A 72,089-nucleotide genomic window follows, 5' to 3' on the forward strand; every position below is an offset into this window, starting at 1 on the left:
CGGTTGCAAATACAGCACCAATGGCAGGCCCTTGCCATCAAGGGGACAGCCTTCGCCCCCCACAGCCCAGCCTTCAGCCCTCCCACAAATAAGGCAAGTCCTTTCAAGTGCACATAAGCAAATAGAACAACCAGAGTAGCTCACATAGGGACATTTGGAACAGGTGACTCTGGTGCCCTGGCCGGTCAGCCCACTCCAGTTGGGACTATACCTTGTTCGAGTTGGGAGCCAGTATTTCGGAGTTTGGCCCCGTGTAAGCCCTGAAAGGCCCCCAGATGTCTTTGGGACATGAGGTGAGTGGCAATGTGGTGGAATATATTTCGCTATTAGTGTTGCAGAATGCTAGGCTGTTTTGCCAACTTTGTAAAGTGGGAACTGTGGGAACTGTTTTACGGCCCAAATGTAATGCGATTTCCATTTTGGTCAGCGGCAAACTAAGGGTGACAAACGTCTGGAGTCCTTTGGGGAAGTTTACCACATAGCCTAATAATGCAATCTCAGGCGTGGGGATAAGGGTCAATTTATTCATGTTCTCCCAGTTTCTTGTGTACTGTCTTCCAATATGACTGTATTTTGGGACATAACCAGGTGAGGTGGGCGAAGTCCATGTGTGGGGCATTGCATTTGCGACAATTGTGCAGTCTGAACGGATCAAGCCTGTGGGATTTGGCTGGGGTAAAGTACATTCTGAATAAAAATGGAGCAGTTTGTGTCGGCTGTTTAAAGAGACATCTTTCTTTACCATGCAACATTCAGCCCATTGATCATCTGTAATGGGAAGCCCTAAGTCGTCTTCCCAGTCTTTACGGATCTTATCGTCAGTGACCGGGATGATATCTGAGCATGACTTGTATAGTTTAGATTATCGAGAGCAGGGTAAATGAATCCAACTCAATGGGAAAACCGGGCAAGTATACCTGCAGCGCTGAACGTAATGTAGCAAATTTGGCGTCACACTACGTGTAGTCATCAAGCTGCTGCACCATATATGCACGCTTGCATCCACGTCTTTAACGGGATGTTCAACCGCAAGCTCATTCTGGAAGCAGAACAGGAGCCGGACGGTTGATTGAAGATTCATTTGATTTCTGACAGTGATCATATGACCTGCAGTTTTGCTCCCGCATATGTGCACGGATGGCCGTACCTCCACCCCTTTCCTAAGAGCTCTGTTGAGCCGCATTTCAACACTATTTTCCAGCCCCTAGGAACACGCTAGATGCCGAATGAGGTGCTCCCTACCTACTTAGTCCTGATGAAGACCCCACCCTAAGGCTGAACTCACTTATGTTATGTTATGTTATGTTATGTTATAAAAGGTTTTATAGCGCGCTCAAATAGTGTCCTGGCGTGAGAAGATGCAGAGAGGCAGAAGGGATGAAGATGGAAGTTAGAGTGCTATGGTAAAAAGATGTGTTTTTAGTGCTTTTTTGTGTCAGCAGCTCCCTCCCCCAGCTAGACCGCTCCCACTGGTTCAGCCGGGGTCCGGGACTACACGCAAGATGGCCGCCCGCCCTCCACTCAATCGGCACAACAGCCGCGGTGGAACGGGGCAGGGAAGGCACACCTCAAAAACCAAACAGCAGCCCAGGTAAGTGAATCACCCCAGAAAATAGATTGAACTGTGTGGAGTAATCAGGATCGAAATTTAGGCAAGCGCAGCAGCGCGAGACTTGAACACGGAGTAAAATGGTGAAATAGATTTAAAAGCAATAAAAACGCTTAGAATTCAAGTTTGGCCTCAGAGCAATAGCGGGTCCGCATGGGAGCTGCCACCATCCACACTAGCCGCCCAGATCTCTCAGTGAAGCTCAATTTATGTCAGCAGCTCCCTCCCCCAGCTAGACCGCTCCCACTGGTTCAGCCGGGGTCCGGGACTACACGCAAGATGGCCGCCCGCCCTCCACTCAATTGGCACAACAGCCGCGGTGGAACGGGGCAGGGAAGGCACACCTCAAAAACCAAACCGCAGCCAAGGTAAGTGAATCACCCCAGAAAATAGATTGAACTGTGTGGAGTAATCAGGATCGAAAATTAGGCAAGCGCAGCAGCGCGAGACTCGAACACAGAGTAAAATGGTGAAATAGATTTAAAAGCAATAAAAACGTTTAGAATTCAAGTTTGGCCTCAGAGCAAAAGCGGGTCCGCATAGGAGCTGCCACCATCCACACTAGCCGCCCAGATCTCTCAGTGAAGCTCAATTTATGTCAGCAGCTCCCTCCCCCAGCTAGACCGCTGCCACTGGTTCAGCCGGGGTCCGGGACGACACGCAAGATGGCCCCCCACCCTCCACTCAATCGGCACAACAGCCGCGGTGGAAAGGGGCAGGGAAGGCACACCTCACCAACCAAACAGCAGCCCAGGTAAGTGAATCACCCCAGAAAGTAGATTGAACTGTGTGGAGTAATCAGGATCGAAAATTAGGCAAGCGCAGCAGCGCGAGACTCGAACACAGAGTAAAATGGTGAAATTGATTTAAAAGCAATAAAAACGTTTAGAACGCAAGTTTGGCCTCAGAGCAAAAGCAAATCCACATGGGAGCTGCCACCACCCACACTAGTTAACTATATAGGCGTCAAAACGTTGACTACAACCAGATTACAAGCCAGGACAACTGTAATTCATTTGACAGTGTTCATAAATTGCTATGTGACATTTTTGGAACAACTGACCTTTGTTAAAGCCAGATCAGCATCACCATGGGGCGACTATCCGGAAGAGAACTCACCGGGGGAACTGGGGATCTGATCGCGCAGGGCACAGTCGGCGCAAACATCCTTGTTGGCAGCTGGTCCCCCCCGCCGCCACGACCGGAACTCCACGCGGCTGCCGAGCGGTGGGACCACAACCCCCACAAACCTTTGCTGCTTTTGCTCCGCCCCCTCCTGACCACTGACGCGCCCGGAAGGCGCAGAAAAAGACAGAGCCCCTTCCGCGTCGCGGGACGTGCGCGGGCGAAGCCGGGCTAAGCCCGGGCAAAGGGCGGGCCCTCTGTGGCCCTCAGAGGCCTGAGGAGGTCGGGCCGGGTCCCACCACTTGGTTTTCCTGGAGGAGGTTAAGCCACTATTTGACATTGTGTTGGACTGTAGTAATTGACCATTGAACTCTATTAGTTCATTTTCATCCAACTCATATTACGCACCAGAAAGGGGTTGTTACAAATTTTGCGTTTAGGTCGGATACTTGTCTGAGGATGGAAAAACAGCACGTAAATAACACACTGTTACCTTCGTGTACATACGCTGATGAATTTATTTGCCATCAGCCTGTAGTTAGTCCACCTTGTACTCATTCCTCCCCTCTAATCAACAACATAGTTTGTAGACTCTCACTGTTGGAGGAGTTAAACAGTCTGTGTAAGACTAGCTATGCCCCTGTAGAATTACCATCTCCACCAAAAAAGACTATTTCGCAATCAACTAATGAGAGAGTGTTGGAACCCTTCCCTATATTTACAAACACACAATGTACAGTATCTGTCCGGGCCACACCTAACAAAAGGAAGCATGACGGCGACAAATACAATGAGAGCCAATCTAAAGTACAAAAAACACAAAACAAATCCCCAATCTTACCTTTACCCCCTACCAAATTTCCCCTTACTGCAGAGCCGGCTGAAAAATCAGACGACCTAGTTCCTTCTTCCCAGATGGCCCTATTGCCAATGATCGAACATTTGATCAAATCCATTATACACCCCCTAATTGATAAAACCAACATCTTGGGGGATAGACTGTCAGGGATTGAGGAAAAAATCTCTTTTAATTTGTTAGCCTCTACTAACGCTTCTATACCTACCCATCCCGTCTCAATTCCTACTCCAAACAAGCCTAAACCTGCCATTCAAAATAAACTTGCCCAAACTCGAGCACCAGTTCCCACCATTCCGCCCTCTAATATTTCCAAAGCCTCTCCCAAACCCACTACGCCGAAATATCTTGTCCCCAGAGTAGAGCGCAACAGGGATTCTAGAATTCATATACCTCCACAGGCAGCCCCATTTGTATGCGTCCTCTCGGGAGTCCCGCAACTAAAAAAGGGTAAACCAGAAAGACAACACGACCTGTTCAATAAGGTCCAGTTTTGGCTATCCAAAAATAGACCCCTGCCCCATGATCTTGACGGCGGGATTGTGAGCGTGAGGAGAGAGGGGTGGCTGGGCCCCCTTCCGAAAGACATTATTGGTGATGTGATACTAATAAGATTCAAGAGTAGAAACATTGTCCCATACCTCCGAAATTGGCAACCTAAAGAAGACGATGGCCCCATTTCCATCTGGGATTTACATGACTTCTATCCAAGCACATCATATATCCCTGCCTCCAGGCCTATGACTAAGGATTGTACCAGGTTGGGTAGAGGAGGTTGTTTATCGCCCTATTGTAGTTTTCCCGCCCCAAACAGACTTGAAAAATCATATACTATTTTTTAACTACTGCGACCCCTTGCACATTCCCTCTTGATGTAACGGAAGAACTGTCATCATGAACCCTTAAAGTATGTTACTATTAGGAAAGTTACATTCACAGGGTGAGCAAATGTTTGTTTTTTAACCAGTAGATAATTTGTGCTTCACATGTATGTATTTTTAACTATGATTGCAATTTGTAACTGAACGCTTTTATGATTTTATACAAAAAAATCGAATAAAGCATATCGTATCGTATCGTATCACCATGTGAATGTGATGGATATATGTCACACTACCCTGTCCTTGTCCACTACCCTCACATTTCCACTTTAATCACAATCACTTCTCATTTCCCGTTTCCCAACCCTGAGCACCCACTATTGTAAATATTTGCATTTTTTAAAGAGGATTGAGCAACTGCGTTGCCACAACTACAAATCTCAACTTGATTGTAAATAAACTGCATTACTTGCAAATTTGACTTTAAGAATTCATACTATGGATGCAACTTATTGTTTGTCTTTTCAATAAGCATTGTGTGCTACTTGACCATTTCTTTGTTGTACTGTATTATTGACCCGGGTCTAGTAGCTTTTCGGGTATCCCCATTGATATATAAGGCTCCTCATATTCAGCAGTCCCGTGCGCGACGTATCATCAATCGGGCTGCATAGTCAGGAGCATGGTCCGAGGCCTGAGGTTGATTCGCCCCAATCCTCCAAATGGCAGTAATTCAGGAACGGGGGCCCCACACCTCAGGAAAGTAGGATAACCGGGCACTCCACATAGTCAGCTTTCGGAGAATGTCGAGCAGGAGACGTCACTGCAATATTTTGTGGGGATATCGTCTCTGAGATGGGAAAGGCTGCCGGAGCTTCTGTGCTGCATGGCCATCTTGGTCGGTGGCCTGGGCACGCCCCCGGAGGGGGACTTCTTGACACCTGCTGGACGTGCATGCTCCGAGTAAGTGCCCATTAGGCTGTGAGTCCTGGGCAGTACAGACAGGGTGTGCAACATGCTTTGAAAGCTATGGGGTGCTACTGTGGAAGACTCCAGGTCAAGGAAACTACCAAGACCTCAGACAGCTTAATGTGCCCTGGTTCCGTCATTGCAATTGCGTCTGGAAAGAGGGAGCTAGGTCCTGTAGAAGAAACCTAGGAGGAACATAACAGGGTAGGACAGCAAGCTCCCATCTTTGGAGGGAGATAAATTAAAAAACAGCTTTAGAAAAGTGCAAATGGTTAGATGCCAGGCCGCCTGAAATGAACACTCCTGGTGTCTGAAACGCACCACCAGGAAAAACGGTTACATATCCCATCTTACTAAGCCTAGTTAGGTAAAAAGAAACTGTCTCTATCTGCCCATTTTATGCTGGTCCTGCCTGGCAGGCAACCAGTGCTGCTAGGCTGAGTAGATCACATGGCCAATGGTTGGGGAGGACTTTAACCAGCTGGATTGGGCAATGGAGTGTACAACACTACTCACCTCTGAAGCATACTTGTCCCATGGGCTGGGCCAATCCCAGTGAGGAGGCAACCTAGCAACTCTGAGTGGGGCACATTCTTATTTGCTATTGCCCCGCCACTGATGCTCTGTTTTCTAGGGAGCTGTGATGAGCAGGTGAGAGGAGAGCCAGGATCATACCCCCTGGCAGTTTGAGCAAGATGGACAGGAATATCAGATTGGCAAAAAATAAAAACAAAAGTACAAACAAAAAACTTACCAGCATGACTGATTTCATAAAAAAGTTCAGCAACTAAAGGCTTACCCCAGAAGGTAGTGGGTCCCCCTTAAATTGTATATTGTTTGTGGTGCCACAGGACATCAGATGGCCCAGGGAAATACCTGCCACTTTGCTACCCTGCTAATCTGATGCTCCACTGACTGCTGCCCTGGTTGCTGAGAAGGAATCCTTCACCTGCGTCCTTCATCCCAGGCTGAAGTGACTCCAAGGGTCTGCCATCTGGCCTCCGCTTTTGAGCTACAGGGGCTCACTGCAGTTACCCAGTTGACCTACTGCCTGTACCTGCAACTGGACCTGTCTGAGTTCTGATGGCTTGAGTTTCTTACCCCCAAGAAGTGCCCCCCAGTTCCTGGACCCTTGGTGTGGCATCAGTTGAGCCCCCCCACCCGAGAACAGGAGAAATCCTTACGTTTTGGCCTCCTTGCTAACAAGCCGGCACGCGCAAAGATATTACCACTCCTGATGCCCGCCAACGCGAATTTCTTGTGTACTTAAATCTTCGCACCACAGTGACCTCCAGAGATGCCTGGCAAAGCGAGATGTGCACTTTGCACTTCAGCATCAACATCTCATGGTGACTGCCAATGCAAAGCTCCAACAGTGATGTCTGTGATGCCCGACAGAATCTGTCCGCCAAACCTGGCCTGCTCTTAGCGCTAAAACAACAACCATCCACAATGCTCTTCTAGCTCCTTGTGGCCCCTTCCTCTACAAACAGAACTTGTGGCTTTGACTTAGCCACTCACGACCAGATAAGCGCGAGTAGCTCTTTGCGCTTTTGAATGCTTTATTCACTTGAAATCTTTGAATTCGCATATCTCCGGTTCTACCGATTGGATATTTGTTGTTTTGGTGTCAAATAATGTATTAGATTTTACTCTATCATTCTAAATTGATGTGGGATTTTTCTTGTTTTGTGATTTTACTTTATTACTGTTTGAATGGCTGCATAAATACTTAAGCCTGACTGCCTTTGTTGCCAAACTACCAGAAGGTTACACTCAGGTTAATTTGGAGTTTGCTTGTGACTTCACCCTGACAGAAATAATGGCTTCTGCTTGAGTAGGGTTTCACCCCCTCTTAACCAATTATTCAATTTCCAACACATGTATAGATCCAAAAAACGTGAGGTATCCACAATGAGTTTCAACATTAACAAGAGTATTTCCCCATCTTTGAGTTTTGTTGACTGGATAATCCTGTGAGTTTTCGATGTTTTGACTCTAATGGAACTAATCAATGAGTCTCATCAGAACAACGGAGATTGACTGATATCCTACAAATTAAAAATAGGGCCCCCAATATTACAATAATATATTATCAGCACAACGAAAATACAAAAGTTTAGGTGCTCCTCATACCTTAAATAGAAGCAGCTAACAGAGCAGCCAAAATGCAAATCACAAATACAATCCTGAGGTTGGTCTAATAAACAATCAGAGACAAATTCATTGCAAACCAAACTCCAAACAGAAATTATCATAATATTCTGAATGCGGGTGTAGAGTTCAATTTAGCGTCAATGTATTGCATGTAGTCCAGTGCCAAAAACATGAATCCTTACTAGAATGAGCAATAAAATGGCCACAATAGTGATAGAGTGTGCTACAATGTAAAAGGTGGGCAAAATACACGATATCCGGAAGGGCCCATCATCTAAAACATGTGGAGTAGTGCATCACCTGAGTCACATCACGTCCGGACATGCACACTGGGGTTTGCAGGCTGCCTTCACACATAAAGAATGTGAGCTGTTCAAAGATTGTGGACCTGAAAGGTGCATGGAAGGCTTTGTTAAAATGATATGGCTGCACAGCAGATACACAATCCGGTACACACAGGACAGTCAGACTCAGTGCAGCAAAATGCCGAAGGACCCAAAGGGGAAAACACTGCATGGTCACATGACCAACATCAAGAGCACAACAACTAGACTGGTGTTTATAGCCACTGCGAGAATTGGCATCGCTCTGCATCAGGTCCAGTGTAGCCACCATCTTGGAGCTATGCGGTGCTGCTATGTGAGGGCCTACAGTGCTCAATGCCAGGTCCAGCGAAACCTTCAGTTAGCAGGGAGACGTATACTTTGACTCAAGCCAAAGGTCCAGGACCATGAGGACAGAACTTGGAGGTCAGATCTTACACCCACAGAGGCCAGCAGAGGGGACCAGGTCAGGTTCAGTCGGGTCTGGTCAGCTGGAAATCAGGATAGGCCTCTGAAAGCTTGTTGTATCCCTGTAGCTCAAACAGGAGGTGAACCACCTGACCGTATAACAGGTGTCCCATGCTTAGAATAATCATGAGATGCTTTATAGCCCTTTACCAGGTAGCTTAATCCCTTGCACCACCTCCCTGTTATCCTGAATGTGAATCCCAGTCCCACCGGCACCACAAGGTAATCATTGTAACATGACCTGTGCAAATGTACATATGTTATTGTGCGCTGGTATTGTGATTTGCTTCTCTGTTGTACTATTTTATTGTGCACTGGTATGGACTGCCAGGATTGAGACCCGCACCTCTCCGGCCCTGTGAAATTACCCCAGGTGAAGACGGAAGCTTGCTCAACTCTCACAAGGGTCTAACTAACCCAGGTGGCCATCTTGGGTGTGATTGGGCACGGCTCAGTATTTAAGCAACCTCCAATTCTGCCTTAAGCTCTTGGGCTAGAGCTTCCGGGAGAGCACAGACAGCTTTCTCTACATCTTTCAACAACTTACCTGGTCTGCTCATCCTGCTGCATCTCACTGCCACATTGCACAACTGGATGCCACGAAGACCCTCATATATGCAAAAAAAGGGAAAAGAAAGAGGCCTGGCTGTTGAGGGGTGAAACCCCTAAACCGGTTCCAAGATGCTTGTTTCTGGTCCAGGGACGACCTGACTTGGCAGTTCGGGCTTGAGTTTTCCCATGTGGAGCAAGGTCAAGAATGATTTGCATATGGCTGGGTCAAAACTGCGGTGGCATGGTGAGCAATAGAATGATGGATTTATCCCAAATCTCTTGACAGGGGGAGAATTTTTTTATTTGTTCTGCATTTCGTCCATCATTTGTGTGTCTTTTGGTATTGTGATCCACTCGTCTGTTGTACTTTTATATTGAGCACTGGTATGCGCTGCCACCAGGATTGTGACTCACACCTATTAGGCTCTGTGACATATCCCAGGCAAGCGTGGAAGTTGGTTAATCTCCCACAGGAATCTAGCAAACCCCTGTGGCCATTTTGGACATGGTTGGGCATGGCTCAGTATTTAAGCCATGCCAAAACCTGCCTCAAGCGATTTGGCTCAAGCTTCCTGGAGAGAACGAATCACTCTCTCTACAACTCTCTGCAACTTACCTGATCTGCTCAGCCCACCGCATTGCGTTGCATCGCTGCTATGCATCCCGCCGCCACTTTCCTCACAGGACACTGTGGGACCCTCATATCTGCAAATCAAAGAGAAAAGAAAGAAACACAAAGCAGTAAATGGTTACCAATGGATACAGGTATAAATTGTTTTTGTTAATTGTCATTTGTAGAGCACGTTATCACCATCAGGTCTCTAAGCACTATGAGAGTGCCCTGCCCTGGCCCGGGTGGAGATGGTATAAATTAAATTGTGCCCCACATCTCCGAAAAGAGCACCGTCTTTAGCTTCTTCCTAAAGGGAAGTAGAGTATGCTCCTTATGTACATTCTCTGGCAACTTGTTCCAAATTTGGAGGATGGAGGTTGAGAAAGCTCGTTCTCCTTGGGAGGACAGGCAAAAGAGAGGGGAGGCCAGCAGGCTGGCCTCTGCTGACCGTAGCGTTATACCCGGATGGTATTTGACTAGGCGGTCTTTAATATACCTCGGAGCTTGGCATAGATGGCTTTATGTGCAATGCAGAGACCTTTAACCTTTGTTCTTTGCTTGATCGGAAGCCAGTGTAGCTGGCGTAAAAGGGGGGGTGGCATGAGCTCGTCTAGGCACTCTGAAAATTAGTCTGGCGGCATCATTCATGATAACCTGTAATTTGGCCAGAAGTTTTCCCAGGAGGCCGATATACAGGGAGTTGCCATAATCTAATCTCGACAGTATCAAGGCTGATACAGCTAGTCTGAGAGTGGAGAAGGTGAGAAGGGAGGCAAGTTTACGTAGCTGTCTCAGCAAGCCGACACATGTGCCCACTACTGCTGACACCTGCTGGGTCATGGACAGCTTGGCATTGATTTCGATTCCCAAGCTTTTACGGGCAAAGGCTGATTCCAGATATTTACCTAGGTCTTGTGGCCAGAAGAAGTCGTTCCAGGGGTTGGCGTCAGTATTGACGGCCAATACCTCTGTCTCATCTGGGTTTATTTTGAGGGAATTGCCCGTCATCCAGTTGACAGTGAATTTTAGAATATGTTGCACTCTTGAGTGGGCAGTCGTGGAGTTGTCTATCTGGATGATAATTTGGGTGTCATCGGCATAGTTGTAGATCTGGCACTCCATCTGATTCAGCGCAGCTATTAGGGGCTGGAGGTAGGCGTTTATAAGGAGGGGCGACAGTGCCGAGCCCTGAGGTACCCCACAAGGGAGTGTGCTTTTATATTTCCTAACCTTCAAATGGAACCAAATCTGCATATTGATAACAGCATTGCTACTAACTCTGACCAAGAACTGTTGTTTGTTTCTTGAAATTAACTAAGACAATACCTTCTTGACAAGAACAGTCATTTGTTTTGTGAACTTAACCAAAGACTATACCTTCTTGATATTGATATATATATATATCTAGCCAAAAGACTAATTGAAAAGCGGTGTGAAGGAACACCATGATTAGAATCTCCAAGTGAGTAACAGATCACAGTGTAATGCAAATTCAATGTGTTTGTAGTGAGGAGTAATCACATTAAGAATTAGTATCGTACCCTGTGAAGGAGCCTGGAGCTATAACTCTTGGCATAACATTTTCTGATTGAGCAAATCCATACTATTGCACTACCTCTGTCTTAAACCATGTTTCTTATTTGTGAGTGGCCTGAATGGTTCCTTATTTATATTTCAAGAGCACTACCAGATGAAAATCAGAGCTGACATCTGATTTCCACAGATACCATCATTCATCACTCCAGTTGCCTCGCTGGTATGAATGTGTTACTTATTTACATACACCACAGCATAAGGGATTATCTAGGGGGATTAAGGATTCATGGCTGGACCTAAGTACTAATAGTATATCTTCTCCAAAAGGTTTGAAAACAGAATACAGTGCCAGTAGATTCATCATTTCAATTGACCAGGCCCTCCTCTCTGAGTTTGAACACTTTTCTGGTAGAACGCTTTTTCCTAGTAGTGGAAAGGTAGGGCATAGTGGAGGTGGGTCTATATCGTCTCCGTGACCAACCATTGACCAAGTCACAAAGCTTGTTTTCATTGTCTGTCACCTTTGGAGTCACTTATGGGGCCCTGGGTTCAAGACAAGCAGAGTCAGTCTTCCAAATTCAAATAGCAGTACAGTCCTTCTTTTGAATCTTCTCGAATCCAGGAGTGTTCGGATTTCAGGATCTAGGGATGCCAATTTTATGCCCAGTGCCAGTCTGTGGGCGGAGGACACCACTATGTCTAACTCGTAAACTGGTTCTTGTCAATTCTTACCCTTCTCATGAGTTTGGATCCAGGTTGGCTAGAGAAACCAAAGCCAGGCAGACCTAGGTTTGAGCTGCATTGGCCAGTGACAAGGTAGGCATCTTCTGAAATGAGGATGGGGTGGGGCACAACACCCAGGCCATCCTACTCAGGAGAAAAGACCCTTCACTTGTCCTGAGACCCTTTTGTCCACTCTATGGGAGTAATACACATCTCCTCATAGCAGAACTGTTAACAGCCAAGTGACCCTGGACACCGACATGAAGGCACATTTGGCTTAGTCAGAAAATGCTTTCTAAAAGTGTAATTTACAAAATAGCAATTTAAAATCTGAATTCACCATTAAAGAGGGGTTTAAATTATAATTAAAATGGGTGGAAGAACTATTTTCTAGCCATCCCCAAACTGAATTTACCTCTGAAGTGTAATTAGGTAAACCAGTGTTAGTCTTTATACAGCCAGCCTTGGCACAGTGAAAAACCACTTTGAGGTTTGTTCATCGCAGGGACATGAAAAATGTGAACTGCACATGTCCTACTTTTTAAATATCATGCACTGTTCCCCATGAGGAGTTAGAACCTACCTTATGGGTGTCTTATAAGTATTAGAAACAAAGGTTTGGTCCTGGCAAACAGTTTATGTTGCCAGGACGAAATGGCAGTTTATAACTGCTCCCATTGGCTGCAAGTATTGGCCTGTAGATATGTTATGTAGTGCCACTGTAGTGGTTGCCATAATGAGTGTTGCAGCCCATTTGTAGCATTTAATTTCCACCGCTGAGGCACACATAGTACCATATACTAGGTACTTAAAATAAATTATATTTGCTGATTAGGTGTATACAAATTTAACATTGCGACAAGTGCTCCTCCAAATTCAAGGTTCTAAAACAAAATAGTTTTTCCAAAACACTTATATGAGGATTAATTAATCTGTTTTCAGTGTTTATTATTGCAACAAACTATCTTTAAGAAGAAAAATCTGTAACCAAAATGTGCTTATTTAAAAACTAGTTGATTGGTGTGTTATTTTGAATTGCTTTCATATGTTGTTGATAACTTTCACTTTTATAACACAATAATTATTATCCCGCATCAGTTGCCTATCAGCTATTCATTTTGTAGAATTTCGTGGACCGCTGCGTCTCATCACATGGTCTGACTGACTGGAAAAAGGTGTAAAAGATGTGCCAGTACAGCATGGACCATGTGATTCCTGGAACGTGCTCAAAGATAAATGACCAGCCTTTATTTTATACGTGTTTAAAAAAAACAAGGTGTTATTATTTTTACCGCTGTGTGTATTGCTCAGGTCAGCTGCACCTTTTGGGAGCCTCTAATTCAGTTTATTGGAATCCCTCACAGCAGCTTAGCACTAATGTCCTTGCCCTTTTCAAAAATGCTTCTTCATCAAAAACAAATCTCCCCAAAATCATTTTCCTGGTAGGATTTTACGGTGGTGACGCAGGCACATCCTGTGCTTTCTCAGATTTTGGAAGCAAAAAACCGAACTTCTTCTTTAATTGAAACCAATGTCCAATTTTTTCCCGAAAACACCGTGGAAAATTCTGTTAGTGGGCACTACTATTCCAGTGTTTTTAATATGTTTCTTGTTAACACACAAGGCTAGTGTGTTTCTTTGGTCTACATTGAGTACATCCCTGTAGCCACATATCCCAGACCGGTTTAAAAGAACATACAGTATACTAATCTAAAAGGTTTGTAGCTTTTTCATTTTAAAGGTTAGCAAAACCTCCATTGGCATGAAATCAAATCATATTTATGTGAGGGACGTTGTGTTCTCTGATGAGCTAAACAGTATTTAAGGGAATATTCTCCAAATTTTCAAACAACAAAGCAGTTGCTTGAATTTCTGAAGAATAAACTTTATTTTTGAAATGAATATCTTTTTTTAATGTTTTCATTACTTTTGGTAAACTGTATTATTCTTAGTCTTCCTGTCCTTGCTCCTCTGTTACAAAGTGAGTCATTCTTTATCTCTGACAGACCTCGGAAGCCACTGGCCTCCAATGCAGAAGTCTGTTTTCTGTTCATTATGACTGTGGCCTCCAGAATGGCCCGCTATCTCATTACCTCATATTCTTAGCAGGGGAGTAGCTTCGGGTGGGGTGTTACACCCCTCCCAATAAATATATTATTTAATAAATAGTTGGGTGCAGGAACTTTCAATCTGGCCTGGTGAGGTGTCTGTCGGATTTCATGTGGGATTTTTAAATACTCATGCACACAAAAACACACACACACACACACTGGTCTCTGTTTTGAAGGTCTTAAAACATGGTTCTTTTCGAAAATACTGTTTTTTAGGTACGCATTACTATCTGCACTCCTTTCCCATTCCACTGAGCCTTACTTAGGTCCTACTCATGCGCTGCTTCTCGTGTAAGGATTAACAAGATATGCCAGCATGATTGTTGGAAAATCTGAAGCTCACCCCCCTACCCCCCTCAGTCCAACTGACCAAGTTACGCCCCTGATTCTTAGAGATGATAAAGCACTTGACCTATCATACCACTAATGAGAAATGGGGGGAAACTGAGGTGGTGGTGTTGGGGAAAAATTCTTCGAGATGAATGGAACTGAACTGGTCTTTCTCCTTTGCTGTCCAACCACCCTCAAAATCAGAAGTCAAAAGCCTCGGCTTTTGGATCGATGATAAATTGACAATGTCACCTCTAGCCAAAAAATTTGGCATCAACCTGTTTTGACATATTAGGAGCCTTTTGAAAAATGGCTTAAATGGCTACCAGAGACATCAAGCAGACTAGTAAGTCAAGGCTGAGTCATCTCCAGACTTCTTCCTACCTAGGCAAGCCGAAGTCTGTTTTAAAAAGACTTCAAGTTGTTAAAAATGCTACAGCATGGATACTATTGAAAATTCCCAAGTGTCAGTCTGCCCCTACTGCCCTAGCAAGCAAGCCTTGGCTGTCGGTACTTAAGAGGATACATTTCAAGGTATCGTGTATGGCTCACAAGGCGATATATAAATGAGGTCCTCAACGGATTCAAAATATTCTCACTGCATATAGACGTTTGCCATCCAACACTCAACATCTCCTTGCAATTCCAAGGATAATGAGAACCAGGAGTGGCAGGAGGTCCTTTGCCTTTTTGACTACTTAAACTGTGGAATGTACTCCCTCTGAATTTAAGACTATGTACATTTGAAGTAGATTTTAGGAAATTGCTAAAAACCTGTTCATCTGTTGATATCCGGTTGTGACAGTGCTTGGAAGTCTTTTATGGTAGCAATGCGCTTTAGTTATCCCTGTGAATAGAATAGGATAGAACAGAATAGAATTGAATGATATGTCGAAAAATCTATCAATCGGAGGGAGGTATCTGTAAATGGAGGAAAGATGGCAAGACTAGAAATAACCGTGATTAGCAGTTGTCATCTTGACAATACCTCCGGTACTCTCTGCCTTTACTCTATTAATTGCAAAGTCAGGGCATACTAATGCAAAAAGAAGATGAGCATGGGCACACACAAGAATAAAAGACAATCTTCAGTGATAAAGTATGAATACACAAAACAATTTTAACTATACACTTATAAGAAAAACTAAAAACCCATAGTTAGTGCAGCCTCGCTGACAGTCATTGATGCAGTTTCTGATACTAAATCCAAAAATGCTGAGCAAAGATAGACCCTTCCACCCATGATTATGCATAACAATATCCAAAAATGTAATGTCCACTTCCGAGCCCCACTCCAGTTCAACACCAAACAACAACAGTAGGAAGTGCTACCTCAGGCATCTCATATGCTTTAATGATAAGTGTACGTAGCAAAATGAGGGAATCCACTTAAAGAGTAATTCTGCTGCTGACCCAGCTGTGAAATCTGCAATACAAATACAAAAAATAGCAGCCCTAACCCCATCACAAACTAAGAATGACACATAAATACACTTAGCATTACATCTGCATACAAAGTGTCCATCCCTCTAAGATTCCTCGTGCACTTAGCTACTTTCTGGAACGGTACGAAATGAGCCCCTCCCAGCTACCCTTACTAGGAGTAGCACATTGATATATACCGAGTAAACCAGCTGGTACTGTAGTAATTAGAGCAGTGCATGAATGTGTTTCTTTCCAAACATGAAATGATATATTCACCTGTGTTTTTAATCCTGCATTCTGCGCAGGGTGTTATAAACTGGAACAAAACAATTCCTTTCTAGGATACAAGGCAAATGAAGTAGCAGGTGCATAGAATAAACACTACATCTCCAGTGTATTATTATACTAAAGATATATGAGCCTCGTTTGTGAGGCCCTACTGGCACTTTTGGACCGCTGGAATTTCATTTTTTTGATGTTAAAGTTGCGCAATGTGCCACTGGCATATTTATAAGGGCACGTAAATCCACATTACATGGCTTTTAATGGCCTTATAAACTGTGTGAAAGGGAATTTCATGGGTGTTGCTGCGGGCGTTTCCAGCAACGTTCATGGCTTTTTGACACTGCTCCTGATTTATGAGAATCCGTAAGTCTGAGGCAGCGCTAAAAACGTACGCCTCCCCAGGTGAGGTGTAAGGGAGGCACAAGAAGGAGAAATATTTTCACTTCTCCTCGTTCTCCTCGTTTTTCTATGTGTGCTGCAGAATGCAGCTCACATAGAAGGAGGAAAAAACTTCTTGTGATTGTTTTTGTGCAGGAAGGTTTCCCTTCGGGACAAAAGTAATCATCACCATAACGCATGCACCCTTGCACCATGGTGCAGAGGTGCCTGCGTTGGCCCACGGCAGCCCATTGTGCACCTGCTCAGGGGAAAAGGACAGGAATGCGCTGTAACTAATGGATACAGCAAGTTCCTGCCCTTTTCTTTTGATGTAGGGCAGTGCAGCAGCAAGGCCTGCTGCACTGACCTGCAGCAAGAAACCCATAAATGAGGCCCATATATTTCTACATGATACTATTAAGCAAGCAACATGTTTTGTTTTACCATTGTTAATAATGAATAATTCCAATTGTTCTGCAGCTAAATTATTCCTTTTTTCTTGATTGGAAGTGGAGAATTTGAAGCAGTTATGAAATTACTGGTTTAAATATAAATGATATTTTTGAAAATACTTCAGATTAATCCAAGTGAAGCTACATTTGCAATTTACATAGAAACATAGAAATGAGTGTGACCAAAGATTTGATAAAGGAGTTGAGGGACCACTAGCAAACAAAATGCATCCAATGATAGTAACATTTTTGTCAGCTCACATAGTACTGGAAATTGTGTTAAAAAAATAGTGTAATAAACATCCCTTTGCCGCATTTCCACAAGAGAGTGAATCGTTAAATGAAAACATGCATGAATGGTGGGCATTCCTGAGAAGATGGCTGACAAGTTAAACTATCAAGGCTCCGATTGGCCCAAACATAATCCTCCATACATCAGTAGTCCAAGCATCGATGGGTACAAAGTATATCATAGGAAATAAGAGCTGTCTGACCTTAGATTGAGTCAGGGATAGGCTTTGGCCAAAACCATACAGACCTTTGAAGTGGTGCCGCACAAGAGATCAGTCAGACGCAGTTACACGCAGGGCAGTCATCCTTCTGCTATTACAGTGGGATGAAGTGAGGGCTTGGCATCGTTAAGTTGCATGACTTGGTTGCTGGAGAGCACAATATAGACAGAAGAATGATAAAGTGGCTCGAATGGAAGGCTATTGTGCTACCTGACTGGAGAATGGCACTGGTCCAAGAGAGGTGAAGTAGGACAAACAATAGTGATCTTTGAAGGTGCCATGTGAGGTTGAGTGAACACATGGCAGAAAAAGTTGTTACAGCAAAAACAGGAAAACAATGAAACAATCACTGGCACATTGAGAAAGGGTGTACAGCTTGGTTAGACTGGTGATAATCCAAGTGGTTGGCAACAGGTAAATGGAACAGGAAAGGGAACTGTCTGTGAATTTGGAAAAAAGGTGACTGACAATACAGTAGTGATTTCATTGCTAACATAGGAAATATATCATTACACTAAATAAAGGAAGTCTGTGAATGTAATGCTGGAAATTATTTATAATTAATACAACAACAGCCACTTATCTATGAGTGACAAAAAGAATGCCAAGACTATTTGGTCCTGTAAATTAACAATGAATGCTACAATATCTGTAAGAATGGTAAAATGGACCATACTTTACAGGACAGTAAGATCCTAGAGCATACATCTACTCTAGGGTCTTTGACCCAAAATGCGTTTTCTCCATGCAATTTCCCATTGAGATTTTAGACACGACTTCAGCTCGTACCATTGAATGGAATTACACCAAATTTGGCACAAAGCTAGATCTTGGTCCGGAAAGGGAACTTTTTATGAATTGGTGTAAATCTGTCCAGAAGTTTTTAGGATATTAAAGGAAAATCAAATCTGTATATCTAGAGGCGTGGACCCGTCACAAGCCAACAGATCTCAAGCTGAGATCTGATAGGCTGCCAATACTTCAAACCGGAAGTATTGGCAGCCATTTTGGGGCTCAGACTCAGCCGAGTCCCCCCCTAAAAGTTACAAATAAAGGAAAGTGGGCGGATTAGACATACCCTAGCCCCCTAGACCTGTTTTTGGGGTCTCCCAGGGACCCTACCTGGGCCAAAAAGCATCTTTAAAAAATGTTGGCTGGGGATTAGTTTGAAAAAGAAGTAGAAGCACAGTCTCCCGCACTTCTTTATATTTCAGCCTCCAGGTGGGCCAGGTCCCAGGGGCATATTTTAATATAAAAACTGATGAGGGGGTGCATACGACCCCCCTCCCCAGGGCTGATATGGACCTTGGGGACAGCCAACTACCTGCGGCTAGGCCAATATGCAAATATATGGACGGGGCCAAGTGGTCTCCTCTGTAGGCCTATTAAGGCTCAGGGGACCGCCAACACTGAGGCAGAGCCAACAAATTTTGATTATAGGAGGGGGCCGAGCAGACCCCCCTCTAGTGCCCCATTTGGAATCACTGACAGGATATCAAGGAGCTAAATATCGACCTACAAAAATATCGGAGACAAAATATCAACTATCCGAATATCGAAGTCCTATCTACAAACAGGTTAGTACAAAAATGTCGAATCCTAAATATCGTTGTAAATAATATAGTTTGCTAAAATATCGACTGTTTTAAATGTCTTAAAAGTAATGTAAAATTAATGAAATAATACATATAATTAAGTAAAACATACTTAAAAATACTAAATGTAAGTGAAAAAATTAAACATGTATTTTTATTTTTATTACATATATAATAACTTAGTAATATAAATAAACAATCAATATTTTTAATAATTAAATGTTACAAACTGAATTTTATATATATCTCCTATATTGAAGCTACACCACCTCCCAAATATGCACAGTCAGACCATTTCATATTGAGTCCATATCGAAGAGATGAATGTGATTCTTTCTTAAGTGCTTTTAATTTTCCTTATATTTAAGCCATATCCGACGCATTTCGTTCTGCGAACAGAACTTCTTCAGGGCATTCATAAATCTTTTGAAGCAAATCAATAGTATGGTGCTATGAGGTGAAAATTTCCTCTTAGTAATTGATATTGATTTTGTGCTTCTAAATCTTGCTATAAACTTGACCTCCTCAACCAACAATCCAAATGTTCCAAGTGAAATATGATGATATGAAAATCAATTCAAAATATCCAGTCCGTTTCCTATGTCGGACCCAGTATCCACCAAACCGTGTCAGTGGGGCCTATACGCCCAAAACCGATCTCTCAAACGACCCGGTTCCCCCCCGTATTTCAAACTACGGACGGGAACCCGGTCGTTTGAGAAAGAAACACATTCATCTCTTCGATATGGACTCAATATGGAATGATCTGACTGTGTATGTCTGGAAGGTGGTGCAGCTTCAATATAAGAGATATATAAGACTGACCCTGTTGACAAGGGTGGTGTCCATGGACCAAGGGCACCTATGGAGTTGGTACACAGAATCACTTTTGTGTTTAGATAATTACTGGTTTATTTTCTGAGGTTGGTGCTGACTTGTAGGCAAATTGGTCCACTGTCCAGTTTATGTGTGTGCAGAATTTTAAATATAATTACATATATATATATATATTTATATATATATAAAAATAAACCTATAATATAAACATAAAATAAATTATTTATAATAAGTTAAAACATTAACATTTTATTTAAAAAAAATATATATGTTTTACACTACATTAAATATAACAATACTGAAAAGATTGCATAGCGTAAAAGAGAAAATTACTATTTCCACTCCAACAAGGGGTACAGTAAGGAACGTGTTGGATAGCGGGAGGGTAAAATTACTATTCCCACTCCAGTGAGTGCAACAGTAGAGAAAGTGTTGGATGGTGGGAGGTAAAAATTACTATTCCCACTCCAGTCAATGCAACAGTAGGGAAAGCATTGGATAGCGTGAGGGAAGAAATTACTATTCCCATCCAGTGAGTGAAACAGTAGGGAAAGCGTTGGATAGTGGGAGGTAAAAATTACTATTCCCACTCCAGTCAATGCAACAGTAGGGAAAGCATTGGATAGCGGGTGAGTAAAAATGACAATTCCCACACTAGTGAGTGCCGCCAACACTGAGGCACAGCCAACAAATTTTGATTATAGGAGGGGGGGCGAGCAGACCCCCCTCTAGGGCCCCATTTGGAATCACTGAGAGGATATCGAGGACCTAAATATCGACCTGCAAAAATATCGGGGAGAAAATATCAACTATCCGAATATCAAAGTCCTATCTACAAAGAGGTTAGTACAAAAATATTGAATCCTAAATATCGTTGTCAATAATATAGTTTTCTAAAATCTCGACTGTTTTAAATGTCTTAAAAGTAATGTAAAATTAATGAAATAATACATATAACTAAGTAAAACATACTTAAAAATACTAAATTTAAGTGAAAAAAATAAACATGTATTTTTATTTTTATCACATATATAATAACTTAGTAATATAAATAAACAATCAATATTTTTAATAATTAAATGTTACAAACTGAATTTTATATATATCTCCTATATTAAAGCTGCACCACCTTCCAAATATACACAGTCAGACCATTTCATATTGAGTCCATATCAAAGAGATGAATGTGATTCTTTCTTAAGTACTTTTATTTTTCCTTATATTTAAGCCATAGCCGACGCATTTCGTTCTGCGAACAGAACTTCTTCAGGGCATTCATAAATCTTTTGAAGCAAATCAATAGGATGGTGCTATGAGGTGAAAATTTCCTCTGATTAATAGATATTGATTTTGTGCTTCTAAATCTTGCTATAAACTTGACCTCCTCAACCAACAATCCAAATGTTCCAAGTGAAATATGATGATATGAAAATCAATTCAAAATATCCAGTCCGTTTCTTATGTCGGACCCAGTATCCACCAAACTGTGTCAGTGGGGCCTATACGCCCAAAACCGATCTCTCAAACGACCCGGTTCCCGCCCGTGTTTCAAACTACGGGCGGGAACCGGGTCGTTTGAGAAAGAAACACATTCATCTCTTCGATATGGACTCAATATGGAATGATCTGACTGTGTATGTCTGGAAGGTGGTGCAGCTTCAATATAAGAGATATATAAGACTGACCCTGTTGACAAGGGTGGTGTCCGTGGACAGAGGGCACCTTTGGAGTTGGCACACAGAATCACTTTTGTGTTTAGATAATTACTGGTTTATTTTCTAAGGTTGGGGCTGACTGGTAGGCAAATTGGTCCACTGTCCAGTTTATGTGTGTGCAGAATGTTAAATATAATTACACACACACACACACACACACATGTATATATATATATATATATATATATATATATATATATATATATATATATATATATATATATATTAAAAATAAACCTGTAATATAAACATAAAAATAAATTATTTATAATAAGTTAAAACATTAAAATTTTATTTAAAAAAATATATATATGTTTTACACTACATTAAATATAACAATACTGAAAAGATTCCATAGCGTAATAGAGAAAATTACTATTTCCACTCCAACAAGGGGTACAGTAAGGAACGTGTTGGATAGCGGGAGGGTAAAATTACTATTCCCACTCCAGTGAGTGCAACAGTAGGGAAAGCATTGGGTAGCGGGTGAGTAAAAATGACTATTCCCACCCTAGTGAGTGCAACAGTAGGGAACGCATTTGATAGCGGGAGGGTAAAAATTACTATTCCCACTCCAGTGAGTGCAACAGTAGGGAAAGCGTTGGATAGCGGGAGGGTAAAAATTACTATTCCGACTCCAGTGAGTACAACAGTAGGAAAAGCGTTGGATAGCGGGTGGGTCAAAATTGCTATTCCCACTCCAGTGAGTGCAACAGTAGAGAAAGTGTTGGATAGCAGGATGGTAAAAATTTGTATTCCCACTACAGTACCTACAACAGTAGGGAAAGTGTTGGATAGTGGGAGGGTAGAAATTACCATTCCCACTCCAGTGAGTGCAACAGTAAGGAAATTGTTGGATAGCATAAGGGGAATAATTTAATATCCCCACTCCTGCAATTTCATTAACATTAATAAACAATTATTAATTTAAAAAAATGTATTTACCTCCCACATTTTCCCCTGTATACATTACCTACAATGTTGAAACATTTTAATACATTAACATAATTAATTAACAATTAATTAATTAACTAATTACAATTAACAATATAATTAATAACAACCAAATATCAATTAATTCACACAATTAACACTATAAAATAACTTTAAAAAATGATAATAAAACAAATATTAAAATTTCATAAAATATAAATTACTTACTTCCTACCCTACTCCCCTATCAACCCTCAACCCACTGATAAAAAAAGTACACAATTAACATATTTACAAATTAATTGTTAATAATTAATATCTAATTATTTACTAATTAATACACAATAAACAATTAACATATTACCAATTAAATATTAATTGTTATTAATCAATCTATAATTAATTAGTAATACATTAATTAACTTAACAATAAACATCATAAAATTCTAAATTATTAAGTAATAAAAGAATTAATTAATTAATTTCAATTAAATTACTTCCCACGCTATTCCCCTATAAACCCACAACCCGCTACAGACATAAATTACCCAAAACATATTTAACATATAATTAATAATTCTAAATAATACTAAAAATATATATTATATTCAATTGCTACCCACCCTATTCTCCTATAAAACCCACAACCCACTACGGACTTAAATTAAACAAAAACATAACATAACATAAAATTAATTACTTTTACAAAATTCAAACATACATTACAAAAATAATACAAACTTTTAACACATATACTAACACTTAAAACACTAAAAAAATCGATATTACTAACTTTGATATTGTGGAAATCGATATTTCTTACCTGCATTTCGATATTCTGCACCACTATATTTTTGCAATTCGATATTCAGTCCATTCTATATAAAGAACTGATATTCTGTCCATACAATATTTTTTTCACGGTTTTATGACTAGTTACCCCCTATTTGCCCCATGGACCATCACCTGACTGGGCCAGGCCAATTGCAGAAACACGGGAAGGGGGTAGAACAGCCCCCCTCACAAGCTACTTTTGGCCCCAGGGACCACCACCATCTAACCGGGGCAGGCCCTAGAAGAACAAAGGAAGGGGGTCAAGTGGCCCCTTTTCTGGAGTCAATAATGGACCTGGGGACAACATGCCCGGGCCAGCTCCCTATGTCCCAGGGTGCCCATCCCCTTGACATAGCTGTTTGCAGAAAATCATATTACAGGATTTCTACCCAATGCAGGGAGCAGCATTTTTGGCTGCTCCCTTTGTGTGGGAGCAATGCTGCTCCTGCTGGAGGTGGAGAATATATTACAAAAAACAGGGGTCCCTAGTAGTTCAGGGATCTTTCGCAAAAATGATAGACATACGCTCAATAGTATGTATGACCTTTGTACAGCCGGACAGGAATTTTAATTAAAGTGATAAGCAAGAATAAAGAGGATTTATTACACAGTGGGTGCAGCCAGCAACCCACAGGGGACAAGACAAAACAAGGGGATGGGGTTTGAACGAACAAGGCGGTCTGTATACTAGTAGTTCAGTGAACAGACAAAAATACATTTTAGAAGCATCATTGTATACAATTTATACTTTTCATTTTACATATGACGCTAAAATGTCGACGACGTTTCGATGCCTATTGTGAAATGAGTGGCATCATCTTCAGGACAGAGAATAAAAAAGCTTGTCTTGAAAATCTTTAGGCAATTTTTGGCCTACACATATATTTATACATACAAATTTTCGGAAAAAAGGGGGAGGAAAAATGAAAACAAGGGTAAGTACTAGCATTAGCATGTAACATATCTGACCATCCAAAACAAAAGTGTGTTTTCCATGTGCAACAGATGGCAATTAAATTCAAGTGAAGTCACATGCGATTTCCGGCGCAGTGGGGGGACTGGTAGGGGCGTTGCATGAAATAAAATGAACGAATTGTTTTACAGTTACTGTGCCTAAGTATATACAAGAGAAGCACGTGAAGTAAAATGATGCGGTTTAGGATCATGGCGTTTCATGCCGTCAGTGCCGGGCGGGTCTGTGATGCGCAAATACGTCTCACTGCATTGAAATGAAAGGTGACGTGCAGGTTGATTTGGGGCCATTGTTTTCTGGACACTGTGCACGGATGGGGCGAGTACCCGGGCAAGCTTATTTAAGATTCCGCGGTGAGGTCTCGAGTGAGATAAACATGCTGCGCAGTAGTGAACAGACGGTTAAATGACATGCTTATCGTACGAATTACCAGATTTAGGTCCAAACATTGTTTATTTCCAGGGGGCGGTGCCCAATATCAAGGGACATATGGTGGGGTACTCAATTATCTGAGCATTTTCCTGCCAAAAAGCGGGTTGAGAGGGGTAAATACGAGGGTTAAAGTGAAAATTGAATCGCATAATAAGTACACGCAATATAATTACCAAACCAGGGCAAGAAAGCCTCTTCATAGGAGACCGGACCGATCGTGTCTCACTAGGGAAAATAGTTGAAATTAATTTATATTACAGTTACAGCTACTGAAGGGTTTTAAAGTTTCAGGAAGAGGCGAGAGAGCTACGCTTTAGCGAGTACTTACTTCCTGGTTGGGTTGCTCGATGGCAATTCTGGGCTCAGATGGGCGGGGATCGCTGGAGTGCTCGTGAGTGAAGTGAAGATAAAGTGGTGTTTGGAAATAGACAAGGGACTCAGCATGTGGTGTTTGGAAATAGACAAGGGACTCAGCATGGTCAGCAAGGCGGCCATATTGGCGTGGGTTTCGGACAGTGTGGGGGACATTTTGGTGTGGATGAGTGGTGAGTTTAAGTGACATTTATATTATGCAGAATATTTACATGGTTACGTATTTACAAAGATGCACAAAATAAAATCAAGAGACATTTGTGTAGGCCTGAAGGAAGTAAGGATTACGATAAAATTGTTCAAGGATTCATTTGATCACAGGAGGGATGCCCAATCTTCAAGGCGATTAAGTCCTGTATGGATACTGTTGGTACGCAATATCCAATGAAGTTCCTCCTTATTCAATAATTGCGATACATCTGCTCCCCGAGGTGGTGGTTTTACCATGGTGATGATTGCCCAAGTTAAGTCATTTTCAGTATGGCCTTTGTCCTTAAAATGTTCAACGAGGGGAGCATTAGGGGTGTTGCATCGGATTCTGCTTCGGTGTTGTCCGATGCGCAACTTTACCTTTTGGCTAGTTTGACCGACATATATCACCAAACATGGACAAAATATGGCATACACTACATTGGAAGAATTACAATTAGTGAAGTGCTTTCTCTCAAAGGCGATTGTGCCGTAGGTAAATGTTTTTCCTTCAATGGTAAAGTCACATACTACACAGCTACCGCATTTAACATGGCCTGTTAGTGCCGGTAAACCCCATGCATCGTTGATTGTAGTTTTTAGGTTAGGTTGTGGTAGGGATGCCCTTACCAAGTGATCTTTTACGTTTTTTGCTCGCTTGAAGGCAAAAATAGGGTGCTCCAGATTTAATGTACCTGCGTTTAACACAGGCCAGTGTTTAAAGACACTTTTCCTTATGGCATTGGAAGCTGGGGTGAAGGTGGTCACGCACACAAGTCTATCCTGATTTTTCTTTTGTTTTGGTTCTAGCAAGGTTTCTCTGGGGCAGTACCAAGCCCTTTTGAGAGAACGCCGTACTAGCTTTCGCGGGTATCCCCTATTTCTGAGCTTGTTGCTCAGGGTTCTGGCCTCAGAGAAATAGTCCTGTTTAAAATAGCAATTTCTGCATATGCGGAGGAATTGCGAGAATGGGAGCGAGTCTCTGAGGGCCCGGGGATGGTGACTGCTATAGTTCAGCAAGGTGTTTCGTTCAGTGGGTTTTCTGTGGAGGCTGGTGGTCAAGCGGCCCTCTGTGTGTTTGATTTCTAAGTCCAGGAAGGGTATCGAATCTTTGCTCGTGGCCAGTGTGTATTTCAAGCCGTTACTGTTGTTGTTTAGCCAATGTAATAGGTGTGTTATCGATTCGAATGATTCGCTCCATATCATAAAGATATCATCAATGTATCGTTTCCACAGGGCAATGCCACTGTGGAAAGGATTTGATTCGGTCAATATACAGGATGTCTCTAGATTATCCATGTACAGAATTGCCAGGTTGGGAGCAAAAATAGCCCCCATAGATGTACCTGTCCATAGAACTGTCCCTCGAATAGAAAGAAATTTTTGGTAAGGCAAATCTCCAATAATTGGAGGATAAATAGAGACGGAACATTGTGTGGGCGCGGGCGTGTGTTGAGAACTTTTTCAATCACGCGTAGTGATTCGTATTGTGGGATGTTGGTATATAAAGATTCCACATCCAGCGTGCACATGGTGCTGGATGTGGGATCAAACGGGTATTCCTCAACCATATTAATCATTGACATGCTGTCTCTGATATAACACAGGGTCTCAGGGACAAATGGTTTGATAAAATAGTCAATATAGTGCCCGAGGGGCTCCAGGACAGAGCCGCACCCGAGACTATTGGGCGACCAGGTGGAGATTCACAATTCTTGTGAATCTTGGGTAAGCAGTAGATAACTGGTACCCGGGGAGCCTTAGTATTAAGGAACTCATGTTCCTTCTTGGAAAGGTATCCCTGTTCTAGGGCATCATTGGTAACCTCGGAAATCAGTTTCTGTATTTCTTCTGTGGGATTACGTGGTAGTTTGCAGTAGTGTTCGGTATTAGCGAGTTGGCGATGGATCTCATTTTTATAGTTATCCATCTCCTGAATCACAATACCCCCTCCCTTGTCAGCTGGTTTTATTACAATGGAGGGGTTATTTTTCAAGGTGGTCAGGGCTTTCTTTTCTTCAATTGTGATATTGTACGGAATAAATGATTTTTGTTTTTCTAAAGCGGCAAGGTCGTTGAGAACAAGTTTCTCAAAGGTTGGTATTTCCGGGGGGACCATGCTGCCGGTAGGTGAAAATTTCGATGGTGGTTTGAAAGGAATGTTCGAATGCTTCATGGGGGTAGGGTTAAACAGAAAAAAACTGTGAAGTCTGATCTTTCTGAAAAATCTTAACAGCTCGGTTTGAGCATCAATGAAGTTAGGGCGAATAGTTGGGACAAATGAAAGACCTTTTGTGAGTAATGACAATTCATTACCCGAAAGCTCATGTGAGGCAAGATTAAAAATTGGTAACATTTCATCATTTTGGGGAACAGGAATTTGGCTACCGTCTACCATTGGTAGTGTTGTTGACGGGTGAACCGTTCGCCTGAAGGATTCTGGCGATTGGGCCATCTCTGTGGCTGTTTGCCTCTCCCTGCCCCTGGGGGTTCCGATTGGCCTCTGCCTCGCCCTAAAAAATTCCTATGGGAGGGACCTGGGCTATCACTTGGATCTGATTGTTCAGAAGAGTCCCCCGAGCTGTCAGAAAAACCTACAAAGTTTTGTTTTCTGTTGAACCTTCCCCAAGGTCTTTGGTTTTGAGGGCCACTATATGAACGGTTGATATAATATTCCTTATTTAAGTAAGGGTATGCTCTTTCCTGTGAGAAGTTTTTAATGTCTTTTTTGACTTTGGTGGCTTTCTTGTTAAATTCAAGTTTGTGGAATTCCTCAATAGTTTTGGTTATTTTTTCGAGAAGTTTCTTAGCTTCAGTATTGGTGTTCTTATCTTTAAGTTGTTGTTCTAGGTCACGAATTTCAACAATGACTTTTTCCTGCTCCTCTGTAGCGATATCAATTCCAAGCACCATCCAGTGCCTGGAACAGGTTGTGCTAATGTAGCTAAATCCGTTTAAATACTTCGGGTTGTCCGTGAAGACCCCCGGAATATTTCAAACTTGGAGACCGACTGGTATTATGTTGGCTTTGAGATAGTCTGTAAGAAGTTTTATCATTAATGTTAGTCTTACTTCCTTTTTCTTTATTTTCTCTAGTTCCTCAACTACTGTGGTACCTGTCTCAGTTGGTGTTTCAGAGGAATCAGAGAGGAGTGATGGGCCTCCTAGAATTGGTGGTAGGAGGTGGAGAGCCAGCAAGGGCAGCGTTGGAATTTGGGCGATCCTCCTGTCCCCAACACTGCACACTGGGTGCCCTGGGTGGGCTCCATGGCACCCAGCATTCTGAGGCCAGGTCCCAGGGGATGTGGTCCCTGGGGCCATAATTGGCCCGGCCCCCCTTCCCCATCAATGGGAAGTGGGTTATTTCTTGCCCTTTCCATGGTTCTCCCTTGAAGTTACAATGAGTATGCAAATGTACAAATCACCAGGAAGCTCTGGCGATTTGGCCCAGCCCTGTACACTTTAGTAATATGCAAAGGTCTTCCTGCCTTTTGCCAGTGTGACGGACAGCTTACAAAGAGGCCCCCTAGTGTGCTTCAAACCGATTTTAATGATACATTCTGAATACCAAGGAATATGAGAACATCTCCACCAAACAAAGAAGCACTTTCTTTATATAGTTAGGAGGAAAAACACTTGTTTGGATGAGATTTAAGTCTTTGTAATCTCATTGTTTTCTCTATAGAAGGATTTATGTGCTCACAGATTTCTGGCTGAAGACGCATAAGGGCAATGTAGACATTTCCTCCTGGTCGATTATGCAGCTGTAGTGTAGGACACGCACTAAACATTTACCCTACGAGGTAGCACTTACTTATTAACCAGTAGAAAGTACTCCAGTTGGGTAGAAGTTTTTTTGCAAAACTGTGGACTCTTGTTGGATAAAGGGACAGGTGAAGTTCCATTCTGGCCCAGTCACTCACACAGCTACTGACAAACCCACACCAATCACAAACCTATTCTAGCACTCTCACATCTACTCACAGACACACACAACCACACCCACTCAGAGACTCATGCAGCCACTCATACACCCACTCACAGACCCATACAGCTACTCATACACACACATGACCACTCGCACACTCCCTCACAGACCCATACAGCTACTCACTCACACACCCATACAGCCACTCACACACCAACTTTCAGATCCATACAGCTACTCACACACTCACTCAAAGACACAGCCACTCATACACCCACATAACCACTCACTGACCCACATAGCCATTTACACATCTGCAAAACTGCTCACTCACACAGCCCTTCACACGCCCACCCACAGACTCACAAATCCACTCATAGATCCTCAAAACTACTCATACACCCACTCATACACTAATACAGACACTCACACACCTACTCATATAGCCAGACACACAGCCACTCACTGACTCATACAGCTATTCATACACCCACAAATCTACTGACACACCCATACAGCCACTCATACACCCACTCACAGTCCCATACAGCTACTCACATTCCCACTCTCAAAGGTTACATGTTACAGTTAAGAAATACAATTTTAAAAACTTTCAAAATTCACTAAAAAGCCACAGGTTCCAGGGAAGTTAAAGTTAGGAAATACAATTTTAAAAAACGTTAGAAATTCACTGAAAAAACAAAGGTTACAGGGACGATATTGTTAGGAACTAACATTAAAAAATCCTTAGAAATTCACTAAAAAAACCCAAAGGTTACTGAGACGTTATTGTTAGGCTCAGCGGTCACATGCACAAAACCATAGAAATTTAGCAGTTATAGTTAACTGAGCTAACAAAAACTTGCTCCCAGCAATTTACTGCTTATGACCTCACATATTACATCACTCATTACATGGTCAGTGGCATCACTGATGATATCTTAAATGATATCACTTATGACATCATCCATAGAACCATTCACACACAACCCATTCACAGATCCATACAACCACTCACACACCCAGTTATAGACCCACACAACCCATCACATACCCACACACCCACAAAACCACTCACACACCCTCTTACTGACCCATACAACCACTCACACACTCACTTGTACACCCACTCACAAACCCACTCATGCGCCTGCACAAACATTCACATACCATGATTACATGGATTGACAACCTCCTGAGACCCTATTGTGAGATGACAGCCTTGGTGGAGTGTCTTGTTTGGCTCTTCCTCTATCATCCCAAAATACCTTTCCCCTCAGAGACTTTTCCAGTGGCTGTGAGTCCAAACTCCAGCAATGATTCTTTGGTCTTTAGGGGGATAGAGGTCTTAGGGCCTGATTTAAATCTTGGCGCAGGGGAATACTCCGTCACAAATGTGACGAATATCCTGTCCGGTGTATTACGATCCTATTATATATTATGGAGATTGTAATACAGTGAATGGGATATCTGTCAGATTTGAGATGGAGTATTCCATATGCAGAGATCTTAAAAAAGGCCCTTACTCTTCACTCCGATGGACTCACTAGATTCCAGGTTAGTGGAAACCATTTTCTATCAGAAAGGGAAGCCCACTAATTATTTTCTGCTTGGGCAAAGATGAACTCTGACCAGACCTTACAAATTTTAGAAGATCCAGCACAGGCTCTTATGCAATAAACCCTGATGGTTGCATAGCTTACTCAAGCTCTTGCTACCTTACAGTCAGAAGTAATTGGTTTACAACAGGAGAATCAGACGCTTAAGACAGAATTACAATGGTATAAACTGAGGACAGCACCTTTAGGGGACAACTTGGGAGCTCATTCAAAAAAATCCCCTCCAGTGCTCCAAGCATCTCATTTTACTATAACAAGGGGTTCCTCCAAATCACAAGAGTCATCCCCTGCTGCTTCTTTTCCTGAGAACAACTCTGCTGACCTTGCAATGAACCATACCATGATGACACCAACCGCTGTGCCATTAGATGCTCAAAAGCGCTTTTCTGGAGATAGTTCAAAATATGGTATTTTTGTGAATCAGTGGCAACTTCAGTTCCTTTGCAAACCCACAGCTTTCCCTGATATCGCCTCTAAAGAGGCACTTGTGATTTTTCATTTAGCAGGAAACGCCGCCATCTGAACGACACTAGTAGTGGACTCCAATGATTCCCTGTTACACAACTTCCCTCCCTTTAAGGAGGCCATGAGAAAACACACCTATATGAAAGCTAGTGATAATGAGTTACTGAATCTCAAGCAAGGGAATAACCTATAATTCCAATTTGAATAGACTGGTGTCAAAAACCGAATGGCCTTAAGAAAAAACCACCTCATTGTTCTACTAAGGCCTCCGCGATCATCCTAAAGGTGTCTTATCTTAGATAAATGACCCTCCAGATGAGTGTTCTGACTTCATAAATCTAGTAGTCAAGGTAGACCATAGGTCTAGGAGAAAAAACTAGATTAGGTGACAGGCTAATCCTCCTGTGTGGAGAACGGAAAGACGTAGAACCTAAAACAATTGACCTCCTGAGCCCAAGCAGATAGGTGGGTTACGGGGACACCTGACTACAGAAGAAAAAGAGAAAAGGTACAAGACAAACCTGCATCTTTCTTGTGGCAAAGGGCAACATTTTGTCCAGCAATAGCCAAGAAGGAAGTCGGGAAAAGGTTGCTCTGGTGGCTGACACCGAATCCGAGGAGTCAGAAAACTAATACATTTTAGAGAAGGAGGCCCAAACTTCTAGTGATCTTGATAAGGTTTCCTAATCCCTGACCAATACTTACTCCTCTGGGGCAAAAACATCTCATGATCATTATAAGGCTATTATTTTTCTCCCAAGTGCAGAAGACTTCCAGTTTTATTCAATTGCAGAGCCACAGTCAACTTTTTTAACAGAACTCTAGCCAAGACCTTGGGGTTGCCTGTAGTGCAGAAAAAGGTCTCAGAAACTGTTAGAGCAGTCAATGGGTCTGAACATTCCTCAGGATTTGTAACTGGACACACTGAACCCCTTCTTTAGTTTGTGATAATGGGAATGCAGAGCTCCTTAGTGTTGACCTTATTGATACTCCAATTTTTGGGGACATCCTAGGAATACTCTGGCTCCAATCACACAATCCCAAGATAGAACTGACCCTTTGAAAAATAAGTCTAGTCTCCCAGTTTTTTCGGCATTCATGTTATCGACTGGCCACTGATTTGTTGACTTCTCTCTTTTGTGCTAACATGCCAACACTTCCTTTGACTTCTTACTGTTTACCTGAGGGCTACAGAGACTTTTGAGATGTTCTTGACATAAATGGAGTGACAGGAGCTTTGATTGCCAAATCGACCTGGAATCTGGAGCAACCTTACTCTGTAGTCGAGTGTATGACCTATCAGAACCAGAAATGTGCCATCTCAAAGAATACCTAGATGATCTGCTATCCTGTGATTTCATTAGGAATTCCACTTTACTGGTATCATCCCCACTCTTATTGTTCCCAATAAGAATGGAGAATTATGGGCATATATATATATTACTGTGTCCTCAGCAAGGTCACAGTAAAGAACCGTTATCCCTTGCCCTTAATTCCAGTGCGACTGGACCAAATTAAAGACTCTTTCATTTGCACCAAGTTAGAACTATGTGGAGCCTACCAGTTGATTCCTGTCTGTGAAGGAGATGAATAAAAGACTGTGTTCCACACTACATATGGTCTATACAAGTAGTGTGTGATGCCCTTTGTGTTAATTAATGCCCCAGCAGTATTCCAGTACTTTAAAAATGAAGTATTGAGGGAATTTCTGGAGACTTGTCATTGTCTCTATAGATAATATCTTAATCCATTCCTGGAATTTACAAGATCATATCATTCCTACTAGCCTTGCAGAATAATCATCTCTATGGAAAACTAATAAAATCTGTTTTCCACTCTTCAGAAGTAGATTTCCTTGATTGTGTCATATTCCCATCTCCCCATTTAGTATCCAAATGGATAAGAAGAAAGTGAGAGTAATCTTGATCTCGCCCACTGTGGCCTGCACAAAGTGATTCGCTAATGTTTACTGCAGATTTTTAACTTATTTTCCCATATTTTTCCATTATAGTCATCCCCATTACCCCCTTACTTAAAGCATTAGTCACATTTAACTGGAATCTAGAAGCTGAACAAGCCTTTCACTTACTCAAAGAGAATATAACATCTGCATCAATTCTGAGACACCTCGATCCATCTCAAACCTATTTCGTAGAAGCAGATGCTTCACAATATGCCGTGGTTGGCGTATTTTTCCAAAGTCATTACAACACTGCGCTCGTGCATCCAATAGCTTATTTCTCTAAGAAACAATTACTGGTAGACCAAAATTACACAGTTGCAGAGTGCAAATTATTACCCATCCGAATGGCTTTCTAATAATGTTTTTAGTACCTATTCAGTGCTCAACACACAGTAACAATCCATTCTGATCATAAGAATTTACAATACCTTCGATCTGCCAAAGCTCTATCCCCATGTCAAATGCGTTGGCTACTATTTTTTAGTGAGTACAACTTTGTAACTACATACAGATCTCGAACAAAACAGGCCAAAACAAATGCTCTGTCAGAACTACACAAAAGTATAACTTCTGACGTCCCAGAGAGATTCATTCCAACTATCCTGCCTCCAGAAATGGTGATAGGAGCAAGACTTTTGACAATGACTGCACCAGGTTTATAATGCTATAGATCCCAGGGCTTAGGTGCAAAAACCCACACACAGAATTGCAGAAAGATGTTACTGCCATTCAGGTTTACTGTATATACCCACCCCAAAACTAAGACCGGAAGTGATAGGCAGTTGTCATACATCCTCTTTAGCTGCATATCCTGGAGAACACAAGATCATGCGATATTACCACTTTTGTGCAGCACTGTTCAAATTATGCACAAAATAAGTCTAACTCCACCAAACCCGCTGATTTATTACTACAATTGCCAATCCCTCCAGCACCATGGCATACAGTGAGTATTGATTTTATTGCAGGCTCCCCTTAGTGAAAGTTTTCACCACCATACTAGTAGTAGTAGTAGACCTCTTAACCTAACAAACTCATTTCGTACCCTTAAAGAAACTGCCTACTGCCTTAGATTTAGCAGACATTTTCCTTCACCAGGTCTTCCGTCTTCATAGACACCCAATTGTAGTGGTTTCAGATCGAGATCCGCAGTTCATAGCAAAATTTTGGCAAGATTTATGTACTTCCCTAGTCATAGAAACCTGTTTGTCCTTGGCCTATTATCCCCAGACCGATAAACAGATGGAGCGGGTGAATTAGTTCTTGGAACAACTTTTCCGCTGTCTCTTAGCCACACTTACTAGGGATTGGGTACCAGCTTAAGCATAGCTGAGTTAGCCTTTAATAATTCCACACACTCAGCCACAGGTGTTGCCCCCTTCTATTGCAATATGTGTTATCATACCCAGTCGTTCCCAATACAGTCACCGAACACTACACATAAACCCGCAATCAAAACACATCACAACCACCTTATGCACATTTTTCACGTGGTAAAAGACCATTTCCTTCAATACAAAGCCTCCATGAAACTCCAGGTCAATCACAAATGCAGAAAAAGCCCTGACTATACTAATGGGAATCTAGTATGGCTCAGCGCTAAGAACCTTTCCCTACCTGGTCCCCATCAATTTCAACAGCATTGCATTAGACCAATCCCCATTGCCCACATTTTAAATCCTGGATCTATAATGTGGACATTGCCAAAGGAATAACAGATCTATCCTGTATTCCATGTCTCCCTCTCAAAATACTTTTGTCCTAGCGGGGCTCCTGCTTCCCTGCCACCTCCAGTCCTTATACATGGGTACCCTGAATATGAGGTCTCTGGAGTGCTTGACTCAAAAACGGATTCATGGAATACTTTTTTTACCTCCTGGATTGAAAAGGTCACCCTCCAGAAAACCGGTCCTGGGAACCTGCGGCCCATGTTCACACCACATGCCTGGTTCATTATTTCCATGCCTGTAAACTGTCTAAAACTGCTTCCCATGGGTCAGCCTTTTGGGGGGAAAAATATTGTGCCTCCCTCAGCATCCCCACTGTGCTCCTTGGTCTTGTGAACTCTTTTTTCACATGCACATTAAGGTCACCCTCTTCCCTCCACTGAACATGTATCCCTTCTTTCCCCTCCTTCCCTGTCACCATTAAGCCACCCTTCACCCAGCTTAGGCATTTGTTCCTTACCAAAACAAGAAAGTTCTGAGCATTTCCTTAAGTCTTGTGAGACTTGGAATAGGGTGGCCATCTTGGGCACGGCTCTATAAAAGCCATTCCCATGGCTTTGCGCCTTCCTTATCTTTGATTCATCGGAACCAAGAGCATCTACTCGAGTGCCCGACAATCGAAGTCCCTACACATCAGTACTTACTTGCAATCAGGATCTTGCAGAATCGTCTTCCCTGTTTCTGGCGATCAGCATCCACAATGTCTTCAGCTCTGGCAAACAGCATCACAGCCTGAAACAAAGAAAGAAAAGACACTAGTTACAAGTGGTGAAATATGACCATTAGTGGCGCATAACTATAGAGCGCTCCAGAAGTAAGGAGAAAACAAAATTGATTGCTACAGGTCTCTGAGGCGGAAGCCGGGGACATAGGCGCTCGCATTTAAAAAAAATATTTGCTTTACTTTGTAATTCCTGATTTTACTTGCCCGCATATTTCGACATTACCTCGACCCACTCTTCCCCTCAGCCGATTAAGGCGCTGAGGTGGGAAGCAACATAACGGGGACATAGGCACTCGCATTTTTAAAAATCATTTGTTTTACTTTGTATTTCCTGATTTTACTTGCCCGCATATTTGCCCATTACTCTGACCCTCTGTGTTACTGGATGACACTCTTCTTCCCAGCCGATTAAGGTGCTGAGGTGGGAAGCAACATAACGTAATCTGAGCCGCCATATTGGAGCGAGGCTGGGGGTGGAGTTCTAGTTGGTTTTCCCTCCCACGCCCCCCATTGCATAAAAGGCGCGTCCTGACACTGCTGCTGAAATTGATTGATTCAGGTCTCTGGGGTGGAAGCCGGGGACATAGGCGCTGGCATTAATAAAAAAATATTTGCTTTACTTTGTAATTCCTGATTTTACTTGCCCGCATATTTGCACATTACCTCGACCCACTGGGTGACACTCTTCCCCTCAGACGATTAAGGTGCTGAGGTGGGAAGCAACATAACGGGGACATAGGCGCTCGCATTTTTGACAATCATTTGTTTTACTTTGTATTTCCTGATTTTACTTGCCCGCATATTTGCCCATTACTCTGACCCTCTGTGTTACTGGATGACACTCTTCCCCCCAGCCGATTAAGGCGCTGAGGTGGGAAGCAACATAACGTAATCTGAGCCGCCATATTGGAGCGAGGCTGGGGGTGGAGTTCTAGTTGTTTTTCCCTCCCACGCCCCCCATTGCATAAAATGTCCCCTCCCTCCCGGCCGAGCAGCGGACGCGCCGACAGCGCGCCAAAGGCGCGCCTAAGGCAAGCCCGCCTGCGCCCGTCCGCGACCCGATCGCAGCCGGGGCAAGCCACGCTGCTGGATATACCAGCCCGGTAAGGATTGTCTACAATCGCAGTACATTACTCTCCTTACGTCTAACGGGCTGTGTCCAGCATCAACTTAATCCCTTAGACCTGCACAGAGGGAACACATTATGTTTGCATTGTGGCACTTCGTTCTACACTTTGGCCGCCCCCATTAAATCTCCCTCTCGGATGCTCTCCCGAGCACCTAAAATGTCTATTCCCATTAAAATAACCCTGATTAACTGCCGGTCGTTGGTTAAACACTCTCTCGACATCCAGCAATCCCTATCGGATAACGACTGGGACTTGCTGCTTTTGACCGAGACATGGCTCAACGAACACACCAACCCCGCCATCTCCTTGGCTGTTCCAGAAGGTTTTGCCATTATTTGCGCCAACCGACAAGGTGGTAAGAAGGGGGGCGGGTTGGCCATTATTTACAAAAATAAATGGTCCATCTCATCTACCCCATTTGACCCTATTGACAGTATTGAAGGGCTTCCATTTTGTGTTAAATGCGCGGCAGCTGTATCCTTCACGGGTCTCTTACTATATCGACCCCCTAACTCTAGTCCCTCTCACCTTCCAGCCCTCTTGGACTATATTACTCAGCCCTGTGCTCGTTACGCCAATTTTTCAGTTCTAGGAGACTGGAATTTACATACTGACGACCCCTCATGTCCGGTCAGCTCTAATTTTGTATCCACTCTGGCTGCCTGAAATCTACGGCAGCTAGTTGTTCACCCCACCCATAGGGCAGGCCACATACTGGACCTAATCTGCTCTAATTTCCCGGTTATAACAATTGAAGCTAACCTCCCAGTTATTTGGTCGGACCATTTTCTCATCCCATTTTGTATCTTTCTGACCCGCCTAGAGAGACCCATTTCTTCTCCACGAGTACTAGGAAGAAACTGGAGTAAAATCTCCCAGGCCTCTATTGAGGAGTATCTAAAAGACAGTAGCCCGCTCCCCGCTGCCAATCTAGATTCTCGTATCACTAATCTGAACATCTGGATCGTCAAGGCTATTGATACATTAGCGCCTCCAAGGCCAATAAAGACTTTTAGAGCCTCACCTGCAGCCCCCTGGTACTCTGCCGAATTACGTCAACAAAAATCCCTATATAAAATACTGGAAAGACGTTGGAGATCTGGATACACTGCAGAAGGCAAACTAGAGTACCGTAATGCCCTTAAAGAGTATCGAAAACAGATCATCAAGCATAAAAGAGGTTTTCTAGCAGAGAAGATCAACAAAGCTAGTAATGCTCCGCGAGAAATCTTCTCTATTGTCAGATCTTTCACCGACCCTCAGGCCTTGAGTCGGCAACAGCCCGCCGCCCAAGAACTCTGTTCTCAGCTGTCTGAATACTTTGAGGATAAGATCGCCCAGATCCAGGCCTCATTCCCTACCAACGTGAATACTAATCCAACAGTGAATTTAACTGATATTACTCTGCCTGGTCCCATCCTCGCTGATTTTGCAGCGATATCTGAAGAGGCCTCCTTACAGGAACTACTCAGATGCAGGTCAGGATCACCAGGGGATCCCTGGCCAGTAAAACAATATAATGCCTTGGCTCCTTTCCTTAACCCTTATCTCAACCTAGTATGGAATGCATCTCTAAGCATGGGTTACTATCTGGAAGTATGGAAACAGGCTTTCCTTGTTCCCATTTTAAAAAAGGCCAACTCCGACCTAGGAAATCCAGCTAACTATAGACCGATTTCCCTCCTCCCGGCCCCAGACAAGATACTCGAACGGCTCGCCCATCAGCAAATCGCAAGTTTCATAGAGACTCACGGCCTTTTCCATGACTCCCAACATGGCTTCCGCAAAGAATATAGTACTGAGTCGGCCCTTATAGAGATGGCGGACTCTGTCCGATGGGCTCTGGAACGAGGATCCCGGGTGGTGTTGGTGCTGCTGGATTTGTCAGCAACATTCGACACCGTCTCCCATCCAATTTTACTGGATCGACTGAAAGCCGTGGGAATCCAGGGCAATGTCCTTAAATGGATTAGCTCTTTTTTGTCAAACCGCACACAATTGGTCCACACTCCCCCTTTCACTTCCACTCCCAAGCCACTGAAATGGGGTGTCCCCCAGGGCTTCTCTCTGAGCCCCCTACTTTTCAATATTTATTTTTCCCCGCTTGCTGACATGATTTCCAACACTGGCATTAAAACCACTTCTTATGCCGATGATATTCAACTGCTTTTTACTTTCGACTACCCTTCCACTTTCACCTTTGATCCCCTCAAATCTTGTATCAGAGACATCACTCACTGGATGGATCTTAACTCCTTGAGATTGAACGCAACTAAACAGAAGTGCTTTTCTTCAATCATCCCTCCCCTCTCGACCCTAACATTTGGTGGCCGGAAGACTTGAGCCAAGCTCCCTCCCCTAAAGATTCAGTTAGGAATCTTGGAGTACGCTGGGACCAACAGCTGTCACTGAACTCTCAAGTCCAATCAGTCTCAGCCGCTTGTTTCTCCAAGATCAAAATCCTAAAAAAAACTCATCAATTACCTACCGTGTGACAATCGAAAGACAATAGTCCACGCGCTGATCATCTCCCACTTGGACTACGCGAATGGACTCTATTTAGGATTACCCACTGGCCTCTGTCACAAACTCCAAACGGTTCAAAATGCTGCAGCTCGCTTGCTAGTTGGCCTTTCACGTAGACAGCATATATCTCCATACCTCCGCGAACTGCATTGGCCACCCATAAGCAAACGCATTGAGTTCAAAGCTATGACACTAGCCTACCGCTCTACCCAGGGTAACGGATCTGCTCATCTCAGATCAATTCTCTGCCCTTACTGCAATTCTCGCTCACTTCGCCGCTCCAACTCTAAAGGTCTACTGGTCACGCCAAGATTTTAAAAATCTCGTTCTGGAGAAAGAACCTTTGAACTAGGCGCCGCCCAGCATGGAACAAGCTGCCTATCAATTTACGCATGAGTAAGACTGAATCAGAATTCCGTCGCGCTCTGAAAACTTTCCTTTTCTGTCGGTAACCGCCCATCTCTGGTTCGTCCCTGAGATCCCCAATCAATCAGCGCCGGGACACCCCGTTGGGGTAGCTGAGCGCTTTACAAAAGACACAAAATAAATAAATAAATAACAAAAGGTCAGTGAACTTGCAATTAACCTTTGTTTAGTGACACCTGGGAGAAACCTGCGGAGATTTAGACTGGAATTCCGTAAAATAAACTTTGACTCAGGATGCAATTCGAGCCCTGAGTACATACTTGGAGTGATGCAAAGAAGACAATTTAAAGACTGAGATGGAAAACCCATAATAGGGACACACACATGGGGGTCTCGATTAAACACATCATTTAACAATGTTTGCCTAGCCTGTTCTCCTCCTAGGGTTGTGGGAACAATTAACCAGAGCCTAACACTCATTAGCATTCAACAGAACACAGCTCCCTCCCAGCTAAGTCTATCTTCTTGTCCCACAGTAAAACCCAGGGAATAGGTCACTAGGGACATCACCAAGTGCTGATGTAAGATGAAGTGCAAAAAACTAACACACCCTTTGAGCAGGGAGATTAAACACAGGGAATGTTTTGATCTCTACTTATGTTACTTCTTTGCAGAGTCTATGTTCAGTACCAGTCTTGGTCATTCATCATTCAACTAAGGTTACATGGTCTGCAAATTCCCACACCCTACAGTGTGACAACAGCCCTAATAGAGTGTCTTGTTCATCTCTCACTCTCTCTATCCCTCCTCCCAAAACCCCTTTCTCCTTGGAGACTTTGATGGTAGTAACAAGTCTTAATTTCGAGAGGGCTAGAGAACTTGCCACTCTTGCGGATGTGCTGGATTCCACATGAGGTGACACATCAGTGACAGATATTCACATCAATAGTGCAAAAACAGGAACTGAACTACTTTGTTTTAAACAAGTGTACCATTGCATCTCTCCCTATATAGGTTGGGCCATGAAAATGTCTAGCCATATCAAACATAATGACATGTCTCCAATCTGTTGAAGTCCACCTCTCATCCTAATTCCTCAAACACCCTGGACTAACCCATCCTTCCTGCTTACTTTCTAAGACTTGTTCCTGCAAACTCTTGATCACTTCCCACTAACCTGCTGTTGTCTGCAATAGGCTTGGAGCAAACATTTTGAGAGTCTATTGAATGGTCTTTTTTTATTGTGCCCTACCCAAGAGCGCAATATTTGTCCATCCCAACCTCCTAGTGGTTGCGAGCAGTGACTAAATCACATCCACTCTAGAAAGCTGCACATTTCACAATCGCTCTTTCAGCAGACAACTGTAAAGCATTGAGTAAATCAATTACATAATTTCCATTGTGGATAGGGATCCAGAGGAGGTCATGAAACCCCTCTGGCACCATAACTGTCCCAAATCACGTACCTTGCTAAACCCTATCTAGGTAGGTGATGAGTCTCAAGTTATCATTCACATAACACACGCTAGTAAGAGCGATCAGTTCAGCCATCTGTGCTGAAGTATCATTGCACAAATAGGAGGCTTCCACTGCACCTTCAAAGTTGCAGAAAGCATAGTCTGCTTTCAGAACTCCTTAGCCATTTCTTAAACAAGAACCATCCACAACTATACAATCAAGATCTTCCTGAGGGATGCCTTAAATATTGGGTCTAGGCTTGGTACACAATTATTGGATGTCCAGACTGTCATGGTCAACACTATCATCATTTTTATCAGTCAAAGACAAAGGCAACACAGTATTGTTCCCTGTGTTGTGTTTGAGTGTGGCTGTGCAAGATCTCCACAGCATGGGGAACTATAACAGTAAGTGGGTAGTCAATAACAATTCCCTCAAAATGCAGAATGCTGATACCAACTGTAGCCACTTCCTTTAGGCAACTTGACAATGCTGTGGGTACCAGATCAAGAGTGGTGGAGAAATCTCCAATCATACATTTAAAATTTGCATGGGTCTGTGTAAGCACAGACAGCCAGTACTCAAGACCTTCACAACAGCACAATATGAACTCTTTGTTATAGTCTGGCATTCCTAGAGCTGGGGTGCTACTGAGACTTTATCTCAGCTTGAGGAAGGCACTCATGCATTCTTTGTCCCAAGGTAGCGAATCAAACATACCTTTGTGTGCAAGTGAGAGTAGCACACCATATCTACAAAAACATCCTGATTTCTCTACGTGTTGTCGGAGGGTTCATTCTCAGTACGGTAGAGATTCTTTCTTGAAACATTTTTCTAGCTTCTTTCTCAATATAGTGTCACAGATACCAGACTTCCTTCTGACAATATTGCAATTTGGCTGGGGACACTATATATGCATTCTTGGCCAAATGGTTCAACAGGGCAATTGTGTCTTATGTGAATGCATCTCATTTTAGTGACACCATCAGTAGGTCGTCGATTTACTGGATCAGGACTGAATTGCAAGGCAACAGCAAGGTCTCCAGATTCTTTTTCTGTATCTGACTGTAGATCAAAGGGCTCTCTGTATGCTTGTGGAACTCAGCACCATGCCAGAACTTTAATTTGCAATCAGAATGCAAAAAGGAACTGGTTGTCCTCATCCAAAGGAATGGAAAAGAATGCTTGGCACACATTGATGACCATGAACCTCTTAGCATCCCAGGGTAATTGGAAGAGTATCACAGCAGAATTTGGTACCAAGGGACAATATTGAACAATATTATTATTGAATTTTCACAGGTCATGCATAATTCTCCACTTCTTGTTTGGATTTTGCAAACTCATTATAGATGAATTGTAGAATTCCCCTAATATCTATTTTAAAATGTCTTGCTCTAACATGGACTCAGTTATGGGAGTAATACCAGAAATGGCCTCTTGGGAGAAGTGTTACTGGGGCATCCGAGAATAGTCTGTATTCTGTTTGATTGATATTCTTACAAGTTCAAAGCGATACAAAAGGGGATGATGGACGGAGCGTTTGAGCAAATCAAACACTCACCCCCAGTCAACTGATCTGGGTTTAATCCATCACCATTCTTTAGCTCACTCAGCCACCCCAGTTCAGACATGGCCATATGCAAATCAGTCTGACCCTGTGCCTCATGGGAACAGTCCAGCCCGAACTGCCAAGCCATGTCTTCCCTGGACCAGAAACAAGCATCCAGGGACCGGTTTCGGATTCATAATCCTCATCAGCCAGGCTATCTTGAATCCAGAGGCCAAGTGAGAAAGGGACTCACGTCTGAGAATATCCTGCCACACTTAGGGCGAACAAAGCGATACCAAAGGGGATGATGGACGGAGCGTTTGAGCAAATCAAACACTCACCACCAGTCAACTGATCTGGGTTTAATCCATCCCCATTCTTTAGCTCACTTAGCCACTCCAGTTCAGACATGGCCATATGCAAATCAGTCTGACCCTGTGCCTCATGGGAACAGTCCAGCCCGTACTGCCACGCCATGTCTTCCCTGGACCGGAAACAAGCATCCTGGGACCGGTTTCGGATTCATAATCCTCATCAGCCAGGCTATCTTTAATCCAGTGGCCAAGTGAGCAAGGGACTCACGTCTGAGCATACCCTGCCACACTTAGGGCGAACAAAGCGATACAAAAGGGGATGATGGACGGAGCGTTTGAGCAAATCAAACACTCACCCCCAGTCAACTGATCTGGGTTTAATCCATCACCATTCTTTAGCTCACTCAGCCACCCCAGTTCAGATATGGCCATATGCAAATCAGTCTGACCCTATGCCTCATGGGAACAGTCCAGCCCGAACTGCCAAGCCATGTCTTCCCTGGACAGGAAACAAGCATCCTGAGACGGGTTTCGGATTCATAATCCTCATCAACCAGGCTATCTTGAATCCAGTGGCCAAGTGAGCAAGGGACTCACGTCTGAGCATACCCAGCCACACTTAGGGCGAACAAAGCGATACAAAAGGGGATGATGGACGGAGGGTTTGAGCAAATCAAACACTCACCCCCAGTCAACTGATCTGGGTTTAATCCATCACCATTCTTTAGCTCACTCAGCCACCCCAGTTCAGACATGGCCATATGCAAATCAGTCTGACCCTGTGCCTCATGGGAACAGTCCAGCCCGAACTGCCAAGCCATGTCTTCCCTGAACCGGAAACAAGCATCCTGGGACCGGTTTCGGATTCATAATTCTCATCAACCAGGCTATCTTGAATCCAGTGGCCAAGTGAGCAATGGACTCACGTCTGAGAATACCCAGCCACACTTAGGGCGAACAAAGCGATACAAAAGGGGATCCGGTCCCAGGATGCTTGTTTCCGGTCCAGGGAAGACATGGCTTGGCAGTTCGGGCTGGACTGTTCCCATGAGGCACAGGGTCAGACTGATTTGCATATGGCCATGTCTGAACTGAGGTGGCTGAGTGGGCTAAAGAATGGTGATGGATTAAACCCAGATCAGTTGACTGGGGTGAGTGTTTGATTTGCTCAAACGCTCCGTCTATCATCCCCTTTTGTATCGCTTTGTTCGCCCTAAGTGTGGCAGGGTATGCTCAGACGTGAGTCCCTTGCTCACTTGGCCACTGGATTCAAGATAGCCTGGCTGATGAGGATTATGAATCCGAAACCGGTCCCAGGATTCTTGTTTCCGGTCCAGGGAAGACATGGCTTGGCAGTTCGGGATGGACTGTTCCCATGAGGCTCAGGGTCAGACTGCTTTGCATATGGCCATGTCTGAACTGGGGTGGCTGAGTGGGCTAAAGAATGGTGATGGATTAAACCCAGATCAGTTGACTGGGGTGAGTGTTTGATTTGCTCAAACGCTCCGTCTATCATCCCCTTTTGTATCTTTTTGTTCGCCCTAAGTGTGGCAGGGTATGCTCAGACGTGAGTCCCTTGCTCACTTGGCCACTGGATTCAAGATAGCCCGGCTGATGAAGATTATGAATCCGAAACCGGTCCCAGGATGCTTGTTTCTGGTCCAGTTAAGACATGGCTTGGCAGTTCAGGCTGGACTGTTCCCATGAGGCACAGGGTAAGACTGATTTGCATATGGCCATGTCTGAACTGGGGTGGATGAGTGGGCTAAAGAATGATAATGGATTAAACCCAAATCAGTTGACTGGGGGTGAGCGTTTGATTTGCTCAAACGCTCCGTCTATTATCCCCTTTTGTATCGCTTTGTTCGCCCTAAGTGTGGCAGGGTATGCTCAGACGTGAGTCCCTTGCTCACTTGGCCACTGGGTTCAAGATAGCCTGGCTGATGAGGATTATGAATCCGAAACCGGTCCCAGGATGCTTGTTTTCGGTCCAGGGAAGACATGACTTGGCAGTTCGGGCTGAACTGTTCCCTTGAGGCACAGGGTCAGACTGGTTTGCATATGGCCATGTCTGAATTGGGGTGGCTGAGTGGGCTAAAGAATGGTGATGGATTAAACCCAGATCAGTTGACTGGGGGTGAGTGTTTGATTTGCTCAAACGCTCCGTCTATCATCCCCTTTTGTATCGCTTTGTTCGCCCTAAGTGTGGCAGGGTATGCTCAGACGTGAGTCCCTTGCTCACTTGGCCACTGGATTCAAGATAGCCTGGCTGATGAGGATTATGAATCCGAAACCGGTCCCAGCATGCTTGTTTCCGGACCAGGGAAGACATGGCTTGGCAGTTCGGGCTGAACTGTTCCCTTGAGGCACAGGGTCAGACTGATTTGCATATGGCCATGTCTGAATTGGGGTGGCTGAGTGGGCTAAAGTATGGTGATGGATTAAACCCAGATCAGTTGACTGGGGGTGAGTGTTTGATTTGCTCAAACGCTCCGTCTATCATTCCCTTTTGTATCGCTTTGTTCGCCATAAGTGTGGCAGGGTATGCTCAGACGTGAGTCCCTTGCTCACTTGGCCACTGGATTCAAGATAGCCTGGCTGATGAGGATTATGAATCCGAAACCGGTCCCAGCATGCTGGTTTCCGGACCAGGGAAGACATGGCTTGGCAGTTCGGGCTGGACTGTTCCCATGAGGCACAGGGTCAGACTGATTTGCATATGGCCATGTCTGGACTAGGGTGGCTGAGTGGGCTAAAGAATGGTGATGGATAAAACCCGGATCAGTTGACTGGGGGTGAGTGTTTGATTTGCTCAAACGCTCCGTCTATCATCCCCTTTTGTATCGCTTTGTTCGCCTTAAGTGTGGCAGGGTATGCTCAGACGTGAGTCCCTTGCTCACTTGGCCACTGGATTCAAGATAGCCTGGCTGATGAGGATTATGAATCCGAAACCGGTCCCAGGATGCTTGTTTCCGGTCCAGGGAAGACATGGCTTGGCAGTTCGGGCTGGACTGTTCCCATGAGGCGCAGGGTCAGACTGATTTGCATATGGCCATGTCTGAACTGGGGTGGCTGAGTGGGCTAAAGAATGGTGATGGATCAGTTGACTGGGGGTGAGTGTTTGATTTGCGCAAACGCTCCGTCTATCATCCCCTTTTGTATCGCTTCATTCTTACAAGTTCAACATTTTTGATCAAGGCAATATCGTTGACAGAATAATCCCAGATTTCCTCCTTTAAAAAGTGTTTTTGATCAGAGAGTAAGTCTTCCTTGGCCAATACCAGAAAAATCCAATGGCTGACATTTGTGTGCTCAGTTTAAAGTCTACATCTTCATTGTGTGTTGAAGCTCATCTCCATCCGGTGTTCAGTAGATCAAGCAATTAAGTTTGCAGAGGATAGCTCTGCCCTATAGATTGACTCGACTCGAATATCACAAACCGATGGTCCTCTTCAAGGCTACCTATCTTCACAGGGATGTTTGCTGAAACAAGATTCACTATTTGCTTTTAACAAATGCCTACAACTGTGAATTGTTTTCTCAAGAACGGCAGGTTGGGTAGGTCTACAGTTCTCACAGTAGAGCGGGTAGCATCTGTATCGATATTAAATTATATGGGGTGGATATTCATCTCTGCATTCACATATGCGCCACTCTGCTCTACTTCAAATACTGAACCTAGCATGCAATCAGCTTCCCCTATCAGGCTCTGTCATTGTGCTTGATCAGAACCTGGATCTCCAAAACTGAAAGAACGGGAACTGTTGAACACTGTCAGAAGTGATTAAAAGGATTTGCTGGGGGGGAGGAGCTACGCTAGCAACCAAGATGGCCGCATAAGCTCCCGGCTCCGCCGACCTCCGCCGGAGGCTCATGAATCCTGACTCCCATCCTGATTTCCCACCGGACTCCCGTGCAGATGAAGTGCGCCTGACTCTAAAGGTGCAATTCCGGAATTTCTAGCTGCTCGGATGACGAAGATATGCCGTGCGCCATTCTTGGCCTAACCCAGAGTTGAAGCCGGGGCCTCGAGTTCTAACCCGGCCGGGTTGGAGTTGAACAACATCGGCCACGGGACGTGGGTGGTTCCGGTCTCCCGAAGTGGCGTCTTTCCTTTCCGTTTTGGATGGTGATCTGGTGGCAGCCTTATCTCGCAACTACAGCGGCTTATGGTATTGACTGTTTTGGTCGGGGATCCGCTGCCCTGAAGCCCCGTTGAGCTCCCGAGGTTGATGGGCTTGGTTCCTCGCAGGCGGCGACGGTGCTGAGATCGTGCTTTGGAAGTGCTTGCAGTTGTCATCTACATTGCTTCTGCCTGGTGCCCCGGAGAAGTCAACCTCCGGGGTTCAGATACCCGCCCGGTCGCTCACTGAGGGGCGATGGAGCGGGCTGAAACTACACCGTCGCTGCGCACTATAATGGCCGCCATTGGGGTGCTCCACAAACGAGTCACCGCCACCTTCCAGAGGATGGTCGCAACAGTTGATCACATCTGCCGGAGACCGGACTCCGACCCTTTGTTGGTTGTGAGCCAAGATGCCTTACCCGTGGAGCAAGCTCCGATTGCTACCGAGGACCCTGTGCAGAAGTCAGACTTTGAGATTTCCTGTGACCCTAAGATGGCGGCGAGCGAGCCAGAAAGTACTGGCTTTGTGTTTTGCCCTATGTCGATACCACCCGAGATGGATGTGACTATTTTCGTACTTCAGTGTGACTTCTCCAATGACTGTCGGATCAATACCTCGCCCCTTTCGGAGAGTGATCAAAAACGCTTTGCTGATTTTTCGCTGGTGGGCCGTGGACTTGGTTTGACTTTTGGACTCTGTGAACGTCTATCCTGGTATCACTCCTTTCGTGTCGACTTTGAAACTCCTCTATTTTTGGATATTCTTGTTGTGATGGCGGTTCGAATGTACGGGGCTCGCATGGAGAATCGTAGCGGCCTGGTCGTACTGGATGGGGTCTGCGTAATGGATCGTGAGGGCCAGGGCTGAATTTGACTAGGACTCGATGCAATGCTTTCTTTTGACTTTGCCGGGTTGTGTCTGTGGGAGCGAGGGCCAGATGGGATTCTGATTGTCTGGGTGTTGTGTGACTGCTGTGCTCGAAACGGGATTTGCTGCCTCTGTGGTGCCGGGGGCCGGGCGGGACGGTCCTTTCTCTGTTTGTGGCTCCCCTACTGATTTGTTTATTGATCTGTTATAACTTGCTTAACACTACGGTAGAGGATGTCTGCTTTTGGCGGGGGGATGGGAGTCTGGGAGCCCGTATCGTTTTGTAACTTATCTCCTCCTCCAGCTTTTCCCTTCCTTGGGGTGTAGTTTAGTGGGCGACAGGCATGCTGCTAGTGGGGTTAGGTCGTATCCATCTGCAGGGGTGCAGGATGGGGGGTTGTGGGGGGGGGGGGGTTATTTTTTCTTTATTTTTTTCTATGACCTTTCTATTTCCCCTATTCCTTTCTTCACAAAAGTGTGGCATATTCTCCTGATCTTTTTGTCCATCATATCTGGGTGTCGCATGTCCAATTCGTATATCCTGTATTCCTGGTGGGCGGGTGCTGATGGGGTGTGCTTATGGTCATTGGTATCTTATTGTTTTGCTTCAGCCCTAAGCTGGTATTGATCTTTTTCAGATGCTTGTGATTGTAAAGTATTTCTTCAATTCATTTGCCCGTCCGCAGCTGTAATGTGTTTCACCTAATGACACCCGATATGTATATTTTCACTCTTGTGTTATAATCAATAAAAATATATTTAAAAAAAAAAAAAGGTTTGTTGAACTCTTGGTTTGGGAGTTGAATTAAACCTTGGGCCATTTGCTTTTTGGTGCATTAGCGGGGTTTGGGGCATATTAGCATTTTGAGGTCTTTGAATTTGCATTTTTGGCAATAATATGGCTTTTATTTTCAACAACTGACCATCAATTTAAATCTGATTAGGATTCAACCTAAATTCCCACTTACAGTAACACATCTTATTATAATAATAACACAGAGCAGTCTTTTTCAACATGGCTATGTCCATCTTTGAATTCATTCATTGCTCATCCCCTGCCCTGTGGGACACTGTTCTCTTTCCCCATCATCTGATAACCATCTTGTTATCCAACTCCCTCTGTTCCTGTACCAGTATAGTACCATTACCTGAATTTTCCATACAGGGGCAATTCTGAAATCCCTTCAATAGTAACTTCGTTTCAGCCATCATGAATTTCTCTTTGACTTTTTTCTGTCTCGCTTCCAAATCATCACTACAATAATTTGCATATCACAGGATTTTATCCCAAAAATCATAGCCTGCTGAATAAGCAAACTAATTTCTGGGTGCAAACCAAGCACGAAATGAGACACAAATTTACTGAGATTTCCTCTCTGAATTTTCAACGACACTATGCTGGTAGAAAATCTGCATTAGCCATTTGTAATAGGCATGCACAGACTCTTTAGAATCGGGTTGTTCTTGATATTTTCAGCCAATCAATCTATTTCTGCTGAACAGTTGTCTTAAAAAAGGCAATCACTTAATTATATTTGTCCATGACAATAGGCAAAGGGGCATTCGTTTGAGCATCTCCCTGCAGTTCCTCAGTCGGCCCCTGCTCCGACACTTTGCACTTGGCCCGATAAATTAAAGTAATATTAAACAAAATATTCAAATCATCTCCAAGCATCTTTGAAATGTTCATAAACGACTCAACCTCTGTGTGCCAGAGATCCGGATTTTCTCTCAGTTTTGGAAATTGATTTGGGAATGTGAAAAGATCACCACAACTCCAGGTTGCATTAGCCCCCTTCCTGTGTTGACATGGTCTCTGAGTTACTAGCGCCAAGATGCCTGTCAGGTGGTAGCGCGCTTTAGAAATTGTATAAATAAATAAATATCCACCCCCATGCACATCTCTGAATGGGTAATTCTTGACCTCTATGTCCCTTTGGATAGACTCTCCATATGATCCTCATGCATTGTCTTTCCTTTTCCTTCTCTCTCTTTCTGAGCCCACAGATCTTAAATACCTTGAACATCCTCAACCTTTCGATGTTAGTAAATTATTCCCTTAGATGTGATTTGAGTACAGGCGTTTGCATGTTCTTGAGAGTTTCCTCACTTATGAGCATCCAACAATTCTCCCTTAAATTCTGACTCTTGAATGATTCAACCCTAAATTCTGTGGCTTTTCCCTCCAAAATTGTATGAGTCGCACATGCACACCTAGCAGTTTTGTTGCCCAGAAACAAGAGTTCCGCTTCCTGTTCCCATTTATGAATCCCAACTCAAGATTTCCCACTACAACTTTCTCAAATTTTACCTTCAATCACAGAACATTCAGCATCTTTGAAGAAGAATTCCTTGCCGGGGTTTATAGTGCGGTACTTCCCTCAAACTCGACAATGGGCACACTCACAATGGGAGTTGCTCCAATTTGGGACATAGCTCCTGGATCTAAAATAGTACCAGTGCTTGTTAGCTGGGACTGTTGTAACTGTGGATGTACTAGGGGCCTTGAAAATGACAGAACAACTCAGTGCTACTAATGGTGGACCTGGTGTTATAAAGGCTAGACTTCCTTAGGGTGACCCTGATCAGTAGGCATTAAAGTTTTTTTATTTGTGCAAATTTGGGTCACAAATTAATTGTGCAAAATAGTGATTTTAATGATGCATATAATCTTAACTGATGAACTTTGAAACGATTTCATAAGGTGGGTTGGAAATGCGTTTAGTAATGTAATATAGTTAGGTCACATTTTTGGGTGAGACTCCATTTTAATAGAATGGATGATTTTCCTGATGTTCTGTTCATCTTGCTCCTGCTGATTCCTCATCCCAAGAGACCTGCTGCAAATTTTTTCTCCTCCTAGAACAATATATCAAGATGCAAAGGTTGATTGTTTTTTTTGAAAGCATGTATTATGAATGAAACTTTCCACTGTATGTCTAATTTATCATTTTGAAGGATTTCTGATTAAAGTTCTGATGTAGGCGTGCAGAAGAACAAAATTCTATGATATATTGTTTGAGAAATGTTTCATATTATATTGTACATCTCCACGATGCAGTTGCTGAGGAGGCAAGTGGAAGATTTTCTCTTACCGTAAGAAATTTTAAGAGTGTTAATTTTCTGTGAATACATTTGCATATAAACCCTTGGTTTTTAAAGTTCTGCGGCGACTTCTAAATTTTCTCCAGAGACTCTGTCTTATTATTTTGAGATATTCTCTTTCTCCCTTAAGATGTTGTCAGCACTCTTTATGAGTTTGACATTTAGTATTTAATATGCTTGTATGATTCTGTTTCTGTTGCTATTCCTTCACGGCAAGCTATGAATTTTTCTGAATTGTTTAGACAAAAAATCCTGTAATAAACCTTTTAAACTTAATTTTGATCTATACCTCTGTTATTAACAAGTCCCTGTTTCTATTTTTAAAATTCTACTCAGCAGAATGATTGTGTTTTGGATGGGGACGATAGTCTCTTGCCGCTAGATCAAGAAGAAATCTCGGAACCAAACTGCCTATGGTAAAAATCGGAGTGCATGAACTGTTGGGGCTCAGCAAGTTATTGGGGTTTGGTCCCACAGAGGCACACTAACAGCTGTGTCTGCAGGCTATGGGAACCCTACAGCCTCTTGATTCCCTCCAGCCAACAGTGTTATATGGAGGTAGTCTGGAAATCAATAGATCATCTAAAAGGTCATCACTGGAGTCACTATCACCTGTCTCGTCTTTCTTTTCTTGAATTCCAACCCCCTCTTGTCTTTTCTTCCTCTCTGTTGTGTCTCTTGTTAATGCATGCTTTTTTTCTTATACCTCCACTTAAATTATCTCTTCAATCTTTCTGTACTCTCTTCAGAATCTCTTCCATCCAATTACAGACCTTATTATTTGCCAGGGCCCTTCTCTTTCACATATGCTGCACTCTCTTCATGCATTCAAAGCCTCATATCAGTCTGCTCTGGGTGGGGGTTTTGTCTCACACAACAATTGCCTCAAATTCTTAATTATTTTCAGATTAAGGGTTACATGTGGAGGAAAATTCAAGGACCCTTCATTTGCTGTGTTCGTATTCAATTTTTTGACCCAGATACAAATGTGTAAACCAATCTTGGTTGTCATGCAATGTGTGACACAAAACAATTATGGACGGAATGCTGAATGAATCATACATTCACCCCCAGATTTAACCCAGTCAAGAGATCTGGGTTAAATCCATTGTTCTTTTGCTCACCATGCCACCCCAGTTTAGACCTAGCCATATGCAAATCAGTCTTGACCCTGTGCCTCATGGTAAGTACTGTCCAGACCGAACTGCCAAGCCAGGTCCTCCCTGGACCGGAAACAAGCATCCTGGGACCGGTTTCTAGGTATTACTCTTCATCAGCCAGACTAGCTTGAATCCAGTGGCACAGTGAGCAAGGGACCCACGTCTGGGCATACACATCCCACTTAGGGTGAAAAGTGCTACGCAAACAAAGGATGGACAGAATGCTGAATGAATTATACATTCACTCCCAGTCAAGAGATCTGGGTTAAATCCATTGTTCTTTTGCTCACAATGCCACCCCAGTTTAGACCCAGCCAAATGAAAATTAGTCTTGACCCTGTGCGTCATGGGAACAGTCCAGACCGAACTGCCAACCCAGGTCCTCTCTGAACCGGAAACAAGCATCCTGGGACTGGTTTATTACCCTTCATCAGCCAGGCTAGCTTGAATCCAATGTGCGGGCATGCCCTTAGGAGGGGCCTCCTCACCCTCACAGACAGGTATTCTCACATCATCGCTAAACAAAGCTCTCAATTTCTTGAAAAATTGTCATCTTTTCTCTGTATACGTTAAAACACAGAATCAATAAAGGTTCATTTGAAATAACTGGCATTTCTCAGCAAATCACAATGCAATACGCAACAACAATAGCACCCAATCTCAAACCGACACCATGGTGCTGACCACTCAAAAGAGCAGCACTCTGACGTAATGATGCAACCCAGTGAGGAACACACACCAACCAACCAATATCAGTGTGGCACCTTAGGACTCAACCCGCAGCACCTCACAGCAGTTCTCACTTGAAAGCATTCAGCTTTGTAATAGCATATTATTGAAACAAAAAAATAACAGTTGACTGTTACAATAAAAGAACATTCACTCTCGAGGAAATGGGGGAATATGCTGAACAAACACTGATTGAACAAAGGAGGAGGAGGAAACCCAGAGAATTCAGTCACAAAGGAAATAGGAGAGTATTGGCAAATGAAGACGGAGCTGTCAACATGGATCACTGACTCAACTGCTAGAGAACTCTCCGCATTCTCGACTTGTGCAGTGAGGATGGTGACCTGGAGCTTTTTTTCAAAAGTAAATTGCCTGCATGATTAGTAGGATGCCTGATTCCTCACTTAACCCATTTACCCCCAATCCACATGGACAACAGCTGGGGTTGAGGCAGACACTTGCTGAGGTATTCTTGAAGGGGTGGCTATTAAGTGGTGTTGGTATTCTTTGTCCCACCCTAGATGAATATTATATTTTCCAGTGAAGGTTGTGGAAAAGTGCCCTTGGTTAAATGGAGGTTTATGGGTCTGTGCTCATTAATAAAGAATATTTTGGGATGCTCCTTGTCTCTATGGAGGGGGCTGGAGGAGGACTCTGTTTTTGTTTATTGGCAGTGAGGTTTGGAGTTGTACATATTTTGGAAGTAAAACTAGAGAAAAGATGGGAGGAGAACATTAACAGACACTACAGCTACATTATGACTGTGCAGGAGGCAGGTTATGAGTGAGACGCAGAGTGTGGATAATGACCTTGAATGTCTTGGGTGTTTCACTGAATGTAGAAAATACAGAATTCTGTGTTCTTTAGAACTCGGACGGTAGAAATTATTTTCCTTCAGGAAATTCATCTAAATACAAAAGATCATACTAAATTAGCCTGGAGAAAAAAGTAGGGTTGTGTATTACTCATCTTACTCTTCCTATTTCAGGTTAGTTTCAATATAAGTGAATAGAGGTGTTTTATTCAGAAATCACGGGCGATACAGGATAACGACGGACATTGTGTACTCATAAATGCCACTTTGTATGCTCAAGAGCTAAGCCTATTCGATGACTACGCACCTAATATCCAAGACATGTCCTTTCCCCAGGTGTTGAATATGGCTCCTCACCATTCGACTTCCAGATGATCTGGGCCTCACCATTCGACTTCCATATGATCTGGAGATATTTTACCTGTGCTGTATCAGGAGTGTTAGACATTTCACCTTCTAGGATAGGACCTACTCCTAAATGTATGGACCAAATGAAAAAACACTTCAAATGAGCAGAACATAGTTGATGTGTGGCAAGAGCAGCATCATAGTTATTTAATGTATCCATATTGCTTGCCACTGCACAGCTTGCTGCTATGTCCATCATTTCTTAGAATGTGTTTTAAACAGGTGCTCAGACTGTAGTACCTGGGCAGATTGTTCAGCGAGCGTTCACCTTAGTCTTTACAGAACACATGGTATTCCTACTGTCTGGACATCATGTTCGGTTCACTGAGGGAAGAAGGTAAGTGCTAAGGGTGTTACCACTTGTGTTAGTCAGAACTGCCTCGGAGGATCAGATCAAAATGAGTAGGGAACCGTTTTTCAGTTTGTGCACATGTTAAAGTAGTTGTTGAGGTCCTGTGGCGAATGAGAAAGCTAGACTACTATCTAGTGGAGGTGGGAACATACAGTTTGCCATAAACTCCTAGGTTAATAGCGAGGGTAACTACTTAACTACCTTACACAAGTCTCTTAGCCTTGTGACGACACATAGTTGCAGTGGCTCTCTTCTTTTACAGTTTGTCCACCCAATGCTGTCTCCCACACCGTAGTTATTTTTACTCTTTCCCAATTCTGGAGCATAGCCATTAAAAACAGTACCTTCTGTGGATTGTTTTGTCTCATCTCCTTTTGGATGGAGCATGACCATCTGCTGCTGATACTTAATCGTTGATGTCTGAGCATCCTGGGGAGCAATGTTGATATCCTGTTTGACGTCTGCTCTCATGAGCCTTTCATCACTGATCACTGTTGAGCAAGTGAGTGACCTATCTGGAAGCAGATGCTACTCGATTCTTGACTTGGCTTCATCGACTTCATAGTAGGTGGGCCTGGTTCTTCTCTCTTTTTCTGGTTTTCTACTTCTTTTTTTGTAAGCTTGACAGCTATAAACCAGGGCAAAAACATGGAAGATTGAATGGAGAGACCCTAAACATTTCTGCTTTTAGCAGAGGCATGTGTGAGATACTAGCAGACTACTTTACATATAACTGGGCACAGCATCCATGAGGGCAATAGAGTGCGACGAAGACGGTCATTAGAGGAGCCTGCATTGCAGTGCTTAATTTGTAAAAAATTAAGTGCAGGTGCTGAAAGTTTTGCCAAGGAGGCCACAGATCACTTCTTCCGCCCGTGACCCCACTTTCAAAACTCTCACTGCCTCAGTCTCTATCTTCTAACCACCTTGAACTGTTGTCTGTCCCCTAAGTCTTTGCTCTAAGAGTCTATCCTCTCACCTCTAATTGTTTTCTATCATCTTTGTCACACCTGGTGTGTTACCTTATTCCCTGTATTTCTGATGTGCCCTCTGTTCATTCTAGCCCTGCCCTTTTTCCTCTTCACTTTTATCCATGCTCTGCTCTCTCTCCCCTCGATCTTGGCTCTTTCCTATCACTCTTCTAGCAGTGATTAGCTGTGTCTCCTTTTTACCATATGTCTGCTTTTTTCCTCTGTCCTGTCCTCTACGTCCTTTCATTCTATCTTCTCTCTTCTTAATGCTCTCTTCTTTACGTCATGGCTGCATTCTCTTTGTATCTGATTTGCTCTCCTTCTCTTCTACTTAGCTCCGTCTTATCTATCTCCTCTCCTGTTGTTTCTTTCTCCTCTTTACTCCTGCTCTCTCTCTCAACTATAACACTGCTGCTGCCTGTGACCCCTGTCGTCAGCCTGTACATGTCCCTGCTATTTTGAACTCTGAACAAAATGTACACCAAATGAAAATCCTTTTTTTGCATTTATTAATCAGTGCGGTATGACTGGGTTTGTTGCGGAACAGACGGCTGCTTGAGCACAGCAGGTGATGTCACTGCTAGTGCTGCCTGTAATTAGTAAAATGTCGGAATTTCTAAAGTGCACAGCTACCTCCACCGGAGGTGTCCCGGCGCTGTCCGTATACCACTTAGGAACCCTTCCTGGGTTTCCTGGGAAATGTCCACTCCTGGGCAACCCCCAGGTGCAGCCAGGCATCCCAGCGCTTTTGGGGCCGTTGTGGAGACTAAGCAAGCTATTGCCCAGAGTTGCAGCGTGGGACCCATGATCAGAACAGGCACTGAGGCGAGAATATCCATTCAGGGGAATTAATGAGCCGGAGACCCGCCGAGGCAGGGATCAAACCCTGGCCCCTGGCCAGAGCTCTGCATCAAGGTCTGCCTGCTCTAACCATTGAGCCACACTTCTCCACAGTAGGTCCAGGGATGGCGACTACGGCATCTACTGCTCAGCTTGCTGTGAACCTGCATGCTACAGCACAGGCATTGTCCCCAGCCGTAATGCTGCCAATGCCGGTAAGTATAGCTGTGGTGCCTACTGGACTAACACACGCTCAGCAACTACCAAGCTGGGGTGCAGCGCACAGAATCTACAGGTGACGCCATGGCGCACAATAGTTGTGTTGGGCTACAGCTGCATCAAGCACGTTGAGGATAGCAGCAATGCAGGGGTGCAGGATATGCTACTCTGGCTACCCAGCAAGTGGAAAGTCCACACTTACTTTTGTATATTCTTCCTCAAGAACCCTCACTCCCAAGTTCCAAATGCACTCTCGCAGCTTCCTTGCCTCAACTCCGTCATGAGTCAGCCCTAAGCTACAATGATCCAATGGGAGGCTTAGGCTCAGGCAGTGGCAGGGTGAAACAGACTCTGGGAATAGAATGCAAGCCATAGTTTGTCGATGACTTCTTGGATTTGTGATCGGCATGATGACATCATCACTAACGTGTTGATACAGAATCATGCCTGCCTGAACAGGCGTATGCTGGCCTGTCAATGAAAATTTACCAGCCAGTCACCATGCAATGTATGTTATTGTTTTCATTTTGAATTTGAACAATTAATATTGAGAGCACCACCTGCAGGATCAGAAATTGTAGCCCTGGCCCTGTGAAAGAAGTGCCGGTGCTGAGCACCTAAAAGAACCTACTCAAATTAAGCACTGCTGCTTTGGGAGAGAAGTGTGGCTCACCGGTTAGAGGAGGCAGTCCCTGATGCAGAGGTCAGACCCGGGACCAGGGTTCAATCCCCGACGCTGCAGGGTCTTGAGCTCAAACTTTCCATGGACTCGATAATTCTCACCTCGGTGCCTACTTAAATCGTGGGTTCACACTCTGCAACTCTGGGCAATAGCTTGCTTAATCTCCACCACGGCCCCACCGCGATGGGATGCCTGGTCTTCACCTTGGGGATGCCCAGTAGGGGTAATCTCGCAGGAAAAGGCCAGGACGGGTTCCCAAAGCAAGCGCCTTGAGACCTTACGGTGAAAAGGCGCTATATAAGAACGTATGATTTAAAATTTTATTTTACGATTTTGGAAAACACATGCAGTAAGCCAACAATTAAACTGAGCCATAAAGAAGATAGAGATATTCATGGTGACCTAGACAATAATGATGCACATGAGCCCAAACAAATGTTGGACTGTAAAGGAATGTGACACAAACTTCATGCTTCCATGGATACATTTGCATATGTGGCATACAGACTAAAACTGCATAGGGAAGGAAACAAATCAAGGAGGCCGTTAACCTGGCTTCTGGAGAGGGATATGCTGAAACCCCTGTGCTCCGTATAACAGACCAAAATGGGGGGACATAGAGCATTGAGAAAGTATTTAACACAAAGGGACTATTGACAGACATACCCTAACTGTGGCTTGTTTGATTCACAAGAAATCAAGGTATATTTAGAGAAAGTTACAGTGGCTCACCCAAGAATAGATGGTGTCCTTTATCCTAACCTTCTCCAAGGAATGCCTTGAGTAAACTCAACAAAATTAAGCCAGTTCAGAGGCACTTCAATTCACTCCTTTGTGTATTTGCTGGTTCTAGGTGCTGCGGTAGCTTCAGAATAGTAGATTCATGTTTTCTTCCATTATGCAACCCTATCTACCTTTCAAAGTCAATATGATTGGCCTTGTCAAATAGGTAGTATTGTGTATTGTAAAAATGTGCCAGGAAAATAAAAATACAACATGTTTCCAGCTAAATCTGATTTTAAATAAATATTTTAAAGTACAAAATATTTAACTATTGCATATAATTTTTATAGAACAGTATGGATGCTTCTTAATATGCAGGTGTACTTGGTATAACACTGGAAAATATTACTCTTAGCGTAAAGAAAATATACTAATCGGACTTTGGGCTTGATTACAATGAAGTTTCAATCGCAACCGACGTATGCCCCTGTGTTCCGCCTACCACATTATGATGCGGCGGTCAGAGGCAGCATGCGGAGAAAACTACCACTGTTGTTCCATTGGGCTTAAGGAACCCATTTGTTCGGCGGTCAGAACGTAAGCCCTACAATAAGGGCAGTGCCTTATCAGGCACTATAGGGATTACGATGTACCTTTCGGTCTTCCTTTCTATGGCCGTCTGAAAGTCATGGAAAGGAAGGTGGAAATGAACTTTGGGAGCCCCTAGCAGGGCCCCCGTCCCTCCGAGGCCTCCACTATGGGGTCTGGGGGCACCTACAGTGTCCCCCTAAACATTCCTGCACCAAGAGGCAGACTCCGCATTGTGCCTGCCATACGGTGCATGGATGTTTTAAAAGTGCATAATTTTATTGAGGCTGTTGCAACCCACAGCAAAAGACTCAATAGAAAATATACACTTTCCCACTGCCATGAAGGCGGTTGCATCATAATAGTGGAAGCAAGACTGCAAACTCCTTGTCGGGCAGTCCCGATTCCGCTACGATGTCAGTCAGACGCTTGTCCGACCAACATCGTACAAAACAGAAGAATGACGAAAAATATTTTTAAAAGGACAAAAATGGAAAGAAAAAACATTGGTAAAGTTTGGCACACAAGCCATGGCTGTGGAAAACACTTCCTTTTAAGTTAATATGGACATGTAATCAGGCAAAACGCTGTCATTCACAGTGCAAGACAGCCAATGGCTGAAGTGGGCTGACCTACCACCCTATTATGAATGCTTTGGTAGAAATGTTAATGGTATTTTAACAGACCAATAGATAAAGAGGGCTAACCCAATGCCCCTCTGCATATATTTTTATGTATGTATGATTTATGCATTCATGTTTTTGATTATATGAGGCTGATGGGACAGCTAAGTGTTACAGCAAACAAATGATGGACGGAATGTTGACAATGCAAACATTCTCCCCAAGTAAAAAGATCTGAGTTAAATCCATTGTTCTTTTGCCCACTACGGGCATGGGAACAGTCCAGACCGAACTGCCATGCCAGGTTCTCCCTGGACCGGAAACAAGCACCCTGGGACCAGTTTCAGGGTATGTCCTAGGATGCTGAGGACCTGGCTTGGCAGTTCAGGCTGGACTGTTCCCATAGGGCACAGGGTCAAGACTGATTTGCATGTGGCTGTTCAAAATGGAATGGGATGGTGAAGGGAAGATATGTCCACACGACAGGTAAGAGGAAACCAGGACTTTATTAGACGTCCAGCTACAGCAACTCCCCGGCAGCAACTGCCAAGGGAAGAATTATTCAAGTGTTCCACGCAGGGAACATTCTGTGTAGAATGCAGGAGAGAGAGAAGTCACAACACACCTCCCTTTCTTCACAGAGAAAACAAAAGAAAAGAAAAGGTAAGAAGAAAATTAGAATGCAAAAGAAAAAGGATAGAAGCTAAAGAAAGAAGGAAACAAGGTGAAATAAAATGCATCAATTCATAGTGTTAGCTAACATTGGATAATAACAACTCAATATTACATTGCACCCACCATGTGGTTTAGGAATTACATCATCACATAGTCCTGAAATTTAGCAGGAACAGATCTGACTCTGGAGGAAGTTTCTCTCCGCGGAAAGTTCCCATCAGAGTGCACCACACCACCCACCTTGGGATCAGAAGGAGAAATACTGACCCCCAACCGCTTCCCGACACTCTCAACCATGGGGCCAGGAACGATAGAAACCATACTCTTACTCCAAACTCTTCCATCTTCCAACACCACCACATAATCCCTCACTGCAGCCACTTTCTTAGGAGAATAAAACCGTGATTCTCCTTTACGGAGAAATCCAGGTTTCTTTATTCTCACCCAATCACCAACCTTCACCTTGCAAGAAGACAATACGTCCGATCTGGTATCATACCTGCTCTGAACTGAAACCCTGACATCAGCTACTCTAGCTAAACCAGCAGCATCCACAACTTTCCTAGACATCCATTCTTTGTTCAACTTGGTACCAGCGACCCTACCACGCAACAAAGTTAAAGGAGCAACACCAGTTGAAACATGTGGAGTGGTTCTTACAGCCCATAACATGTCGGCAACTGCTTGACGCCACTGCAAACCATTCACTAAATCCAACTGAAGATGCTCTTTGACAACACGGTTGAAACGCTCAACCAAACCGTTGCTGCGCGGATGATAGAGCGACGTGCAAATGTGTTTAATTCCAACTTCCTTGAAAAATGAAGACATTTCTGCAGAAATCAACTGCGTACCATTATCCGAAACTATCTCTTCAGGAAAACCCTCCCTAGAGAAAACATCACGTAAAAATGAAATCACCACAGAAGAACTGATGGAATCAACAAATCTTACTTCAGGCCACTTGGTCATATAGTCAATCAACACCAAGATAAATTTGGGAGTCGAACCAATAAGACCATAAGGTCCAGCAATGTCCAAAGCCAATTTGGACCAAGGAACACTCTTCACAACGATAGGTTCAACAGGCAGAGGACGGGTGACTTGTGACTTATCACTGACAATACATTCACAGCACTCACGAACAAAATGTTCAACATCCTTGTCCACAGATGGCCACCAAAAATCCTGCCTCACTCTGCGCTTCATGGATCGAATGCCTGGATGACCTTCATGAGCCAAACCTAGAATCTTCCCACGAATTGAAACAGGAACAACTAATAGGCCACCCCTTCTCAAAATTCCATCAACAAGAGATAACTCATCCTTGATTCTCAAATAAGGAATAATCGCGGCAGGACAAGCTTTTTCACACGGCCAAGGTTTAGAGAGAAGATCAATAACAAACTGCATGTCATCATCAGAAGCAATCCCCTCCAACCACTCACACTCCAAAAGGGCACATCCAACAGAGTCACATAAAGAACCAACTGCACAAACTACTTCCAAATCATCACTCGCAACGCCGTCGTCACTATTGGAAAGGGGTAGTCTGGATAAGTAATCAGCCACATATTCAAGCTGATATTGGAATTCCTGCAATCTGAATTGCCACTTGGAGATCCTTGGAGTCGCCCTGCCACCACCTTTGGTCGTGAATAGATCGATTAAGGGCTTATGGTCAGTTCTCAAGATGAACCTGCTGCCCCACAAAAAATGTTTGAAATGCAAAACTCCCCACCACATCGCTAGAGCCTCCTTTTCAATGGTGGAATAAGTTCCCTCAGCACCCCTCAAGGTTCTGGAGGCAAAAGCAATGGTTTCTTCGCGACCATCACCCCTTTTCTGCATGAGGACAGCCCCCAATCCTACATTACTAGCATCGGTGGAAAGAATGCACAAGTCATTGATGTTGAACAACTTCAGAGGGCGAGCTCCAATGATCTCTTGCTTGATGACATTGAAGTTGCTATCACAATCATCATCCCAAACAAACTTGACATTTTTCTTGAGTAGGCTACGCATAGCAGCGGTTTTGGTAGAGAAATTCTTAACACATTTGGAGTAATACTCCACCAAACCAAGATATGATCGCAATTGATCCTTGTTTGTAGGAACAGGAGCATTTTGAATGGCATCAATGATCTTGACTTTTGGTTCAACCCCATTTTGGGAAATGTGGTGACCAAGATAGTCTACCCCGTCTTGAAGAAATTAGCATTTATTTTCCTTCAAAGTTAACCCACTAGACCTTAGTATACTGAGAACAAGTTTAACACGCTCATCATGTTCAAGTTCGGTTTTGCCATGAACTAGAATGTCGTCCTGGAAAAAGACAACACCAGAAATGTTCGTGAACAGGTTGTTCATTAACCTCTGAAAAACAGCTGAGGCTGAAGCTAAGCCAAACGGCATGCGGATGTAACGATAAGCTCCCTCCGGAGTTACAAAAGAGCTAAGGTGTTTGGAATTAGGACACAGCTCTATCTGATGATATGCGGATGAAATATCGAGGGAGGTGAAAAATTTTGCACCTTCGAGGGTGGCCAACATTTCGTTGATGTTTGGGAGTGGTTGCCGGTCGATCCAAATATTGGCTTTGAGATCACGCAGGTCAACACACATCCTCAAGCGCTTGTCAGACTTCTTCGCCAAAACTATGGGAGCAAGCCACTCAGAACCTTCAATCGGCTCAATCACACCAGCAGCGCATAACCGCTTCAATTCTTTCTTTAATTCCGCACGTAAGCTTAAAGGCATTTTCCGTACTTTATGGGCAGCTGGAATGGCACCCTCTTTTAAAATTATTCTGTGTTGAAAACTCTTGAGTTTGCCTAATTCCTCACTAAAAACCTCAGGAAACATGAGAGCCCACTTGGTGTTAGACACATGAGATACTGCAAGAGTCTTTGGTGATGCCAAAATTGAAGAGTAAAACTCATATAATTCTCTGCGAGATATTACCATGTTTGGATGGTTGGGATTTAAAATAATGTTCAAATCCCCTTGTTCATCCCACCCCAACAAATTGGTACCATCCTTAACTATGAACACAATACTGGTAATGTGATCAATATGAAATTCAAGTTTAGCAGAACATTTTCACAAAACCTATTGTAAGCAAAAATCTTAATACTGGAAGGTTCCAAAAGTACATTAGAAAGTTTGCTAAAATCAGTAAAATTCAACAAAGTAAATGGAGAACCAGAATCTGCAAGGAATTTGCAGACAACCCCTTCCACAGCTATTAAACAAGAAGGAGACTTCCTTTTCCGAAGGCCAGACAAAGCGGACAGTTCTACTACTCCGGCCTCGTGTGAAACAGAAGACAGCATCAATAGTTCATAACATTCTTCATCAGATTCACCTGAAATATTTTTTACAGAGGGAACGGGCTTGTCGTAGAAGTAGCTTTGCACATGCGGGAATAGTGACCTTTGTTCCCACATTTGTAACAGGTTTGATTGAGAGCAAAGCAAAATTTAGCAGAACCTAGATGTGATCTACTGCCACAACGAAAACATAATAACTCGTTTTGCACAGCTCTGTTTTTGGAAGAAATGTTAGATGGAACAGAACGGGTAACATTAGGCAAAACAGATGCTTTAGATTTGAAAGGAGGTTTAGAATTCAATAGTTTGACTTCTGTAGAAGACGAGGTCGTAGATGAGGAGGGAGAACTAATTTCTCTAACACAAAATTGAGAATGTTCAATACTTTTGGCTAAAGTGAGAGCAGTCTCTAAATCAGGATCGCCAGAAGCAAGTAGTTTCTCTTGAATTTTCTTGTTGGAAGTCCTTTCAATAAGTTGATCACGAATGATCTCATCTCTGAATTCTCTGTAGTTGCAGTTGATAGCCAGAATGCGAAGTGCAGCTACAAAATCATCAATTGATTCACCAGGGATTTGGGCACGTTGAAGAAATTTAAGGCGGTCGAGTACAACGTTTCTCTTGGGAGAGAATCTATTGTCTAGAGTTTTGATCAATGTGGCATATTCGTCAATTAGAAGTGATTCCCCAGCATCACCACCACTAATTGTAATGCTGACCACTTCAAGAGTCAAAGTTTTTATTATGTTTCTGCCTTCATTGCCTAGATTATAGATAAGCAGGGCTTTTTTCTTTTTGCCAGTAAAGGTATCGCCATCGATAGCTTTTAAATACGCTTCAAAAGTGTCCTTCTACTGCTCCCACGGTATAGGGGGAGTGCCAGCAGTCTGCAAGAAGGGAGGAGGAGCCAAAATACGATCCATTGCGTGGGTGAGTTGCTGCCACAGTACACACAACAGGATATAATTCAAAAACTTTTTTAAACTTGAAATTATTCACACAATCATGTTACAGTAGAGATGATTAATTATGTATTTAAAATTTGATTTTGTTGGTGTGTATAATAATAATGATGAAAGAGTTCTGCTTTGTCTGCCAAAAAAAAAAACGTTGTGCTAGTTAATTGCGTTGTGTCTACTTAATATTGCTCACAAAGAAAGGAAGTGCATTGCTGTGTACATCAGCGTAGAATTAGAGGTTTAAGGTGTTAGAAGATGAGCTGTGCGCATCAGCGATAAAACTCAAGCACAAACAGCTGTGCGCTCGAAATCGGCAAAGTTGTGCTCTGCGCATCAGCGGTGAAACAAAGGGGTAGAATCTGTTGCGCGGCTTGGATTTGGTTGCTAGGATGCAAGTAAACCTTAAAATGGCCGCCACACGCAATGTAGATTGTCCCGTTAGCGTCATCAGGCAGGTCAGGCACTGTCACGTAATAACGCGAGAGTAGCGCAATGCTCGGTCGCGCTGAGAAAAGGAAAAAGAGTACCTTCATTCTTCACTCGGGAAGCATTGAGGGGTTGGCAGGCAATTAGGGCACTGTCGGAAGCTTCGGGAAGGGGCCCTGTGACAAACAGCAATTTTCACAAGAAAATGTTGATTTCCAAATTTCGACGAAAAGCAGAACAGGTACAGAGATCTTCCTCGGAGTGGGGAGGCTGGAAGCTGGGACCGATCGTCGCCACTGAAGGGAAGAGATGTCCACACGACAGGTAAGAGGAAACCAGGACTTTATTAGACGTCCAGCTACTGCAACTCCCCGGCAGCAACTGCCAAGGGAAGAATTATTCAAGTGTTCCACGCAGGGAACATTCTGTGTAGAATGCAGGAGAGAGAGAAGTCACAACAGAGGGTGAACAAAAAAACGATGGATTTAGGCCTAGATCTCTCTGCTGGGCTGAATGTATGACATTGTTCTGCATTCTGTCCATCAACTGTTGTTTTTGCATTTGTCACCCCGAGTGGGACGGGTATGCTCAGACGTGAGCCTGTGCTCTCAATGCCACTGGAATCAAGCTATCGTGGCTGATGAGGGCTGAAAGCCCGAAACCGGTCTTAGGATGCTTGTTTCCAGTCCAGGGAGGACCTGTCTTGGCAGTTCGGGCTGGACTGTTGCCATGGGGCATAGGGTCAAGACTGATTTGCATATGGTCATGTCTGAACTGGGGTGGTGTGGAGTGCAAAAAAACGATGGATTTAGGCCCAGATATCTGTACTGGGGTGAATGTATGACATTGTTCTGCATTCTGTCCATCAACTGTTGTTTTTGCGATGGGACAGCTAAAGCTGCCTCTAGGCCTGCCCTTAATATTGCATATTTAAGAGCATCAAAGGCTGGAGTTAAACATTGTGCTGTTATGTGGTTGCGTTGAGTAGCCATACAATGATAAATTCAATGCACTTTCCCTCCTCCGTCCCCAATAAAAACACAGGAACGTCTTGGAAAGATAAAACACTTTGCTAAATTGCTCAATGTGTTTTTTGATCGTTCACTGCACGTGGTGGTGCAGTTCCTTGCCAGTAACTTCCTTAGGAATTCACTGGTGACAATCACATTTTACTCAAACTGTAACCCACCTCTGTTAGGACAGTACTAGGGTGCACCGTCTCCGAACATTCAAATGACACATAGGCACAACGGACGAAGAAATGGTGTCAAACAGTGTAAATAAAGCATGGCAAGATCCAGTGGGCATCACATTAATCACCGTCTTTGGATCTATGTAGATGCACAACTATTTTATATCGTTTATATTTTAAGAATATTTATTTAGGACGCGAAATATTTATTTTATGCGAATTGTGAGTTTGAAGTACATAATATGGCTGAAGTGGAGCATTACTGGCCCACATGCATCAAGCATTTTTGCAGTCGCAGACGGTGCGATTCCTTAAAATCGGCCGTTTGCGAATGCAAAAGTGCTTGTTGGGATGCATCATGCCATTTTAGAAGTCGCATCTTTTTTACGATTTCTAAAATTGCGTTAGCATTTAAGAAATCGCAATTGTGCGATTTCTTAAATGCTATGCATCATTAAAGAAAAATATGCGTTTATTTAAATTGGAAGTGCAATTTACCACGAAGTTCAACTTCGTGGTAAATTGCGAAATTGATTCAAAATGCACAAAAATGCATTTTTTAAACTGTAAAGTTACACACACACATGTCCTTAGGACATGTGTGTATGTAACTTATGCTGAAAAGTACATTTCAGGGGTGCATGGGGGGTCCTTTGGACCCCCCCCTGCACCCATGAAATTTTCTAAGTGCCACTCGCAATTTCCATTGACTCCTATGGGCCTTTTGGCCCATAGGAATCAATGGGAATTGCGAAAATTAAGTTAAGAAATCGGTATTTCTTTGGGATTCGGTAAAAAATGCGATTTTTACCGAATCCCACAAGAATACCGAAAATATTGATGCATATCATTTTGCATTTCTTAATTTGCGATTCCTTATTTTTCGCAAATTAAGAAATGCAAAAAGACACAATGATGCATGTGGGCCACTATCCTTTGCATGCTTTCTCTCTGACATTTCAAAGTTTGCATTTTTATATAGTAATTGATCCTGAAATAATGCTAGATAATGGATGTCAATGCAAACATCATTTTGACGATCAAGATTTGGTTACACTTTATTGACCGTAGAAGGAGTGACGTAATTAAAGTATCGCTTTAGTTTAGCAAAATAAACAGGACATAGTGGCTTGGGGTGTTTGCATAAGGCCCTACTGTGCACTTGAAACCAGTTTTCTCTGTTGATCTCGCTCCCTGTGCGCCTCCGCAAACATCTCTCGCAGATACCCAGACATTTCACAGCGAGAGATGTGGAAAGTTTATGAATGATTATAATTGTATAACCTGTTCCTATAAACAATATGGCATCGATCTGGGGTTGCATTTTTTGGCTGAAGAAGGCATTTGCAGTAAATGATACAGTATGGTTATACTACACAGAGATACAACTTCAGTGTTCCAGCTCTAAACCAACAATTAGCTGTGTGCTGAAAAATGCCGACAATTCAAAAGCCTGGAGCCATGGCGGCGGCCAGGGAAAAGGTATTGGACCATGGCCAATAGGCATCGTGGATGAAAATAATAGCTACTCACTCGAGGCCCGTGTAATTGTAAAATTACTGTGCTGACACGTTCAGTCATAGAAATTCCTTCTTGTTTATGTATACTGTTCATCTGGAATGTGCAAAGGTTTGACATTCAGGTCGTTTTCCTACATACACTGTATGTGAATGTTGTTTCATTTAGTTTGACTCTACTTTTTAAGGATCAGGGGAGAGTTCACCTTCCTCCAAATCGATCTTTGGAGAAGTATCCTCACCCCCGTAACTAGAAAGACATTCTCGTCCCCGCATGTGCACTTACTCAGGGTTTTAAGTGGGATAAAAAAACTGGGGGGGGGGGGTCTCTCAAAGGTGCGTGGCCAGTGCAGTGAGGAGCGTGGCTTTAAAATACTTACGCTAAAAATCTGTGCTTAGCATAGTGCCGGTGCTCAGGTCCCTTGAGACCCGGCCCACTTAAAGCCCTGCACTTACTGTCTGTTAAGGTAGATCAGGTCCAATCGACCTGTAAGAATCAGTCATCTTTATTATTCTGACGTTAGTGCTCAGACTGTGAGGTGTGACGACCTTTCACGGATACACTATGACTCAACGGAAAATAACTATGTTTTTCTCTCCCTTCCTTATTGTCTCAGGCCCAAAGGGGTCCGGTGCCTAAAGAGTGAAAAGGCATGAAGGGTAGGCGGACTGCAGGTACCAAGGAAGGGGTATTTTAGAGCATCGAAGATTAAGAGGGAGTAAACGGGCCGGTACATCCACTAACCCTGCTTCGTCCTAGTCCTTATATTGTGAGGCTCTCCTTTAGCAGCATGCTTTTAATGAAGTCCTGTAAACAAAGCCAACGCCACTGCAGCTTCAATGTCACACATTTAGAGGATTCAATAAACAAATGATAACACGTGAAACTCACCTGTGGAGAGTATCCAAAAACATAATGGTTCCTGTTTGACCTGGCCCTTTTGCAGGTGTATCCTGTGATTTTTTGACTTTTGCTTCCTAATTTTCTGACCATGCTGTTGCTGACTTTAGGACTTGTGCATATTATCACTGCTAATAAGTGCTTAAGTGCATATGCCCTCTGTGTAAATTGTAATTCTGATTTGTTCTCCATCATTGGCATATTTCATTTACTGATAAGTCTCTAGTAGAGTGCACTGTGGGTGCCCAAAGCCTGTAAATCAAATGCTACTAGTGGACCTTCAGCACTGGTTGTGCCACCCACATGAGTAGCCCTGTGAAACTGCCTCAGGACTGCCATTTCAGTGCCTGCAAGTGCAGTTGTAAACTGCCATGTCAACCTGGCACGGGTACCCACTTGCCAGGCCCAACCCTACCCTTTCACTAGATGTGAGGCACCCCTAAGGCAGACCCAAGGAACCCTCGTGGGCAGGGTGCAGTGTATGTGGAAGGTAGGACATGTACTGGTGTATTGTCCTGGTAGTGAAATACTGCCATTTTCCTTTTTCACTATTGCAAGGACTAGCTCTCCCCTAAGCTATAATTGGAGATGCCTTGTGATATTTTACAAGTATAACTTTGAATTGGTAACAGCCATAGATTTGGAGTTTGGGCTCTCTTTTAGTGAAGGTGTTTTTTAAATTGTGTGTTTGAAAATGCCAAAGTGGGCATTTTCCTGTTTATGCATCTTGTGCCTCTGCCTGCCTGTGGTATCAATGTCTGGTTTAGACTAACAGGGGCCTGTTTGTGCATTCACTCTAAACAGTCACACAAAGGGATCTGAGGTGGCCATGCATATCCTGATGGCCCATTACTAGGCTGCTGGGCCTTCCTGGGCTAGAGTGGCAGGAGGAGCTATCACCTAAGACCTGAAGAGGGCTGTGCCTGGCCTTTCACAATGCTGTGTCCACCCCCTGGGGTGTGTCTGGAGCCAAGACCAGGCAGGACTAGAACTTATGTATTACAAAGACAGGAAATGCCTACTCCTAAGGCTAAAGGGGGCATAAGTATTGGACCTAAAACTCCAGACTTTTAGAACATTTATTGGTCAAGAGGATACTCTGCCAAGAGGAACAGCTGGGGTGCTGTCAGGCGGAGTACTGTCCCTTTGCTGCATTGTTTTACTGGGTTGGTCTGCAGTGGCTGCTTCCGTCTTGGGGAGGACAAAGACTGGACTTTGCTTTGTTATCCTGCTTAAGTAGAATCTCCAAGGGTTTGTATGTGTTTACCTCCTGTTAAGAAGTCTCAGGGACATCAAAGACTTCATCTGCAGCATCCCTGAACTCCACTGCTGGGAGTTCTGACCTGCAAAGTGGTATCAATTACAGATCCTGGGCCCTTGGAGGTGGCTCTGCTGCTTCTGAACATGAAAATCCATTCTTCGCCCTTCCCGCGACTGTTTTTCCAATGCAGCACCACTGCGCAGGAGAAATTTCCACTCACCGGCGCCATGCGGCAGGAAAAATTGGCGTAGCAGCCTCAGTTCAGCGCACCATGTTTCTGAAGCCCGAGCCCACCGCACTGACTCTGGCGCAAGCCCTGCTGTGCAGCTGAGAAGATCGACACATAGTTGCCCTTGGCTGAAGGAATCAACGCATCGTCTGTTTGCCCTCACCACATCAACCTCCAATGCGTCTACATCGATGCTGGGCTTCAGTAGGGAATCGAGGATGCATGTTCGGAGAATCCATGCATCACCTCCCCACAGAGTAAGAAACCGATGCATCACCTCCGCTGTGCTGGGAACTGACGCCTGTCCTCTTCTGGTAGCAAAGAACTGATGCATCATCTTCCTTGCATTTAAGGAAACGTTGCATCGTTTTGCTATCTGGCACCTCACCTTCCCTGTGCCTGTTTTCTTCTTGTGATTTAACATATTGCAGGTAATTTTCACAAAAAGTGCAACATCCATATTATTATATGGACTAACCTGTTTTTAACATTTTTAAAGTTATATCTTGATATATGTATGTTGGATTTTGTGGTTTTGGTCTTGTTTTGATTAGATAAAAATTAGCTTTTTTTTTTTAAATGGTGTGGTATTTTTACTGTGTTACTGTGTGTTTAAGTACAAATGCTTTATATATTCCATCTGAGATAAGCCTGACTGCTCATGCCAGCTACCAGGGGGTGACTAGGGGTTATCTTAGCTCTGTAATACCCTTACCCTGACTAGAAGGTAGGGTCCCTACTTGAACAGGGTGGAAGCCACTGCCAACTGGAGACCCGCCTTGCTAATAGTTCCAAAGTGTAATGACCCCTGCTTCCCTGTAACATCCAAGATGCCCACACTGAAGGAAATGCAGCTGGATTTTAGGAGTTATGGTCTCAACACCTTGGAGGAATGATGTAGCCTGATGAGAGACTAGAGCTACTAATAGCGCACACTGTATTTTTCAAAGACTGCATTTTGAGAAAGTTGTGACTACACATCAATGTAATTTCTCTAGTGTTTATGACAACTGTAACCGTGATACATATTCTGGCCTATGCCAATGACATGCAACTCATACACTTCCTGTCGGACAAGGCCCAGACACAAGAAACGAGTTCGCAGCCTGCTTGACTGAAGTCGCTAACTGGATGAAAGCCAACTGTATCAAGCTCAACACCGGCAAGACAGAAGGAATGATCTCTGGCAAGAACCCCTCACCATATTACTCTAACTGGTGGCTGACTGAACTCAGACCTACACCCAGAACCCACGTCAGGAACCACAGAATAATTATCAGCAGCAAACTGGACATGACTGCGCAAATCAACTTTGTCATTGCACCCCTGTTGTTTTTTTACCTCCATTCTTTCCTGGGATACCGTAATGGTTGCTTCACATTGCTGATGAGACATTTGTTTTCCTCGACCGGCCCTCCTGGAATAATCATAGAATGCTGGGGCTACTCACTAAGTATATGGTCCCTAGTTGTGCCTGAATGTCTGAATTGCACCTGCAGTCCTCCATGCAATACTCAACTTCACTCTTGCACGCTCTCCCGCTTTGTGAGTCCTTTTATTTTTTGTTATCAATTATTGTTACAGACCAATTTATCTCGTTTTGGCCTACACAAACCCTCATTGATTTATTGTTTTCTTCTAATGGTAGGATTTGTTGTTTGACTCGACCAGCTGTAAGTACCGCAGCAGCCTGTATATAATAAAGTGCAATATATCACTATTTGGGTACTCATCACCATTCTACCCTTATTGAAATAGCACAATGTATAACAGGGAAACATCTGTTGATTTGTTTTTCTTCATGGAACAGTATCTATGGATTGCATGGCACTCAGAGAATCCATGTTGCGCTATGGTATCGGTATGCATTACAAGGGGCTAACCAGTGGCATTTTACAGATCTTTCACTTTTACGTGTGGAATATATCAATTCTACAAGTTTTGAGTAGCCCAGCACACTCCTTGATGGACTAATGTGATCCTTATTTTACTATACGTGCCCCAAATCTATCCATGTCCTGATCATGACCTCGTTGAATCAATGAGAGGTCGGAACTTTGTCAACAGAAACCTCAAACTGAATTTTATATTGTGAAAAGTTATTTCAGGTTCTGTGATTTAGTATGATTAGGCTTCTCAAACTCCTTTTTGTTAGCTCTCTGACTTTATCTACATATTGTTATCAATATTCGTATTTTTATTGAATGTGACCCCGGGGGCACTGAGTACTGCGCTGTGTCTTTTGAGATTGTGTTGATTCTAAAAGTTTTACAACTGATTGTGTGAATTCAGAGGCTAGTTGTTTCAGAAATGTTCTTCATAAAGTGTTTGCTTACTAATTTTGGAATTTATCCATGAGTTGTGTTTTCCTAAAACAACTTTATTCTGTAATAAGCACTCTAAATGACTCCCTGGTAACCATTGTTTTTTCTGATCTTGCATGTATTACCCAGGTTTATTTGGATTTAATGTTGCTCTTGTTTCGTCTACAC

Source organism: Lissotriton helveticus, chromosome 4_1 (assembly GCF_964261635.1).
Source record: "Lissotriton helveticus chromosome 4_1, aLisHel1.1, whole genome shotgun sequence".
Lineage (NCBI taxonomy): Eukaryota > Metazoa > Chordata > Amphibia > Caudata > Salamandridae > Lissotriton > Lissotriton helveticus.